Source organism: Rhododendron vialii, chromosome 3a, assembly GCF_030253575.1.
Source record: "Rhododendron vialii isolate Sample 1 chromosome 3a, ASM3025357v1".
Lineage (NCBI taxonomy): Eukaryota > Viridiplantae > Streptophyta > Magnoliopsida > Ericales > Ericaceae > Rhododendron > Rhododendron vialii.
In genome coordinates this window covers 20,904,193-20,976,281 of record NC_080559.1, presented here as the reverse complement: position 1 = coordinate 20,976,281, position 72,089 = coordinate 20,904,193, and the positions used below count along the sequence as shown (strand labels likewise).

The 72,089-nt window shown below is 41.2% G+C and overlaps 1 pseudogene; it reads right to left on the bottom strand.

The window, feature by feature from the left end:
* Nucleotides 1-44,494: 44,494 nt before the first annotated feature.
* LOC131318805 (CDPK-related kinase 1-like) lies at nt 44,495-53,631 on the bottom strand (annotated as a pseudogene).
* Nucleotides 53,632-72,089: the final 18,458 nt, after the last annotated feature.

Sequence of the window (72,089 nt, the reverse complement as noted above, 5' to 3'; positions counted from 1 at the left end):
TCGGGAGGAAGCCGAGTATCCTTAAAGCGAGTGACCAGAAATCCAAATGACCGAAAAGGCCTGGGCGACTTGGTGGAAATTTTGTCCGAGGGTATCACCTATGGGAGAACAATATCCCTGAAGTCGATATAAAACGGTCCGGGCAAGAACGGACCGAGTGTAAGTAATTTAAACAACAAAGGGTACGAATAGCGCCAAAAAGAATTCTCATTCAAACTTGCTGGAGTGCCGTCAATACATAAGCAAATTGCCTTCGAAACTTTAAAAGAAAATGCAACATAAAAAAGATTAATTGGGCTTCGGTGACCGAGCACTATCCGTAGAACTTCTTCAAGTTGTTTGCATTCCATGTTTTAGCAATGGGGGAACCATCCAACTTCTCCAACTTGTAGTTTCCTGATCCGAGGTGCTTGAAAACTCGATAGGGGCCCTCCCAATTGGGCATTAGCTTTCGCTTTTTGGATTTCTCCACCACTTTTTTCCATACGAGATCGTCAGGCTTGAATGACCTAAGGCGGACGCTTCGGTTGTAACCTTTTGCAACCTCCTGCTGGTACGACGCGAGCTTGATCCTTGCGTTGTCACGTTCCTCTTTGGCTAAGTCGAGGTCCGAAGCAATGCTGTTGTTGTTGACCGACTCATCAAAGTTTTCTGTACGCATTGTCGGGAGTCCGACCTAGAGAGGGATGACCGCCTCCATTCCAAATGCCAAGGAGAAGGGAGTGCGACCAGTGGATCGCCGAGGCGTAGTACGGTAGCCCCAGAGTACCCTGGGTAGCTCTTCGGCCCACTTTCCCCGTCGTGACTCGAGTCGTCGCTTAAGTCCAGATGAAATTGCCTTGTTTGCAGCCTCGGCCTGTCCGTTACCCTGGGGGTAAGCCGGAGTGGATGTGTCCCATTTGATACCGTATTCGTCAAGCAGGGCCCGGTACTTCTGCCCTGTAAACTGCTTTCCATTGTCTGTAATTATGGCGAACGGCACACCGAAGCGAGAGATGATGTTTTGCCATACGAAGCGGATGACGTCTGTTTCTTCAATGGTGACCAGGGGCTCGGCCTCGACCCATTTCAAGAAATAATCAGTTGCAGTTAAGAGGAACTTGAATCCACCCGGAGCGACTGGGAGCTTTCCAACGATATCCATGCCCCATTGGGAGAAGGGCCAGGGGTTGGTGAGAGGGCTAAGGTCCCGGGCCGGCTGATGGATAATGGGAGTGAACATCTGACACCTCTTGCAACGCTTGATGAACTCTTCAGAATCCTTCTTCATTGTTGGCCACCAATACCCCTAAGTGATGGCTCGGTGGGCAAGTGACCATCCACCGGAGTGACAACCGCTGTCGCCGGCATGAAGCTCTTCGATGATGCCCGGAACTTGATGTGGGTGCGCAACCAATAAGTATGGCACGGTAAATGATATTCGGTAAAGCTTGTCGTTGGGATTGAGCCAGAAAAGAGCCGCTTTGTTTCGGAGTCGGTGAGCCTCCTTTTTGTCAGTGGGAAGGGAGTCATCCCTCAGGTAAAGGACAATTTCGTCCATCCAGCTCGGGCCAAGCTTTATGTTGAGTACTTCCTTTTGTAGATCTTCGAGCTCAAAACTGGGCTTGTCAATAGAATTGAAGGAAATGGAACGGTGTCCAGTACATGAGAATGCCGAAGCGAGCCCTGCAAGGGCGTCGGCGTGGGCGTTCTGTTCCCTGGAGATATGCTCGACTCTGATTGCGTTGAAGCGTTTAATGAGCTGGACTGCGGTGCTGAGGTAGGTACGCATGCGGTCATCCCGAGTTTCGTATTCTTCGGAGAGTTGGTTAACCACCAATTGGGAGTCGCTGTAAACCACGAGCTCTTCGATGCCAATGGCTTCGGCAGTCTTGAGTCCCAAGATTAGTGCTTCATATTCGGCCTCGTTGTTAGAGGCTGGGAAGTTGATGGATAGCGAGCTTTCGTGCAGGACACCAGAGGGCGAGAGGAGAACAATTCCTGCACCTGCGCCTCGGCTGTTGGAGGCGCCATCGACGTACATTTTCCAAACATCGCCGTGAAAAAGCTGCCAGGCTATGCTAGGGTTGGCCTGAAGTACTGCCTCGGTGCTCGAGGTAGGCACCGAAGCGGGTGTGTTGGGTGGCGTAAGCTCGGCGATGAAGTCGGCCAGCACCTGAGCTTTTATTGCTGTCCGAGGCTGAAAGTGGATTTCAGAATTGGAAAGCTCAACGGCCCATTGTGAGATTCGGTTGGAGAGATCTGCCTTCCGCAGGAGGGACTTGAGAGGATATTCGGTAAGGACGGTGATGCGATGTGATTGGAAGTAAGGAGCGAGCTTCTTAGACGCTGAGATGAGGGCAAGAACGAGCTTTTCTAGCGGTAGATAACGTGTCTCGGCAGGAGTCATTGTTTTACTGGAGTAATAGATTGGCTGGTGTTCCCGATCCTCCTGGCGGACGAGGACCGAGCTTACAGCGTGCGGAGAGACAGCTAGGTAAAGAAACAAATCTTCTTGGTCCCGAGGGGTGACGAGGAGTGGAGCCATAGAAATATACTCTTTTAGTCGTTGGAGGGCTCGGTCGCAATCTTCTGTCCAATTGAAGCTCCGTCGGCTGCCTTTTAAAAGTGCGAAGAACGGCTGACATTTATCCAAAGAACGGCTTATAAATCAATTCAGGGCTGCGGCCATGCCGGTCAAACGCTGAACATCACGCTTGTTGTGGGGAGCCGAGAGTTGATTAATAGCGCGAATCTGGGAAGGATCGGCCTCAATACCACGTCGGGAGACGAGGTGGCTAAGAAATTTGCCGGAGTTGACACCGAAGACGCATTTCTCGGAGTTGAGGCAGAGCTTGTGGCTCTTGAGTATTTCAAAGACTTCGGCGAGGTGAGCTAGATGATCGCCGGCGCACAAACTTTTGACCACCATGTCGTCGATGTAAGCCAGCATACTATCGCCTAGCAACCGTTCGAACATCTTGGTTATCATTTGCTGAAAGGTGGCCCCGACATTTTTTAAACCGAAGGGCATAACAAGGTACCCGAAGATGCCGTGGGGGGTGATGAAGGCCGTGTTCTCGACGTCGCCTTCGCTCATGGCAATCTGGTGGTAGCCCCGGTAGGCATCCAAGAAGCTAAGTCGCTCGTGTCCGAAGGTGGCGTCGACGAGCTGGTCGATACGAGGGAGGGGAAAGAAGTCCTTTGGGCAGGCGTCGTTGAGGTTTGAGTAATCGACGCATACCCGCCATTTGCCATTCTTTTTCTTGACTACGACGGTGTTGGCCAGCCACTTGGGATACTGGACCTCTCTGATTGCCCCTGCGTTTAGGAGTCGGTTGACTTCTTCAATAACGGCCTCGGAATGAACAGGACAGGATCGTCGTGCCTTCTGTATGACCGGGCGTTTGGCTCGGTCTATGTTTAGCTCATGGCAAATGAAGGAGGGATCGACCCCGGGCATCTCATATGGGGTCCAAGCGAACACTTCGATGTTCTTGTGAAGAAAAGCTACCGTGTCATTCCGATCAGTCTCAGTAAGTGAGGAACTGATAAGGAAGAAACGGGAACCGTCCTCGGTTATTGGAATGGTGGACACGTCTTCTATGGTTTTGTCGTCGGGAGATCTACCGACGTCCTCCAAAACTGGGGCTTCGGATCAAGTCACTTTTTCTTGATTAAACATCTTTTTTATGCTTGGCAAAACTCTTCGGTTAACGCTTCGGTTAAACTTGTTTCTACAAACTTTTCAAGCCTCACCGAAGCAGGGGCATCATAACCCAATGAGCAAACCAATCATACAAGCATTTCAAAGATAAAACATTCAGGAAAAGAAAGCATTCATTCACAAAGCATTATGGGTTTCAGCAACAAACCATAAACAAAAAGTTACTGCTTCAGTATCAAACATTTACAAACCCTGGAACGGCAAACTCCAAATGTCCGGAGCCGTCCAGTTAATTGACTATTCAAAATAAAAGATTAAAGCGTTTTTCAAAATTGAGATAGTCCCTATGCATCATCAAGGAACATGGGAGCTAGGGTCAACTTGGCTGTAACAGCCCTGATTTTTGGTCAGTAAAAATTTCGTTAAATATTTGAATTTTATTTGAATTACTTATTTTTTCTTGAGTGGCTATATGATTTTTGTTAGATTTTGGTCATTGGTTAAACTCTCGACTAGAAACCCTACTTGACCAATTTAGTTAGTTTCTAACCGACTACTTGGAAGAACTGAGCAACCAAACTCACCTAGTTACTAGATGAACCTTTTGGACCTTTTGAACCTTTTGCCTTTACCCATTGCCAAACTCACCGGGTTCCCATTGGCACACATTGCATTGGCTTCGTATCGCGGATAACCAAGCACACACCCAACCTCGGTTCCGCCGTTCCGGTCTCCTGAGTATCCTCACAATGGTTCCGCCGTCCCGAGTTCCCATTGGCACACAATTGCATTGGCTCCGTACCGCGGATAACCAAGCCATACCTCACCATGGTTCCGCTGCTCCGGATTCCCATGGGAACGCACACAACCTCACAATGGTTCCGTTTTTCTTGGATCCCCATTGGAACACACACAAAAACACACACCACACAATGGGCAAGTTCGGCCACATTGCGGTTTCCAAAACATTTCAAAAATCATTCGTTTAACTCACCCAACCTCGGTTCCGCCGTTCCGGTCTCCTGAGTATCCTCACAATGGTTCCGCCGTCTCGGGTTCCCATTGGCACACAAAACACACACCACACAATGGGCAAGTCCGGCCACATTGCGGTTTCCAAAACATTTCAAAAATCATTCGTTTAACTCACCCTACCTCGGTTCCGCCCTTCCGGGTTCCCGAGTATCCTCACAATGGTTCCGCCGTCCCAGGTTCCCATTGGCACACAATTGCATTGGCTCCGTAGTGCAGATAGCCAAGCCATACCTCACCATGGTTCCGCTGCTCCGAATTTCCATGGGAACGCACACAACCTCACAATGGTTCCGTTTTTCCTGGATCCCCATTGGAACACACACAAAAAGACACACCACACAATGGGCTACTACATCCGGCCACATTGCGGTTTCCAAAACATTTCACACTTTTCAAAACACGCCCTTTCATAAACCACACCCTAGGTGTCATGTTTCTACTTCCTCGATTTCCGTGTCTCGTTTCTCATGCATAGACTCCGCGGTGGGACTAAAGTAAGCATGAAACATACTAACAAGATCATCCAATTCTATACTACATATCATGCTAAGTCACCATTTATAGCATAACGCCACATGTACGGACGCCCTTGGAGTGTATCACTTATGCTTATTCAAAGCACAACGCCACATGTACGGATATCTTTGGAGTAAAATCACTTATGCTTTATCACACCACAAGTAATACAAGTAACTCATATATGCATACTTATAACCATCTTAAATATCAAAAATACAAATACTTCGAGATAAATAAGTAAGGATGCACAACATATAATTAGGAGTAGTAAATAGGGAGAATCTACCGTTCTTTCTTAGCAATTCAAAACAACAACGTTGTACTTGAGTAAGTAAGTAAATAGGAAGTAAGTAAGGATTTCCTTACCGTTCTTCTAGGCGGTAGTAACGGCTTACGGACGGTAATCGGCGGTCGGACAGAGTAACTTCCTACGGTATGCCTTTGGAAGCTTCGAAAGAGAATGGTCTCTCTCGAAACCTAATCTTGACTAACACTACTCTACTTTTATGGATCGAAGGGTGGTCGAGCGGCGTTTTAGTGGTGGCTTAGGTTGAGTTTCTTGAAGAACTCAAGAACAACTCAAGAACATGAAGAACAAAGAAAGAACAAAGGAATTTCTAGAGAGAAGTTGGAGCAATGAGAGGTGTGAGTTGAAATGGCATGGGAATGGCTCTATTTATAGCCAAAACTTGATCTCCCTCTCTCTCTCTAAGGCCCCCCTCCCCCCTCTCTCCATACCTCAAATTTTGACACTTGTCATGAAATCTTTGAAAGATCAAAGCCTAACCCTAGGCTTGCATGGCTAAGATTTGTCCTTGGATGGGTTTATGGAAGATTTGTTGGAAAGAAAGGAGACAATGGTACAAGATTTTGGTCTAAACAAATATAGAAGTACAATGGGAGATAGATTTAGGCTAGGAAGAAAGATATCACCAAGGATTTGAGAAGATGAGAAAGATCATGGAAGGTACAACCAAATTTCTCTCTTTCTCCCTTTCTCTCTCTCTCTCTCTCTCTCTCTCTCTCTCTCTCTCTCTCTCTCTCTCTCTCTCTCTCTCTCTCTCTCTCTCATAAGTACACTACATATATATATACATATATAATATAAAGGTACAAAGTACAAAATTCACAAAATCAAATACCCAATAAAGAATTACAATTAGGCACATGTCCCAATAAACTAATGGATATTGTACTCTAGCAAATCTAGGGTATTTGATACACATGTACAAATGTATTCTAGGAAGATCAACTCTCCAATAAATTAATCCAATTGGGTACAAAACGCCAATATAAAATAATAACAGGGTACTAGGAGAATCTTAGGCCTTAAAGGCTACTAAGTACTTTTATAATAAAATATTATGTACTTTATCTCATGGGGTTTAAAAAAAAAACTAGTTTAATAAACCCATGTACTTGTTTGAAAGACTAAACCTTTTACCCAATGGATAATAAATCTCCTAACTTTTATTATCCAATGGACAATAGTTACTAGGAAACTTTTATATTAAAATAATCAAAGAGTACTTTAAAGCATGTGACAAAAGCCCTATATTTAAATATAGGTGTGGTACCAAGTACCCTAATTAAATAATAGGTTAGGATTCTCCACATTAGTTTATAATAGAGTACAAGTACTATTTATTTAATAAAGTACGTTGGAAAATCTAGGGTTTAGATATACCCCAATAGTTTAATGCATAAAATCACATGGAAAATCCATACTTGATTATTTAAATAGAACCTTGTACCTTGTTACAAGATTAGGGCTATTACCCAATGGATAATAATTCCCCTTGCGGTTAAAGACCAATGGATAAAAGAAGTACAAGTACTTTTGTACTTAAAATAAGGTTTTGAAAAGACTACATGTACTTTAGTCAAATATTATAATGAAAAGCTTATTGTCCAATGGACAAAAATTACCCTAACCATTATGGACCAAAGGGTAAAGGCAAAAGTTTCAAAAGGTCCAAAAGGTTCATCTAGTAACTAGGTGAGTTGGTTGCTCGGTTTCTCTAAGTAGTCGGTTAGAAACTAACTAAATTGGTCAAGTAAGGTTTCTAGTCGAGAGTTTAACAAGAAATCATATAGCCACTCAAGAGAAAATAAGTAATTCAAATAAAATTCAAATATTTAACAAAATTTTTACTGACCAAAATTCAAGGTCGTTACAGCAATGTTGCCAGACTTGGTAGCCCATTGTGTGTATGGAAACCCATGATGCGGCCGGACGTGGTAGCCCATCGTGTGGATTGTGAAAACCGCAACGTGGCCGGACTCTGTAGCCCGTTGTGTGTATGAAAACTCGTAATGGGGCCGGACTTGGTAGCCCATTGTGAAGATTGCCAATGCGGCCGGACGTGGTAGCCTCATTGGTAATGTGGCTTGGTTATCCGCAGAGAGTAGCCAATGCAAGTTTTGTGTGCCAATGGGAACCCGGGACGGCGGAACCATTGTGAGGATACTCGAGAACCTGGAACGGCGGAACCGAGGTTGGGTGTGTTAAACAAATGATTTTGAAAGATGGATTGGTAGGTGAAAATGTTGACACGATCTACGATGAGTCGCGTAGGAGAAACTCAGAAAATCTTGGACACCAACGATAGTTGATTAACGAATATGGATGTGTCATTGTTAGTTGTGTATACATGTATCATGTGGAAATCGATGATTGTATAACCTGTTGTTTGTAAGTTATGGGTTAGCGGGTATGAGATTGTTCTGCTGAGCTTTTGTAGCTCACGGTGTTGCCTTTTTGGTGACCCTGACATATTATATTGGTGGCGACACCGGTATAATGTGTCAGACCTTGTAGATGATCAAGATGAACAGTACACCTTGGAGGCTTTTGGAGCTGAGGAGCTAGCTAGGATGGAGGAGCAGGTGAAGCTGTAGTTAGGAACCCTAGAACCCTTTTCATTTGTGTAATTATTGAACTCTTGTGGGAGTTTTGTTGTAATAAGAGCCAGACTCTATTTTAAGGTTTTCGATGAAATTGTCTTTTTAACGTACCCAAAATTGGGGGCGTTACAACTTGGTATCAGAGCTTTAGGTTCAAAACCTCGGCCATGGGTAGAATGGGTAGAACCACGAGATAGTTTGACCGTTGCACAAACGTGAATTGAATTTAAGTTTACCGTCCCAAATTGGGTGGAATTCTGTCAAAACAATCTTCGGATTGAAGCAAGGCACGAAAATTGGCAGTACGGCCGAGCTGGGAATTCCCGAACAATTGGATGATGACTTAAATCAAGAGTCGAATGTGGAACTTAGAAACTCGAAAGTTTTCTTAGTATTAGCAAAACCCTGTCCTAAAACGTTTCTAATTGAGGTTTGGAAATCCTTCTTCATAGATGTCAAGCATACCACCAGGGGGACGCCCACTTTTCGCCCCGCGTGTTTTGGCCAATTATCGCTCATAACTAGCACTTGAGTACTTAAGACCAACACCCCCACCAGAGGATGACATGGAGCTCTATGAGGTCCCAATCACTTGGGAGATGCCCCCACCAGTTGCAATTTCCGAGAACCCTCCGCCTACCCAGTTCCCGCACCACTTGTGCAAAACTTTGAGCAACCCAACGATTATCTCATGTTTGACCCAGAGCTAGAAGCTGCGATACTAAACCTCTCTCAGTACTACCCGGAACCAGTGGAGGAGCCAAACATCCCGACTATGGAAGAACTCCTTGCACAAGAACGTGAGCGTCTTCTTAGGGAAGAGACCGCAGCTGAAAGGAGCTACAAGATATGGCTGAGGGAAGTCTTTGGAGTCAAACTACCCTAGAATATTGCACTAGCAGTATGGAATAAGGCTTGCCCAACTGTAGGGCTATGTAGGACCGTCTCAGCTTGTAGTAGGAAATCTTGTTCTAATCTATTTGTTTTATAGTAGAACTCTATGTTTATGTTTGTAATCCTATGCTTATGTTGTGTGATGTTCTTATCTATGAAAAACCTGCTTTATTTTTAAAAGAGTACCGTTGCATACTATTTGACCCTTAGTAGGAAGCGCCTTTTACAAAAGGGAAATCGATTCGGTAGACTAAACCTCCCCCTTTCAATTTCCACTCGTAGATGGTGAACCAACGCAGCGGAATAGGATATGAGACCGGTGACTCCTCTAACCCTAATCCCAACCCCAACCTAGCCCAAATCATGCAAGCACTTGTAACTGCCTTGAACGCTAACCGCCAAAACCAGAACCACGACAACGAGCCTATGACCCGAGCCCGAGCAATGAACGAGTTCTGCAAACGTCGACCTTCGACCTTCAACGGAGATCCTAACCCTACCATGGCTGAAGCCTGGCTGAAAGAAACCAAGGTGATCCTGGACACCTTAGAGATCACCCGGAACGGAGACCGTGTGGCCTTAGCCACTTACCAGCTGAAGGGAGAAGCCCGCTATTGGTGGGAGTTAATGGAGGCCACCCATGCCATAGCCACCATGACATTTGCCGAGTTTGAAACCCTATTCCTCGACAAATACTTCCCTACACCCCTTCGCCTAGCCAAGGAGCAGGAATTTATGAACCTGAAACAAGGGACGATGACCGTGACCTAGTACGCAGCCAAATTTGAAGAGCTATCCCGTTACGCCCCAACCGCTGTAGCAACCGAAGACAGGAAGGCAAGAAGATTCGAATGGGGGCTGACTACCGCTCGAAGGGCCGTAGTGGCACAAGCCTTTACCACCTATAATGGTGTGGTCCAGTGTGCTCTCTGCGTGGAAAGCGAGGAGGCTGACTTCAAAACTCGATGGAGGAAGGCAACGGGCAACGCCGGTGGACTAATCCGAACCCAAACCCTCAGCGATAACCGTGGACCCTACTCCACTAAACCCTTTATCCCGTCTCAAAGCAACCGACCGTGGAAGACTGCAATCTCCGAAAGTGGCGAGCAAAAGAGAGGTGGTCGGGACTTAACGACAGTTCGGTGCTACAACTGTCAAGCTATGGGCCACTACAGTCGCCAATGCCCGCAACCTCAGAAGGAGGGTAATGGGAGCTTTGGACAGACAGGTTTTGTGAAGCAAAATCCTGGAGGCTCATCACAGCAGCAGAATGGGCAAAACAAGGGAAAGCAGCCCATGGGATACTAGTAAAGCACTGGAAGGCGTATCTTTGCGCTACAAACTGAGGCACAGGAGCAGGATCCCTCTGTGATCCAAGGTACACTACTATTGTATAGTACCTGCGTACAAGCTTGAGCATCGCATTCATTTACATCTACTGCCTGCGTAACTGGACTAGCACTAGAAACAGAACCCCTAAGTACGTGTACGAAAGTAACATCACCGTCTGGGGGGGAGTATAACTGTTAGTCTAGTGTGTGGAAAGTGCGAACTCAAGGTAGCTAACTCGTGCCTAACTCGCGATCTTAGAGTGATCGGCATGGAGAATTTTGACATAATCCTAGGGATGGACTGGCGATCTGTACGTCAAGCGATCGTAGACTGCCATCAAAAGGATGGTGACAACTTATACCCTAGAATGGACTCGATTCCTTTTAAGGGGGATAGACGAACAGCGAGTTCGGTGACGAAAAGATCAAGGTGGCAGAATCCACTACTTGGATGACCGCTAGTTTCCAGTAAGGAGAAGCCGATAGCGTGGAAGTGGGATTACCACACGTCGTGTGCAAATACGCCAATGTTTTCCCTGAAGAGCTTCCTGGCTTACCACCCCTAGGAGAGATAGACTTCTCCGTAGAATCCAACCGAGGATGGCACCAATCTCTGTGGTGCCATACCAAATGGCCCCTGCCGAACTAATAGAGCACAAGACCCAATTGAAGGAACTTTTGGAAACGGGTTTAATATCGTTAAGTGAGGAAGCAAGCTGATTCGACAAGGACGTGCTAAGGAAACATCTGTAGGATATGAGTCTGCATGATGATTTGGTAGAGATTTTGCATTGGTATTTACGGTGGAGACCTTATCAAAGGCGTATGACGAGACAAGCTGTTCGACGGCAGAAGCAACTTCAACCCCATCTCGTTAAGCAAGTAATGAGGCTTAATTCGACTGATGGTGACCTACTCCAATTTTTAAAGGGGATAGACGATGATTCCAAGATCGGTCTAACGACCTAGTCTAATCTGTAGTCGCGCGCCAATTTCGGGGACGAAATTATTTTAAGGGGGATAGATTGTAACAGCCCTGATTTTTTGTCAGTAAAAATTTCGTTAAATATTTGAATTTTATTTGAATTACTTATTTTCTCTTGAGTGGCGATATGATTTCTTGTTAGATTTTGGTCATTGGTTAAACTCTCGACTAGAAACCCTACTTGACCAATTTAGTTAGTTTCTAACCGACTACTTGGAGGAACCGAGCAACCAAACTCACCTAGTTACTAGATGAACCTTTTGGACCTTTTGAACCTTTTGCCTTTACCCATTGGTCCATAATGGTTAGGGTAATTTTTGTCCATTGGACAATAAGCTTTTCATTATAATATTTGACTAAAAGTACATGTAGTCTTTCAAGATCTTATTTTAAAGATAAAAAGTACTTGTGCTTCTTTTATCCTTTGGACAATACCCGTTAGGGTAATCTTTACCCATTGGGTAATAGCCCTAATCTTCCTAACCAAGTGGTTTCATTTTAATAATCAAGATTTGGATTCCCATGTACTTTTATGCATTAAAATATTGGGGTATATCTAAACCTAGATTTCCAAAGTACTTTATTGAATAAAATAGTACTTGTACCTTATTATTATTTTAATGAGGAGAATCCTAGCCTTTTTATTTAATTGAGATACTTGGTACCACACCTATGGGCTTTTGTCACCTGCTTTAAAGTATTTTTTGATTATTTTACTATAAAAGTTTCCTAGTAGCTATTGTCCATTGGACAATAAATGTTAGGGGATTTATTATCCATTGGGTAAAAGAGTTATTCTTTCAACTAGTACATGGGCTTATTAAACTAGTCATTTTCCTAAATTGCCCATGTGATAAAGTACATATATTTTTTTATTAAAGTTCTTATTAGCCTTAATAGCCTTTAAGGCCTAAGATTCTCCTAAGTACTCTTTTATTATTTTATTTTGAAATTTTTTACCCAATTGGATTAATTTATTGGGGAGTTGATATTCCTAGAGTACATTAGTACACTAGTTTATTAGTTTAATGAAGACATGTGTTTAATTAAGATTCTTTATTGGTTATTAGATTTGGGAAAATCTAGTACTTGTACTTTTATATTATAAATGTACTTGAGAGAGAGAGAGAGAGATTGCCGAGAGAGAGAGAGAGAGATTGCGGAGAGAGAGAGGGAGAGGAGAGAGTGAGCCAAGAGAGGAGAGAGAGGGAGAGAGAGAGAGAGAAGATTTGATGTGTACCTTGATCTTTGATCTTCCATATCCTTTCAAATCCTTGGGTAATACTCTTCCTAGCCAAGAATCTAATCTCCATTGTACTTCTATGATTTGTTTAAAACCAAATCTTGTACCATTGTCTCATTTCCTTCCAACAAATCTTCCAAAGATCAAAATCCAAGGACTAACCTAGCCATGCAAGCTACCTAAATAGGCCTAAGTCTATTTTGCCTAATGACAACCTATGATGGGCCATTATGACACAATCCTAGCCTTTATTAGCCTAAGATTTTGACTACAAGCTAGACCTAGGTTATAATTACCTAGATTCACCTAGAAAGGCTAAAGATCTTATTTGATTTCATAGCCTTACACCTAAGATTTGGCCTAAGATTGGAGAGAAGCCTATGACTTGATTGAAAGGTTGATTTGATGACTTAATGGAGCAAATCCATGGGAGATATAGAGAGAGAGAGGGCCGGCCATTGTGAGAGGAGAGGGAGCCAAGAGTTTTGCCTATAAATAGCAAGCCATTCCAAGCATCCAACTCACACCTTTCCAATCTTCAACTTCTCTCTCTAGAATTCCTTTGTTCTTTCTTTGTTCTTGAGTTCTTCAAGAAACTCAACCTAAGCCGCCACTAAACCGCCACCCGACCACCCTTCGATCCATAAAGTAGTTTTAGTCAAGAAGAAGTTTCGAGAGAAACCTTTCTCTTTCGAAGCTCCCGAAGGCATACCGTAGGAAGTTACTCCGTCCGACCGCCGACTAACCGACGTACTTTCCGTAGCCGCCTTACCGCCAAGAAGTAAGGTAGAATCCCTTGTCCCCTATCTCTATGTATATGTAGAACCCCTTGCCCCTAACTCTACGTATAGAACTGTATGTTAGAAAGTAGATTATCCTTAAACGGATTCGAAAGATAGAACTTCTCGTTTGTTTAGAAGTATTTGTATTTTGATCTTTAAGATGATTATGAGCATGCATATATGAATTGCTTGTATTACTTGTGGTGTGATAAAGCATAAGTGATTTCACTCCAAGGGCGTCCGTACATGTGGCGTTGTGCTTTGAATAAGCATAAGTGATACACTCCAAGGGCGTCCGTACATGTGGCGTTATGCTATAAGTAGTATTGAGTTGGATGATCTTGTCAGAATGTTTCATACTTACTTTTGTCCTACCGCGGAGTCTATGCATGTAACGAGACACGAGAACCGAGAAAGTAGAAACATGACACCTAGGGTGTGGATAATGATGAGATGTGTTTTGAAACCGCAATGTGGCAAGACTTGGTAGCCCATTGTGTGTATGGAAACCCACGATGCGGCCGGACGTGGTAGCCCATCATGTGGATTGTGAAAACCGCAACGTGACCGGACTTGGTAGCCCGTTGTGTGTATGAAAACTCGTAATGTGGCCGGACTTGGTAGCCCATTGCGTGGATTGTGAAAACCACAATGTGGCCGGACTTGGTAGCCCATTGTGAAGATTGCCAATGCGGCCGGACGTGGTAGCCTCATTGGTAATGTGGCTTGGTTATCCGCAGAGAGGAGCCAATGCAAGTTTTGTGTGCCAATGGGAACCCGGGACGGCGGAACCATTGTGAGGATACTCGGGAACCCGGAACGGCGGAACCGAGGTTGGGTGTGTTAAACAAATGATTTTGAAAGATGGATTGGTAGGTGAAAATGTTGACATGGTCTACGATGAGTCGCGTAGGAGAGAAACTCAGAAAATCTTGGACACCAACGATAGTTGATTAACGAATATGGATGTGTCATTGTTAGTTGTGTATACATGTATCAAGTGGAAATCGATGATTGTATAACCTGTTGTTTGTAAGTTACGGGTTAGCGGGTATGGGATTGTTCTGCTGAGCTTTTGTAGCTCACGGTGTTGCCTTTTTGGTGACCCTGACATATTGTATTGGTGGCGACGCCGGTATAATGTGTCAGACCTTGTAGATGATCAAGATGAGCAGTACACCTTGGAGGCTTTTGGAGCTGAGGAGCTGGCTAGGATGGAGGAGCAGGTGAAGCTGTAGTTAGGAACCCTAGAACCCTTTTCATTTGTGTAATTATTGAACTATTGTGGGAGTTTCGTTGTAATAAGAGCCAGACTCTATTTTGAGGTTTTCAATGAAATTGTCTTTTTAACGTACCCAAAATTGGGGGCGTTACATTGGCTCTCGGACGCTCAGGGCTCTGGGTTCGCCACCTGCTCGCTTTCCTCCTCTGGTAACACGAGCTCTTCAGGAGGGGGCTCAGGCACGGTTCGAAGCTCAGAACCCTCTAGCAAAGTAAGCTTGCTAATCAAAGCTTCGTGCCCGTACCGAAGCCCGTCCAAGAACCGATCTCTGAAGAGCTCGGCTTTTATCTCCCGGACCTGTTTCTTATATTCTACTCCGGCTGCGTCCCAGCCTTCATCGTAGCCTTTGTTCTTCGCAAATTCAACCTCCCGGGCTCCAGCAACCCTCAAGGTGTTAGCGTCCTCCTCAGCCTTTGTGGCCCTCCCCTTAGCAGCCACCCGTTCCCGGTCGCATCTCTGAAAGTCGGCCAGATAGAGGTCACAAGTCTCCCTCGCCACCTTCAGGTCGTCCTCTTTCTGAGCAAGGGTTTTCTTCAGCAGCTCTATTTCCTGCTCTTGTGCCTTACATCGGTCATTCACGACGAGCGCCCGAGCTCCGGCCTACCAACACAAGTAAAAATGATCAAGTTCCAACATTCAATCAAGGGGCCTTAACGGAATGCTTGCTTCTGTAATTTACCGAGGCGTTAACAGGAGACTTGATACTGAGCGAATAACCGAAGGATATAAGCCGTTGTCTGCCTGTACTGTCCCCTGGATCGCACCAGCATGAGACCTCGGTTATCGGTGGCTCAACAAAGTTACCGACGCCATAACCGAAGCCTCCACACTAACATACCACAACAATCATAAAACGGCTAAATTCTATGCAAAGCTGTTTTCCTATTGAAGAGAATAGTTCCCTTTTTATCTTTACATACATATTGTCCTTCAAATTCTTCAGTGTATATGATAAATTGGACAACCCAACTTCACAAAATCACAAAAGAAGTCAAGCTTCGAGCTTTTTCGAAGAAGACTAAAAAAATTTGTACCATTCTGCCTCCACGAAATAAGAATCATAATGACAAAATTAGACCATTCATCGCAAGAACTTTTTACCCCTTCTTGAACAAAAATTTAAAGAGAAGGTAAACAGATAGAACCAAGAATACTTTTAGAATGTCAGAACTTATATTTTTCTCTTCTTTTCTTTTCTACATTACTTTGACTATGGAAAACCACCACGACAATGCTCAATTACATAGCACAGAACTGATATCCCCAAAATGCGTAAAACATGTGGAAACAAACTAAGTAGTTGCTATGTCGCTGACTACATAAGATGTAGTATCTTAATTTAAGCGAAATGAGCAGTTAGTTAATCATGTCAGCTGCCATTTCAATTTATGAAAGATTAGGTGGCTTAAACAAAATCAAATCAAACCAAACCGAGCCTTAAGCCCCAATCAAACTGGTGACTTAAGTGTAATAGAAATGACAACCAAGACTGACCATCTCCAGCCTTTGAAATTTGAGAAAAAGTTAAAAGTAAAAGCATCATTTCATGTGAAGCAACTTAAAGGCGAAACTCAACTTAAGCTTAAATTAGAGAAAAAGCTTCACTAAAGGCATTGGTTTGTAAGTTTGGAAGACATCAAATGGACTTTCAAAACTTTCGAGCGAAGATTCGAGTAAAATCAATTTGATATGGTATAATGTCAAGGAACGGGGAAGTATGAAATAACTTCTTTACTAAGTTCGAGTTTGAAAGGAGATTTGGATAAGGGTTGAGATGCTCTAAGACAGCCACTAATCAATACCGACAAAAGAAGTGGGAATGAGATTGCCTTGTATACTACAAAGTCTACGGCAATAAAAAAAAATGCAACTTCAATTCAATTGGGCAAAGCTAAATCATAACCAAAAAGTGGTTCGAAAGAGGCAGTATAAACGAAGCTGGCAAAAACTACATGGAAAATTGCACAAAGAAGGAAGACTCCATATTTTGATGAGTGTTAAATGTAGCTAGAAATGCAATTTACTAGTTGGGTCATGAGTCTCATGCTATTTAATTCCTTTACAGCATCAGATAACTTTGCAATATCTTCCTGATCGACTGCATCAGCCAAGTCCTGCAATTGGAGATGCAAAATCTCTCCTATAAGCTAAACTTTTATTATCACAACAAGATGGAGTTGGTAAATAGAACTATCAAATACAACCTAAGAAAAGACGCAGCTTAGGTCTAGGGTGATCATCGAAAGTCGTCAATCATGAAAGAACCAATAAGAAGAGGAGTTCACAAGATTATGTGAAATGCATTTCATAACTCTAGTAACTTACTATGTAGTAATCTAATGCATGCAAATCCATCTTTGTATATTGCATCATTCACTTATAAATACTCACATAGCTGGCCTACTGGCCATGAGACTGTAAACGTGGGACGTTACACAACAAAAAAGCCAATTGCATGTGATGTCTCAAATAATCCAATGCAATCAATACAAAACAACTTTACCTAACCTTGTAGCGAATGGACTTCGGTGATACGACAGAATAATGATATGGAAAAAGAGCTTTTGAATTCACGGAACAAAATATAGCAAGCATCAAGAGCTTTTGAATTCGCAAAACAAGATTGAAAAAGATAATACTAATAATAAGCCAAAAGCAAACATATAAATAGAAGATGTTTCTTCATGAAACTTACGCATTCATTGGTGCCTCATTCTTTCTCAACTTTCTCAACAAACATCGAAGGGCATGATACGATCCCGTAAATCCTCCAAAAAGTAAACCATTTCAACATGCTTCCTCTTACAATCAGATTTTTTCTGAGACAAGTTGCTGCAGAAGTAAAATGTAACCTATAGGGCATGGGAATATCGTCAAAATGCATGCCCAAAAGGACATGCATTAGTAACCAACAAGGCTCTTTATCCTATAAGAAGAAAATAAGAACAATCTAGCATATCCTGTTGTACTTATCTATCACTATTGTAAGGAGAACACCCCTTTTGATGTGAACGTCAGTTTTCAGGCTGACTCATACTTTCTTCTTCCCGAAATACTACTGCTAGGACACCCCAAATTGTTCCACTCCTATTTCCTACTCACACCCCAAATTTCAGATTAATCTTTTCCTCTGCATAACACGATTTGCACATGCATCACATGTGCCTTGGCGTCGAGTTGCTAGAAAACAAACACAGTACAGCGAATGCACCCATCGGTGATTCCTACCTCTTATGATGTTGTATATCATGGCATTGTTTATTCCTTGATTACGCAAAATTTTCCTCAATTGTAATATTCCCACACCGGACATGACCGGCCTTGAGATTTGTGATCCAATCTCTTGTCTAATCCAGCTTATCAAAATGGCCCTTAGTTCTTTCCTTAAAGATTATTGAGTTGAAACTTGAATATCTCGGTATCTCCATTGAATTAATTATTCACAGTATTGGACCGGAGGTAATTGTGATTTGAAAATTCCCAGCATCAAAAGGTAGTTGCAACAGAAATATTGTCACGCCCTCGATTTTCAACATAATTAAGTAATACATTTCAATAAAAAGAAACCTCGCATATCATATACATTACCTAAAGGAGTTTCCCACCTGTTTAATTTCAAACAAGTCCTTAAGTTTAGATAATTACAACTTTAGTCAAAAGAAAATTAAATAGTAATTATTGACAAAACCATCTTTAACGAATTGAGATCTTCACAAAGATGACGAAATAACCAGTGATGTCAGCTTCCAAAGTCTTTTACTGTCAAGCACACAATGCATGCAATCTATGTCCGGCATCAGAACCTGAAAAGAAAGATCTGGTTGAGCTACACTAGCCCAGTAGAGAATTCTAAGCTCAAGCTATATGTAGTTTGAATGAATCATACACCGAGAATAAATGAGTATGGACAGATACGCCTATAGTACAAGTGACTACCAACAAGCTGCAAATTATCGCCTAAGAGTCCTAGACTTCACATCAATGTCACTAGCCGTTTACTTCTTTAACTAGTTGCATTATTAAACTCATGTCATTCCACATTTGTCTATAATCAAAACAAAACATCTTATTATTCTTCGTACGGTAGTACAATCTTTTTCGTGTCCACATTGATCTTCATTAAATCCGTTTATTGCAAAACCTTTCTTTTCCTTTAATCCGGTATTTCCCATCAATAATCACTAGGGTCACCTCGGGTCTAGTTCCCTCGAGCGCAGGGTCACCCCGAGTCTTTTCCCTTAATAATAATAATCAGTTGGGGTCACCTCGGGTCTAGTTCCCTCGAGCGCAGGGTCACCTCGAGTTTTTTCCTCCAATAATATGAATCAGTTGGGTCACCTCGGGTCTAGTTCCCTCGAGCGCAAGGTCACCCCGAGTCTTTTCCCTCAATAACTACCACTTGGGTCACCTTTCACACTTTTCACAATCGACATCATTTCATAATCAATTTCATCATCCCTTTAACGGTTATACCACTGAATTTTAATTAATCATTACGTGACTCCACAAATGTACATGTTCATGCCTTTTCACTAGTTTACCCATTCGCATCTGACATAGCGTATCAAGCCCGTACGTATAATCCTACCATACTTTATCCATTAGTTTCTACACTTGAACCTCATAGGGAGAGTGTCAAAAGGATTAAAAGACTTAACGAGTCGTGAGGACACAAGTTATTTTATCATCTCAAACAATTCTTTCTCACATTGATTTTCACTTCAAGCATTCTAAACAATCTACCAACCCACCACGTTGATTACATCTCAAACCATTCCTAACTGTCATCCATATCAAGACTCTGACTAATTAATTAATACACGCCTTTTCCTTTAAGCATACCACAATCCCACACGTCCTCACCGTACCTCTAAGTACATCCCCTGTACCTTCACAAGCCACATATTAACCCACAACTAGACTCTACGAAGCCCGGTTACCTAGTTTCTATACTCGGAGTCCGTAAAACATGTACTAAAAGAATCCAAGAATTTTACGAGTCGAGAGAGAATGGATTGCAATACTACTCACCGGATCCCTAGACATGTTCATTCTAGTTCGTTGGATGCCACTCTAAGTGAGAAACGAGTAATACTCACCAAAACACTTGGAAGGATGCGTAAACAAACTCATTAAAGTCAATGAAAAGCTTTGACATGTGAGTTGAAAGATATAGAGAAGATATAGAGAAGCAGCTGAAAGATACTGCAGCTGAAAGCAGCTCAAGCTCCTACCGGTAGGCAAGATACTGCAACATTCAAAATTCGTGCTTGGCCTACCGGTAGGTAAGGAATTCCTACCGGTAGAAGACTGAAGATAGGAAGGCCAACATTCCAAATTTATGCTTGACCTACCGGTAGAAGTTAGATACGTTGAGCAGCTTTTGAGCTGTTGCTATACATTTGAGCTGGTTGACGAAATTTCTCAATCGTTCTACCGGTAGGTGAAAAGTTCTTACCGGTAGGGGGAGTTACTTACAGACGATTTTAACAAATTTCGACAGAAAATTTCAAGTTTCGGTCCAATTTCAATAACAACCAATACCAACTCAAATAAGGCATAAAAACACTCAAATAACATATAAAGTGAGGTAGAATTTCCTACCTCGAAGTCGAAGCACGAAACCCAAGAAGTTACAAGCCCTAGCTTTCCGAAAACCTTGTTCCAACCGGAATACAACTTCTCCGAGCTCGAACCAGTGCGATACGGACCACAATACACGAGTAGAAGATGGAATGGAGGTTATTTGTTGTGGGTTTTGAATTTGGAGGTGAGTTTTTGAGAGAAGAGAGGGAGAGAGGGAGAGAGAGCCGAGAGGAGGAGAAAGAACGGGAGGGGGGAAAAAGTGGGAAATATTTTCCCTGCCACACACACATATACACACTTGCACTATATTACACCAACACCCACATCTTTCAAACTCTTGCACATTGACCCACAACTATAATTTTCACACTTAACCATTTTTTGTCCACTTATAAAATGTTAAAATTTAAAAGAAATTTACGGGTCTCTACATTCTACCCTCCTTAAAGAAATTTTGTCCTCGAAATTTGATAAGGCAAGCCTAATCATGCCAAGCATCACATCAACATACCCCAACTGTAACACTATCCATTATACAACAATTCAATAACCATCAAAGTCTATGTCTAGATTCATATCAAGCAGACCACAACAAACACGCATATATCTTTCAAACTTCGTACCCCATTTCCACGTAACCATGCACTAACAACATTGGCTTACCTTTCAACAATGGACTACGCGAGTCTAGGGTATGCATCGGTTTCTCATCATAGGACACTTGAGCTCCTAATTCAATTTCGGACCTCTCTAACACATGCAATGGATTTATTTCATACCTCCTCAATCTCCGTATACATAATGCGTCATATATTTTGAAAAAGTTAGGTGGCAACGTCAAACGGTTCACAGTTTCTAAACTTTTCTTTATTATAGAAATCCTATACATAATTATCTATCTCACCATGGAGATCTTACCTCCTAAGTATAACCAGATAATCCAATTGACTTTCCGAGACTTCCATCTAGAATGGGCGGTGATCAAGCGCCTCTTCCAAGTGGATTTCACCGGTTGTCGCCTGGGTATCCCAAAACATGCACATAGTGTCCGACACTTAAACTATCTTTTGTACGGTGAACGCTTCCTTTCTGCCCAAAACGAGACAAACCCCAATGCAACTATGCTTTACGAAATTCATGATTTCCCTTCTTCAAATAACATTGGGTGACGTTGACGATCAACACAATCCTTTGGTCGGTCCTCCGCAGTTAGCAATCTTTGACGATCTTTACCTTTCTCTTTTCGGTCATTCTCCCTCGAGCTTCCAAATATCATTGGCGAACCGAATTAATTGTTTTAGCGGGTCCATAACACAAGCAAATTCTTCTAAAAGCCGCACCAAATTTTCACTCTAGGTTGGGTCATTCTGTATTACGAGAAGGATTCGATTTGTCATCTCAAACGAAACAAATAAGCTACAAAACTCAAGCAGTGTTAACCAAGAATTGGAAGAATGGTAACGAGGCATCCGAAATTCAAAGAACACGTGGAATCTTCAGGGCGGTTTGGCAACAATTCAAAATACCTTTTTATGATAACCCAAGAAATTTGAAATGACTGATCATGACTTTTTTATTGCTTTACGAGTCAACAGAGTCAGTGAATAACCTTTAGCAACTGAACGATGTCGATACTAAGGATAAATACAAGTGAAACAGATCTCTAGTAAGCTAACTGATACAAGACCAAAAATTTGTCCAATACCGGGAATGGTAAGACCTTCCAACAAGTTAAGGCTGAGTGTTACAGAATGAGTCATGTGCCTTCAGAGTAAGGAACCACGACGGAGTAAAATAACACTTAAAGTAATTTCCACAATTGAATTTGTATTGAACAGTGTCAATGAATAGACATCAATAGATATGTCACCACAAGATTTGACTCCAACAATGGAAATTCGAACCAACCAAATAGGCAAGGGCAAACAAATAGATACAAAGCGGATATGAGTTCAAATCATATGACTTCTTAGTCATGGGATCAAAATGGATGATGGCCCAAGCAAACAATAATGGGAACAAGGTCTAAATTTTGATAGTGCTAACGAATTTGTATTTCATACGGTACATAGCCAAAGGTTGGGTTCAATAGATTGATGTTGCAAATTAAATACTCATATGGAATAACGGTTACAAGCAAACGATGAAAATGATAATCGCATCAAGGAAATCTAAACTGACCAATGAAAATTTATCTCAAGCAGGATGATGTCAAAATAAGACCTTGAATAGGGAATGAGAAACACTTGTCAAATTTGATAGCAACAGTGTCATAAGATACTTCGCTACAAGAATTTAAATATGCCCAAGAAAAGCTAGGAAGGGATCGCATGACAATTGACTCAAATACTGAGAATTATAACGGGTCATCCACCCACTGGGTTTCACAGAAGGATAAATTACGATACAATTCTAACAATATTCAGCTTGGCCAATGAAAGATGGTAATAAAAGAAACAACTCGTCTAAAATCACATTTGAGATGTCACCAATCATCATGGATACAACCAATCCCTGTCCAAATCAAATCAAATCTCGATATAAGCAATTTAAAGAGGTTGAAGGCAACACTTCAACATGGAATGATTAACCTCTAATCTCGGCGAATATGATCTATCGATATTTCTCAACACACGTGGACTAAGATTTCTTATTTTCAATTCCAAACATGAAAAAGAATGAGATTCTCAGTGAGTGAAACGCTTCTGAATCAAAAGTACTATAGCGAATGAGTAAAACAACTAGAAAAAGACAATACCTCAACAAGCGACGTTTCTAAGAGCTAGAGAATATGAGGAAGTGGTAGTCTAGCGGCGGAATTGCACCTGTTGTTGTTTCGACGTATGTGTTTCCTGCTGCATTGAGCTCGACTCACCATGTACTCCCAATCCCCGAGGACAATTCCTTGCCATGTGGCCACGTTCGCCGCAAGTATAACAAGATCCCCCACGCCATGGACATTGAGAACGAATATGACCAAACTGACGACATCGATAACACACAGTCTGACAATTGAGAAGAGCTCTTGGAGTCCCAATATAAAAAGGTGGCTTAAAGCCCTGCTGGTCCTGAATAAAGTGATATGATACTCTAGGTTTCTTCCTTCCTGAACTCTCAACACTCTCTGAAGATGATCTTGTGCTAACGACTCGATGCCTGGTTTCTCCCACATTCACACCACCTTCCGCACCTTCCAGTGTCTCGACACCTTTCAGTGTCTCGACACCTTTCCCGCACTCAACAATCTCAGGAAACATCGCTTCATCCCTGGTACATTGACTCACTTCATTCTCTCCGTTTGCACTACAGCCCTAGTGCTCACGATCCCCGGTCTCACCACACCTATCTCCACGTCTCGAAGACATCCTACTATGGAAGCATAAGAAATAAAATCATCAACATTAGCCACCTAATTATGTGCTACGGGTCTCCAACCTTTCCAACCGAAGTCAACAACTTTGCGCCACTCTATTGTGATATATATATATGCAATGTCACAGCGATATACTGACTCTTCATGCAAACACACATGTGATTTTTGTAAAAAGATGCATCGAATTTTGAACCCATGAGACTAAAAGTCTCCCCACGGTCTCAAGGTGTTCTAAACTTATGCTTTGATACCAATTTGTCACGCCCTCGATTTTCAACATAATTAAGTAATACATTTCAATAAAAAGAAACCTCGCATATCATATACGTTACCCAAAGGAGTTTCCCACCTGTTTAATTTACAAACAAGTCCTTAAGTTTAGATAATTACAACTTTAGTCAAAAGAAAATTCAATAGTAATTATTTACAAAACCATCGTTAACGAATTGAGATCTTCACAAAGATGACGAAATAACCAGTGATGTTAGCTTCCAAAAGTCTTTTACTGTCGAGCACACAATGCATGCAATCTATTGTCCGGCATCAGAACCTGAAAAGAAAGATTTGGTTGAGCTACACTAGCCCAGTAGAGAATTCTAAGCTCAAGCTATATGTAGTTTGAATGAATCATACACCGAGAATAAATGAGTATGTACAGATACGCCTATAGTACAAGTGACTACCAACAAGCTGCAAATTATCGCCTAAGAGTCCTAGACTTCACATCAATGTCACTAGCCGTTTACTTCTTTAACTAGTTGCATTATTAAACTCATGTCATTCCACATTTGTCTATAATCAAAACAAAACATCTTATTATTCTTCATACGGTAGTACAATCTTTCTCGTGTCCACATTGATCTTCATTAAATCCGTTTATTGCAAAACCTTTCTTTTCCTTTAATCCGGTATTTCCCATCAATAATCACTAGGGTCACCTCGGGTCTAGTTCCCTCGAGCGCAGGGTCACCCCGAGTCTTTTCCCTTAATAATAATAATCAGTTGGGGTCACCTCGGGTCTAGTTCCCTCGAGCGCAGGGTCACCCCGAGTCTTTTCCTCCAATAATATGAATCAGTTGGGTCACCTCGGGTCTAGTTCCCTCGAGCGCAAGGTCACCCCGAGTCTTTTCCCTCAATAACGACCACTTGGGTCACCTTTCACACTTTTCACAATCGACATCATTTCATAATCAATTTCATCATCCCTTTAACGGTTATACCACTGAATTTTAATTAATCATTCTGTGACTCCACAAATGTACATGTTCATGCCTTTTCACTAGTTTACCCATTCGCATCTGACATAGCGTATCAAGCCCGTACGTATAATCCTACCATACTTTATCCATTAGTTTCTACACTTGAACCTCATAGGGAGAGTGTCAAAAAGATTAAAAGACTTGACGAGTCGTGAGGACACAAGTTATTTTATCATCTCAAACAATTCTTTCTCACATCGATTTTCACTTCAAGCATTCTAAACAATCTACCAACCCACCACGTTGATTACATCTCAAACCATTCCTAACTGTCATCCATATCAAGACTCTTACTAATTAATTAATACACGCCTTTTCCTTTAAGCATACCACAATCCCACACGTCCTCACCGTACCTCTAAGTACATCCCCCGTACCTTCACAAGCCACATATTAACCCACAACTAGACTCTGCGAAGCCCGGTTACCTAGTTTCTATACTCGTAGTCCGTAAAAAGATGTACTAAAGGAATCCAAGAATTTTACGAGTCGAGAGAGAATGGATTGCAATACTACTCACCGGATCCCTAGACATGTTCATTCTAGTTCGTTGGATGCCACTCTAAGTGAGAAACGAGTAATACTCACCAAAACACTTGGAAGGATGCGTAAACAAACTCATTAGAGTCAATGAAAAGCTTCGACATGTGAGTTGAAAGATATAGAGAAGCAGCTGAAAGATACTGTAGCAGCTGAAGCTCCTACCGGTAGGCAAGCAAGTCCTACCGGTAGAACTTGACCTACCGGTAGATGAAAGGTTCCTACCGGTAGAAACTGAAAACAGAAAGGCCAACATTCAAAATTCGTGCTTGGCCTACCGGTAGGTAAGGAATTCCTATCAGTCTTTGGTAGGCAAGCAAGTCCTACCGGTAGAACTTGACCTACCAGTAGATGAAAGGTTCCTACCGGTAGAAACTGAAAACAGAAAGGCCAACATTCAAAATTCGTGCTTGGCTTACCGTTAGGTAAGGAATTCCTACCGGTAGAAGACTGAAGATAGGAAGGCCAACATTCCAAATTTATGCTTGACCTACCGATAGGTAAGGATTTCCTAGCGGTAGAAGTTAGATACGTTGAGCAGCTTTTGAGCTGCTGCTATACGTTTGAGCTGGTTGACGAAATTTCTCAATCGTTCTACCGGTAGGTGAAAAGTTCCTACCGGTAGGGGGAGTTACTTACAGACGATTTCAACAAATTTCGACAGAAAATTTCAAGTTTCGTTCCAATTTCAATAACAACCAATACCAACTCGAATAAGGCATAAAAACACTCAAATAACATATAAAGTGAGGTAGAATTTCCTACCTCGAAGTCGGAGCACGAAACCCAAGAAGTTACAAGCCCTAGCTTTCCGAAAACCTTGTTCCAACCGGAATACAACTTCTCCGAGCTCGAACCAGTGCGATACGGACCACAATACACGAGTAGAAGATGGAATGGAGGTTATTTGTTGTGGGTTTTGAATTTGGAAGTGAGTTTTTGAGAGAAGAGAGGGAGAGAGGGAGAGAGAGCCGAGAGGAGGAGAAAGAACGGGAGGGGGGAAAAAGTGGGAAATATTTTCCCTGCCACACACACATATACACACTTGCACTATATTGCACCAACACCTACATCTTTCAAACTCTTGCACATTGACCCACAACTATAATTTTCACACTTAACCATTTTTTGTCCACTTATAAAATGTTAAAATTTAAAAGAAATTTACGGGTCTCTACAAATATGGATGAAGTGATAAATAATCAGATCATTAAACTGTAGGGGGATGAAAACAATTGATGCTTCGGATCACCTTGGATTGCAACGGCTTATTCGTGCCTTTTCACCGGAACCCTAATTCGTCGTCGGAACCCTAATCTGCAAAATAGACAAGGGATGAGTGCACCTCTGCCTCTCATGGCAAAGGCCCTCCGATGCCAAAGTTAGTATCACGTACTAGTCAATAAACCCTAATTATCAGTAGGAGAATATAAGAATGCAACATATTGCGTACCTTTTTCCTCTAGGTTTACCTCATATTTATAGATTTCCGTATGCTTGCTGCCCAAGCATCCCTGTTGCCCTAGGATTCCTATCTCATATAGGAAACCCTGGATATCAAGGATTCTCGTTTTCCTTATCAATTCATTAGAAAAGAGTCCTTTTAGGATTCTTTTCCATTAATGGCCGAACATCCCATTCTCGTTGGGTATCTTTCTCAGATCCTATATTCTTGGGATCTCATCCCTTACGGGACATGACTACTCTAGAATCTTCCAGAGTACTCCCTTTTCTCTTGCTCTTGATTGGAGCTCTTTCTTTGTTCGGCTGTATCATAACCGAACAGATTTTCCTGGACCAGCTACTTCACATGTAATTAACTTGGGCCTTGTGTAACTTTTTGGACCAATGTAATCGGTATGTCTCTATCTGCCGAACAGGTAGTTTACACCAATGACTTCTCATGTTTTTGGCCCTTATCGCCGTTCAACGCACTACCCGACGATAAGTCCTGTCCAATCTTTCATGTGCTCTTATACACCACGTGTTCGGCAATTAAATGTATCTATTCGGGAATACATCCTACAAAACCTAATTAGAAAATCGAGGAAAAGTTGAGACATTAAGATCAAGAAGGGTCTTAGTAGGATTTGCCGCGAGCGAGTTTTAAAGCGCAGAGCAAAATTTCGATGCCTACGCAAACACCATAGGGCAGGAGGAAGCTTTGGCACAGGTTACCAATGGCGTTGGCGACACATGACTCGTCGGCGTCGTCACAAGGGCAGTGCTTGAAGGGTTCCCCATAAAAAGCACACAGCAATCAATCGACTAGGCCTCAACCCTTGATACACGAATCCGAAGCACCCCGATCGATAACCCAAAAGGAAACAAGGGGAAAAGGACTCACAGGATTTGCTGAGTTCTGAAAGAACTGACGACTCTGTTGAACAAATCAGGCGTCCTCGTATTTGCAATTGGAGCCGAAGACGACCCAGCCACTAAGCTTTTCCTAACTTTTCTCTCCAAATCTTCTCCTCTTGCAGCTAATCGGCCATCATCTACTCTGAGACGCCTGACTGGCCGTCTGTCGCAGAGATGGTGGCGGACGGATGGATGAAAATGGGAAGAAGATGTGAACAAATGGATTGGAGGAGACAGACGACCTAGATTCCAAGCAGGATTCCCGCATATACAGTAGCCGGAGGAGGCAATTTATCGGAAAGCCTCCAAGCCCAACACCATTGCATGAAAAAATAGTGTAGAAAAATAGGGACGCAAACGGAAAATATTGAAAGTCCGAAAATCCGTTAAAGTAATTTGTAAATAACCTAAATAATGTCTATGGTCCACCACTTTTCAGAGCAAAATTACCAAAATGCCTAAAATTCCAAAGAAGTAAATTTAGCCAACCAGTTTCTGAACTCAGGGGCATTTTTGTCCGAAGATGGCAAAAATAGGAGCCACTACTTGGATTTATGTTCCTTTATAGGCCCCTTTGGATATCTCAATGGGGATCGCAGCAGGAATGGTAAAGGACGCTTCAACTGGAGATTGGATATGGAACAGGGTCCCTATCCGTTGCCATCCTCAGGCTTCAAAACCAGTTGGGCCTAGATTCAATGTAAATTATACGAAGTCAACTTACGTGGCAAATTGATATGGGTGTCGTAGTGGCGTCAAGTTGCTTGCTCTAACGAAAAAATTAGGGAAAATGACGGCCAAGGACGTGTTTGATAATTAATATCTTCCAAGGACATTTTCAGCATTAACAAATGTTCTCAGCATGTCTTTGGCGGGTATTAATTATCAAAACACGTCCTGGGCCGTCATTTTCCCAAAAAACTATTGGCATGAACACAAAAAAGTTTGAACACGACATCTTACGTTCTAGATTAAAAAGAGTTGAAAATGGAAAAAGTTGACTAGGGATTAAAAAACGTGAATTAAATACGGAAAAGTCTTATAGGCAACGAAAAAAGTGAATTAAATATAAAAAAAATTCCTCGCCTAAACTATAATGGCAACAAAAAAAATCCTCACCAATTGTATCAGAATAGGTGAGGAAATATATATTTTTCCTCGCTCATACCTTTGGCGAGGAAACTTGATGCTTTTAAGACAACTAGTGTTGGGGTCCGTGCTCCGCACGAATCACGTGCTCAGTAAAAAATTTCGAAGCGATGTCGTTTTGAGAATTGGAATATGATGATGTCTGGTCCCTCCCTTTAATCTTTTCTAAGCAGCTATGGGAAACAAAAAAGTAAACAAGTACCGAATATCAGATAACTATTTTCAAGTTCCGGTTGGAGCTTGCTCACATCCTCATTGTTTGGCTACCACTATACCAGAACTATGTTCAATCTGCTTTGCAATATGTGATGTTTCGGGTCTTCGTATAGGTTTTGGCTCTTTCCTCTGTTTATGTGAGGATCCCCTTTATAGATTTCGCATGGCTTTTTTGAATGAATATCCAATGCTCAAAGAAAAAAAGAACTATCAGGGGAAAAAACCATTGAGTAAAGAGAAATTAAGTAGTTATGCAAGAAAAATGGAAACTGAGATCACAATTGTAGGGAGGTATTCCCGAACAGGTACAACTAAACGGCCGAACACGTGGTACGAGGGATCACGGAAAAAATACAATGATATGAACCACCATGAGCGGTGATCGGCGATATGGACAAGTGGCATGAGAAGTCATTGGTCCAAGCTATCTGTTCGACAGATATAGATATACAATGGCATTTGTCCAAATGTTATTGCAGGACTAGTTACATGTGAAGTAGCTAACCCAGGCAACCTATTCGGCAATGAGATAGCCGAACAAGGAAAGAACTCTAGTCAAGTGCTAAAGAAGGAAGAACGCTCTGGAAGGGTCCAGAAGCAGTGTTATTCCGTTAAGGAATGAGATCCCGAGAATATAGGATCTAGATAGGATACCCAACGAGAGTGGGATGTTCGGCCAGCTATGGAAAAGAGTCCTTAATGAACTAAGGTAATGAACTGATAAGGGAACGAGAATCCACGATATTCTAGGTTCCTATACGCGGTAGGAAACCTAGGGTAACACGGATACTTGGGCAGCAAGCATCCATGAATCTATAAATATGAGGTAAACCAAGAGGTAAAAGGTACGCCATACGCCACATTCATACGGTCTACCTACTGAAAATTAGGGTTCTTCTGCTAAGTACGTGATACTAACTTAGGCATCGGAGGGCCTTTGCCACGAGGGGCAAAAGTGCGTTCACCCCTTGTCTGTTTTGCAGATTAGGGTTCATGCAACGAACTAGGGTTCTGGTGAAGAGGCACGAGTAGCCGTTGCAATCTGGTGCTACTCGAAACACCAATTGTTTTCATCCCCCTACAATTGGCGCCGTCTGTGGGAAACAAAAGAGTTCCCTTAGAAAAAACGACCATGGTGGAAATAGATCCAGCAACACCCCATGATCCAAAAAGTTTGCTAGATGGAGATGGGGATAAATCTCCGCCCGGGGCTTCGAGAAAGCCCGAAGGCGGACCACGAGTAAGGACTGGCCCCTTACTGTTCATGACAACTCTAAGAACAGTGAGGGAGGGACAGCTTCAAGATCCACGAGAAGGAGTAAATCCCACCGAAGGGATGAATCAGTTGCACGCTCCAGGAGTGTGCACTACGGCGAAGATGTCCTTGATAAAAAGAGGCAAGAAATCGAGGAGTATGCTCGTCTAATTAAAAAACAAGAGCTGAGATCAGGGAGCTAGAGGGGATCCGGGAACACCCGTAGGACTCCGGACTGTCTTGAAGAAATTCTAGGGGCAACGCGTATGTTATGGTAAAATACAGAGAAGCCCCTTCACGAGGAAGAAAGAGCAGAAGCAGAAGTCCAACCTCAAGGCAACGCAAAGCTTCTCCACGAAAAGAGAGGGGCATGAGCAAGAGCCGAACACCGAAACGAAGAAGGGCTTCTCCAAGAAGGAGGAGAAGCAGGGGCCGAAGTTCTACCCCTAAGGAGAATGGGACTAGGAAACATCATAGGGACAGGTACGAGAGACCTGATTCCGATTGGAAAAGGACTAGACCCAACAAAATGAAGGGACTAGAAGATGAAACCATGACTGCACGAGAAGCAGCAAGAAAAGCATTGAGGAATATTGCATCCTCCCCTTTTGCAAGAAAGTTACAAGAGGCTAGTTTGCAGAGCAGAGTGAAACACGGAACATTCGTCATCTACGAAACAGATGCTAATCCCGTGGCACACATACAGCATTACCAGCAGGCAATGTTCATGCATGAAGGAGACGATGCAATTATGTGCAAGATGTTCCCATCAAGTTTGGGGAAGGTAGTTTATTCTTGGTTCCATAAGTTGGGACCACGCTCCATCCGAACATAGGTGCAGTTGGCCGAAGAATTCACTGCTCATTTCTTAACAAGCAGAAGAGCTCCAAAAACTTTTGAGAGTCTCTTCTTTATGAAGCAAGGCGAGGATGAGCCGATCAGAAGTTATGCAAAAAAATACTAGGAGACTTTCAATGAGATTGAAGGTTGCAGTGAGGAATACGCGATAGCCACGTTCAAAATCGGGTTGCCTGTTCGGGGAGAACTGCGTAAGTCCTTGAACATGAGTCCTGTGAGAATACTAGCAAAGTTAATGGAACGGATAGAGCAGCATGCTAGGAACGAAGACGACATACTCCGAGAAGACGGCAAGGTAGTTACTGAGCAAGTCAGAGGCCTTGCAAAGAAAGCAGATAAGCCAAAGCCCAAAACCTATCGAGAGAGGAGGGACTATGGGCAGGCTAAGAGAGAGCCGAATAAACAAGCACCTGATCCCAAATCTTTCTTTTCCATTACCATGGTTTGGAAGGAGCCCATCTATAGGATTCTTTATCGAATAAAGAATCAGCCTTACTTCAAGTGGCCCCCAAGTCTTGGTGGAGATAAAAATACAAAACGTGCTACGAATTAGCACTGCAGTTACCATAAGGATTGGGGCCATATGACTGAGGATTGTGAGATGTTTAAAAGACACCTTAACGATTTGGTCTTGCGAGGTTATCTCAAGGAATTTATCCAGGAAGATCCCAAGGATAAAGAAAAAGCAATGGAATTGGATTACGAGCAGAATCCAAAGGGTAAAATCCATATGATACATGGATTGGCCGAGCCTTATAAGAGAAATGACATGAGATTACTCCAGAGACAAATCAAACATGACCAACATGTGATGCAATTGGGAAAGAAAAGAGGGCATGACGAAGAAACATGCAACAAGGGCATAGTTTTCACGGATGAGGATCTGGGAGGAGTCCAGGTACTTCACAATGATGCTTTAGTCATAACCCTATGAGTTGGGGAATATGACATGGAAAGAATCCTGGTGGATTCAGGGAGTTGCACCGAGGTGCTATATTATGATGCATTCAAGAAGTTGGGACTGACTCAAGCAGATTTGGTACAGTCAGTAACCCCCTTGGTCGGATTTGGGGCAGGAGCAGTTTGGCAATTAGGAAAGGTAACTTTGCCTGTTCAGGCTGGGACAGTGGTACTACGAACTGACTTCCTGATGGTGGATGTGCCATCCTCCTATAACGTGATTATAGGGAGAACATGGTTACACAAAATGAGGGCAGTCTCTTCCACCTTCCATCAAATGGTAAAGTTCCCAGGATCCAATGGGATTGAAAAGATTAAGGGTAACCAGAAGGTAGCTCAACAATGCTTGGTGTCCATCGTAAAGAGAATCCAAAACGCCCACCATGTCCATACGGTGGAAGTCCTGGATCAACCGACTATCAAGGACGTCGGGAAGAACCCAATGGAAAGGTTCATTGAGGGTTTGAAAAAAATACAGATCAACGAGACTGATCCTGATAGGTATTTTTTAATTGGGGAATCACTGCCAGCAGAGGAAGAGGCTGAACTGGTGAGTTTCCTAAAGACATACGTTGACGTGTTTGCCTAGACGCCAGAGGAAATGCCTGGGGTGGATGCAGATATCATCTGCCACCACTTGAACGTTGATCCACAACATAAACCAGTCATTCAGAGAAAGAGAAGGGCAGTTGTGCAGCATGTTGACGCTGTTATCGAAGAGGTAGATCGTTTGTTGGAAGCCACGGCAATACGAGAGGTTTATTATCCAGAATGGTTATCCAACACAGTGGTGGTGAAAAAGAAGAACGAAAAATGGCGTGTCTGTGTAGATTTCACAGACTTGAACAAAGCATGCCCAAAGGATAGCTTCCCTCTTCCCAGAATTGACCAGTTAGTAGATGCCACCGCTGGATATGAGCGGATGAGTTTTCTCGATGCATATCGAGGATATCATCAAATTGCCATGTTTGGGCCTGATCAAAAAAAGTCTTCTTTTATTACACCACAAGGGTTGTACTGTTATAGTGTCATGCCCTTTGGATTGAAAAATGCAGGGGCAACATATCAAAGATTAGCAATCATCATGTTCAGGAAACTGCTCGGCAAAACTATGGAGGTTTACATAGACGACATGGTGGTAAAAAGTAAAACTGGACAAGGCCATATAGCATATTTGAAAGAGGCTTTTGAAATCTTAAGGAAGTACAAACTGAAGCTCAACGCCTCGAAGTGTGCGTTTGGAGTCGGTTCTGGAAAGTTCTTGGGTCACCTTATAACCATAAGAGGGATTGAGGCAAACCCTGACCAAATAACGGCCTTACAGAATTTACAGAGTCCTAAGACAACTAAAGAAGTCCAAAGGCTAACTGGGATGGCAGCGACCCTCAATAGATTCATCAGCCGGTCAAGTGACAAGTGCAGACCCTTTTTCCAATTGTTGAGGAAAATGGAAGGATTTGAATGGGGAGCAGAGTGCGAACAGGCCTTCCAGGACCTAAAGAAATATTTGGCTTCTCCCCCCCCGCCCTCCCCGTCTTTCAACTCCAGAGCCAGGTGAGTCTCTAATTTTGTATTTAGCTATTTTTGAACACGCTGTGAGTGCAGTCCTGTTAAGGGATAAGGGATCCGAGCAAATCCCTGTCTATTATGTGAGCAAAACATTGCTAGATGCATAAACGATGTATCTGCCCCTCGAGAAATTAGTCCTGGCATTAAGAACAACAATTAGAAAATTGCCACATTATTTCCAGAGCCATAGAGTTGTAGTGTATACTGAGTTCCCATTGAAGTCAGTGCTATGAAAGGCAGACTTCTCGGGAAGAATTTTAACTTGGTCCGTCGAGTTAAGCCAATATGACATTAATTATCAGCCGCGCACGGCAATCAAAGGCCAAGTGTTGGCTGATTTTGTGGCAGAATTCTCGCCTGTAGTAGCACCTTTGCCTCCTATGAGAAAGGAGCAGGTAACAGTGCCACCAGCAAAGAAGAACCAAGCCCTAGCCGAACAGGATCCCCTGGAATGGAAGCTGTTTGTTGACGGATCAGCATGTAACATAGGGTCAGGGATTGGGATTGTGCTCTTTCCCCCTAATGGAGTGATGTTGGAGATGTCTGTCCGGCTAGGTTTCAGTGCATCAAATAATGTGGCGGAGTACGAGGCACTCCTAGCTGGATTGAGGAGTGCACGAACATTGAAAGTAAAACGGGTTAGGGTATATTGTGATTCACAGCTCGTGGTCAATCAACTGTCCGGGGAATACGAAACCCGGAGTGAAAAGATGGCGGCCTATGTGCAGGTAGCCAAAGATCTGCTTGATACCTTCGAAAGGGTATATATTGAACTGATAAGTTCTGGACAGAATACTCACGCAAATTCATTAGCTTGGTTGGCTGCAGCTGTACCAACTGAGTTTAAAAGGAGGTGACAGTAGAGTATCTGAGTGAGCCGAGCATTGGGAGAAGTGTGGAGTTGGCCTTAGACGTAAACCAAGGACCAAGCTGGATGGACCAAATTATGGAGTTTTTACGAGACGAAATACTCCCTTCTGACAAAAAGGAGGTTCACAAGATAAGGACCAAATGTGCTAGGTTTTGGCTATCCCCAGAAGGAAAATTGTACAGGAAATCTTTTACAGGTCCTTATTTGCTTTGTGTGCACCCTGAGATGGTGCAAAAATTCTTACATGAAATTCATGAGGGAACCTGTGGAAGCCATGCTGGGGGCAGATCCATAGCCCACCGATGATTCGTGGGTCCACACATGGTGGCCACACATGGTGGCCACACATGCAAGAAGATGCCAAGGTTTATGTGAAGATCTGTGAAAAGTGTCAAAAATTCTCACCAATGATTCGAACACCAGCAAAAGACTTGGTGCCATTGACAAGTCCTTGGCCATTTGCCCAATGGGGTATGGACATCGTGGGTCCACTCCACAAAGCAACTGGCAATAGGAAATTTCGGTTGGTGGCAACGGATTACTTCACTAAGTGGATTGAGGCGGAACCGTTGGCTAAGATCACTGAACCTATGATAGAAAGGTTCGTGTGGAAAAACATTATCACTCGATTTGGGGTCCCTTATTTAATGATTACAGACAATGGGTCCCAGTTCCAGAAAAAGTTTAAAGCTTTTTGTGCCCAATACGGGATAAGAAATTACTACTCAACCCTAGCCTACCCTCAGAGTAATGGGCAAGCAGAGGCTTCTAACAAAACCATACTTGACGGGATCAAGAAAATGTTGGATAAAGCAAAGGGGAAGTGGCCAGATGAATTACCATTGGTACTATGGGCGCACCGAACGACGCCTAGGAGGTCTACGGGAGAGACCCCCTATTCATTAGCATATGGTACAGAGGCAATTATACCCCTAGAAGTTGGTCTTTCAACCAATAGAACTACATTGGTTGAGAGTGGGGGCAATGACAGGGCACTTGAGATTGAACTTGACCTTGCCGAGAAAAGGAGGGAAAGGGCCCTGGTGCATCTAGCTTCTTACTAGGAGCAGCTGATGAAAGGCTACAATAAGAATGTCCACCCACGAGCATTTGGTATTGGAGACATTGTGCGTCGAAAAGTGCTCGGCAACACCAAGGTGGCCAACGAGGGTAAGCTTGGAGCCAACTGAGAAGGCCCATATAGAGTAACTGAGATTGTGGGCATTGGAGCTTATCGTCTGGCAGACCTGGACAGGAACCTGGTGCCAAGGCCTGGAATGTCCATAATTTGAGGAAGTTTTTTGTTTAGAAGACTCCAGCCTTTTCAGTTTATTTAAGAGCTGCACATCGTAAACTGTGTGGGAGTTATGAATAAAACTCCTTTGTTTTTATTACTTGTTAGTTGCAAGGGATACGAATAACGCCCTCTTGAGTTTCAAAGATTGAGAATAAAATCACTTTTTGCAGTATAATATTGCGTTCTTGGTATTTGTTCTAAGAATACTGTAACGCCCCGAATTTTGGGTACGTTAAAGAAAACATTTTATTACAAAAACAAAGTGAGTCTGGCTCATTATTACATCATAACTCTCATGAGAGTACTTTTATTACACAAGGGAAGGGAACTAAGGTTCCTAACTACAGCTTCGCCTGCTCCTCCATCTGAGCCAGCTCTTCAGCTCCAAAGGCCTCTAAGGTGTACCGCTCACCTTGATCATCTACAAAGTCTGACACATTATACCAGCGTCGCCACCGATATAATATGTCAGGGTCACCAAAGGTAACACCATGAGCTACGAAAGCTCAATAGAAAAATCCTTACCCACCTATCTTAACTTACAAACAATAGGTTATAATAAAACATCGATTTCCACATGATACATGTATACACAGCTACAAAAGACAATATCAATAACACATCCGCAATCGCTATATAACTATCGTTGGTGTCCAAGATTCTCCGAGTTTCTCCTACGCAACTCATCGTAGACCGTGTCTCCATTTTCATATACAAATCAACATTTCCCAAAATCATTTGTTTAACACACCCAACCTCGGTTCCGCCGCGCCGGTCTCCCGAGTATCCTCACAATGGTTCCGCCGCGCCGGGTTCCCATTGGCACACAATTGCATTGGCTCCGTACCGCGGATAACCAAGCCACACACCCAACCTCGATTCCGCGCGCCGGTCTCCCGAGTATCCTCACAATGTTTCTGCCGCGCCGGGTTCCCATTGGCACACACACACACAACTCACATTATGCACCAAAATCGGTCATAATGTAGTTTCAAAAATATTTCCTTCCTCGGAATACATTTCCTTTCATAAACCACACCCTAGGTGCCATGTCTCTACTTTCTTGGTTCTCGTGTCACGTTATCATGCATAGACTCCGTGGTGTAGGACTTTCCACATAAACAAGCATTTATCGAAACTCAAAATGAATACAACAAGATCATCCAACTCTAGACTACTTAACATGCTTGAATCACCAATAATGAACATCATGCATTTCATAAGTTCCCAACAAAAGATAACCTTATCTACTTTAAATAAAATGATCAAAGTTACTTCCTAATGAACTTATATTTAGAGTTAGGGTACAAAACTACTTTATACTTGGGATAGTAGATAAGGATAACTACCGTTCTTCTTGGCGGGGTCGGCTACGAAGATTTGGTCGTCGGTTTTGAATTTTGGCGGCTTAACGTCGTCAATTTGCTTCGAAAGGAAAAGAGATGTACTTTCTTTTCCTAGAAACAACTTACTAACTTTAACTAAGCTACTTTAAAGATCTAGAAGTGGTTTTGAAAGTGGTTTGGTGGTTTCTCTCAAAAACTCTCAAGAACTTTCAAGAAAAATTAGAACTTTGAAACAAAGAACTCTTGGAATTTCTAGAGAGAAGTGAGAGCAAAGTGAGAAGGTGTGAGTTCAAGCTTTGGAATGGCTTCTATTTATAGGCCAAGACTCCCCCTCCCCTCTTAATGGCTGGCCCCCCTCTCTCTCTCCCATTCCTCATTTTTTTATTCCATAAAATCAAGCTTTTATGGAAGATCAAGGTCAAGATCCTAGGTTTGCATGGCTAGGGTAGTCCTTGGATTTGATCTTTGGAAGATTTTGTGGTAGAAAGGAGGTTTGGTACAAGATTCTTGTGTTAAACAATTGAAAGATGTACAAAGGAGGACAATGGGGGTTAAGATTTGGCTAGGAATAGTAACCACCAAAGATTTGAAGTACAAGGAAGATCAATGTCAAGGTACACATCAAATCCCTCTTCTTTCTCCTTCTCTCTCTCTCCCTCTCTCTTCCTCTCGGCTTCTCTCTCCCCTCTCTCTCTCTCTCACGGCCTCTCTCTCCTCTCTCTCTCTCTTGTACTAGCTATATACATATATATGTACTACAATGCAAGAATACAACTAAAATATAGGTACTTTTGTACAAAAGATCAAAGTAGTCTTTAAAGATTAAGATTTTCTCCATAAACTAATAAATTGGCACAAGTGTACTAAGGCAATATTTAAATCATCCGAGTACTTATATAATATATACATGGGTACTAATGTACTCTAGGTAGTTCAACTCCCCATTAAACTAATCCAATTGGGTACAAAACCCCAATATAAAATAATAAAAGAGTACTTTAAAAATCTTAGGTCTATTAAGTCTAATAAGTACTTTTATAATAAAATATATGTATTACAACACATGGAAATTAAGAAAAAGACTAAATTATTCAATCATTTGTACTAGATGAAAGACTAACCCTTTTACCCATTGGGTAATAAATCCCCTAACTTTTATTGTCCAATGGACAATAGTTACTAGGGAATTTTTATATTAAAATAATCAAAGTTGTGCTTTTAGGAAATTATAAAATTCAATTTATAAATATATATGTATATATGAGTACTTGATATTCTAGCAAAGAATATCAAGAATATAAAATCTAGGGTTTCTATTATCCAATGGATAATAGTTCCCCTAACATTTATTATCCAATGGACAAAGAATAAAACCAAAATAATAATAAAAAATTAATAAGTAATTCCTTAGTCTAGAGTTGAAAAGGTTCACATGGTTCAAGATGGGCAAAATGGTCCATCTACGGTTAGGAAAAAGTAACTAGGTGGCTTCCTAGTTCGGTTCCTCCAACAAGCCGGTTAGAAGCTAACTAGGCTTGCTAAGTAGGGCTTAAAGGTCAAGAAATGATCTTTGAAGGGCTAAAGTGTAATTACGACAAGTTATGGAAATTTAAAAAGAAATATTAAAAGCAATCTAAGTAATTAAAAGAAAAATTCAAATATTTAACGAAATTTTTATTGACCAAAATTCAGGAGCGTTACAAATACGAACTACGGGCTTGGTTTCCCCCATTCGTATTGGGGAGCAGGGAACAGGCACCTATACACTAAGTACGAGAAACTTAAAACTGTTGAGTACGTGAAACTTAGCAAGTACAAGTATGAAACACTCGTATGATTTGCAATTCATTTCAAGTACGAGAAACTTAAATAAAGTACGTGAAACTTAGCAAATACACGTATGAAACACTTGTATGATTAAGGAACTTAGAAATATTTAAGTACGAGAAACTGAGGATTGTATAAGTATGCAAAACTTACAATTCATTTAGAGTACGAGCAACTTAAACATCATCTAAGTACGAGAAACTTAGATGTGCAGGATTACTGAGTACGAAACACTAGGCTAAATAAACATAACGAGCATATGTTTAAAGGGTCAATCATCAAAAACTTTATTTGGATAATCTGTTTGCATCTGAACACATGCAAACACATGAGGAAGCCAAGCAAAATGTATAGTTATGCCACAAGGGGCCGAATACCTGCGTTATCAAAAGTATTAAAAGTAATGGTGCCTCGCAGGGCCAATGCTTACGGTCACGCAAGACCAGCCAAACTTTTTCATACCAAATACTTACCTGTCAGTCCAGGCTTTGAACCTCTGCAGCAGTTTCATCCGGGATCTCTGCATGAACTTCAGTAGTAGCATCACCGCCAGTTGGATTCTCTTCCAGGTTGATAGGTTCATTGATTGAATCACGAACAGGTGATTGGACAGGGTGAGTATCAGATAGAATATCCTCCTCTGTTCCAGCAAAATCTTCAATTTGCTGCTCAACGTCATCCTCCAGGGGCTCCTCATGCTCTTGGGGAGCTGCAGCCCGGCTGCTCGGCAAATCATTTTCAACCCAGAGAGGGGAGTCGTCTGTAACGCCAACTTTTGTTAAACATGCCTCCCAACATGGACTCCAAATCTGGTCTTGAACAGCTGGCATCTGTTTAACATAGCTAGCAGTTGTAGCATCAAAGCCCTTCTGGTACCCTTCTTCATAAGCGGCTTTTTTGGTGCTATCGATCTCTGTCAAGGCCCGGTTGAGGCTGTCTTCGGCAATCTCAAGTTTGCCTTTTGCCCCATCGAAATCGGACTTAGCTTTATCTCTCTCTTTCCAATCTTGAGATTGTCCAAAGCAACCGAGTATTGTCATTCATCAGTCTAATTCTTTCAGTATCAGCTTCTTGGAGCTTTTGGCCCAGTGTGACCATCTTTTGGATAAACTAAGAGACATCAAGTACAACTTAGAGCTACAATTCCCTTTAAAATTAACACGGAAAAAAGTCAAGGCTTAAAATCGTGAAATAAAAATGACTTACCTTAATCCCACTGACAAGACCAGTGGCTACGAGGCGGTCAAGAGGAGATCCGAATTCTTTCTGCATATCAGTAGGAAGCAGTAGCCCTTGGGCCAGAGCGAGTGTTGTTTCTGAGGAACTAGCACTGTCCCCGACGTGAACGGGACGGTCTCTCCTAAAGAATGTGGGAGCCCATGTAGGGGGAAGTACTTGAGAAGTTGGTGATTGGGGGCGATGGCTGTCTATGTTAGCCTGGGAGGCAGCACCAGTCATGTCTTCAGTTCTGGGACGTTTTTCCCGATGAGTGTCTCCGGCTTCATGAACAGTATCCAAACCTCGAGGAGATGAGAAGGACTGAGCAGAACCACCCCTACTACGATGGGGTGGTGGCGGGGCATGCCCGGTTGATACTAACCTTCCAGTACCGCGTCCCCGAGCAGAGACGGTGAGAAAGGTACTGAGGTTCAGGGGCTGACGAGTCATACTGCCTAGGTTCGGAGGAGATAGAGAGTATCCGGAGGAAGATGACTGGCTGGTATCACGACTGGGGACTGGTTGTTCGGGTTGTAGATGAGGAATAGCCTATCTTCGAGAGGATCTTCGAAGTCTCAGGCGAGGCAATGGGACGCCTTCTGAAATAGGAACCTCACGTGGATGCCCGGCAATCGTCACTTTGGCACTAGATAACGAGTTCCTCGGTTGAGGAGCAGTCGAAGTTGAGGCGGCACTGGTACTCGGGTTGGCGAGTCTTCTATCAATAACACCTCTGTAAGCAGGATCGTACCCCAATAGTACATCTGTGTTACGACCCCGACCAGCTGTTGATGTGCCGGGCTCACCTGTGTATTTCAAGATCCTATTAATCTCCTCTGTTTGGATGTAATTCGGCTCACGTCTGGGACACTTGTTGGCATTATCTGCTGCAGATTGAAGCACAAGCATGGGTTAAATTCAGAAAAACAAAAGAGAGAGATTACGATTAAGAGCAAAGTGAAATAGGAGCATACGTGGATAACCCCATATGTGGGGGCAATGAAGGCCCACCACTTGGCCATCTTCCCCCATTGGTTCGAATGCTCCGGTAACGTAGAGGAAATCAATCTCGTAATCACGAGCGGAATCTGTCAAGTTTAGCAAGAGACGCTTCTCTGCTCTCCTAACCTTGAAGTAATACGTGTTGTATTCAGGGTTTAGAACTATGCTATACCACCACTAGATGTCCCAAATCCCAAGCTGGGATCCCAGAATCCTATTCAGGGCAACGATCCCCATCACCAGCCTAAAGACATTTGTAGACACTTGCATAAGGGTACGACGGTACCAATTCAGGACTTGACGAAGTAATGGGTGAAGGGGGAAACGAACTCCGCCCTCCACAATGGCTATGATGGGAATACACATTCTATCCCATGAACCGCCATCCCTATCTGCACCTAAAGGGGCGAATTCGAGCCCTACATTATCGGGGATGCTGTATTCAGCCTTAAATGCCGCCATGGCAGTAGGGGTTTCGCAGAGTTTCCTAAACTTACTGGGTTTTGGAAGGTTTTCACCATCTTCCGCCATGGTTATTGAAGAAATAAACAGGGCAAAAAGTCTGAGACTCGGTACGGTCGAAGCCCTAGTGGTAGATGAGTCTGAGGACAAAAAATCTCAGAACAAAACAAGGAAAAAGGGAATGAGAATCTTACAAGAGTATGGCGATGGTTACCAGGCAAGAGATAGTGTTGCAGAAGGCGGCGATGGAGGAAAAGGAGAAAACTTTCGTCTGATTTGAGAAAGAGAAATGCTGGGATTGGATTTTGTGGTGGAAAACCCCAAAAGGCCTTAGAAGGGGTATAAAGGAAAAACGTAAGTGAAACGTCACCCCCTACACCGTTACAAGAAAAGTAACGGAAAGAAGGCTTCGAAGGATGCTATTCTGACGCCGTTTTGGCCGAAACGTCAGTCAGAATTAAATACAAGACGTACGAAACGTGCCACGTGGAAACACTACTTCGAGGAAATGATGATTAAACCGCCAAAAACATCATATAGGTTTGGGTATTATATCTACATGGGATTCAAGGAGCTCGGCTCTAGATCTAATTCTAGCTTTACCCGTAGCCCCCGAGCAGCGGCAACAAGAAAAGCTGGGGAGCAATTGTAGGGAGGTATTCCCGAACAGGTACAACTAAACAGTCGAACAAGTGGTACAAGGGATCACAGAAAAAATACAATGATATGAACCACCATGAGCGGTGATCGGCGATATGGACAAGTGGCATGAGAAGTCATTAGTCCAAGCTATCTGTTCGACAGATACAGATATACAATGGCATTTGTCCAAATGTTATTGCAGGACTAGTTACATGTGAAGTAGCTAGCCCAGGCAACCTGCTCGGCAATGAGATAGCCGAACAAGGAAAGAACTCTAGTCAAGTGCTAAAGAAGGAAGAACGCTCTGTAAAGGTCCAGAAGCAGTGTTATTCCGTTAAAGAATGAGATCCCGAGAATATAGGATCTAGATAGGATACCCAACGAGAGTGGGATGTTCGGCCAGCTATGGAAAAGAGTCCTTAATGAACTAAGGTAATGAACTGATAAGGGAACGAGGATCCACGATATTCTAGGTTCCTATACGAGGTAGGAAACCTAGGGTAACACGGATACTTGGGCAGCAAGTATCCATGAATCTATAAATATGAGGTAAAACCAAGAGGTAAAAGGTACGCCATACGCTACATTCATACGGTCTACCTACTGAAAATTAGGGTTCTTCTGCTAAGTACGTGATACTAACTTAGACATCGGAGGGCCTTTGTCATGAGGGGCAAAGGTGTGCTCACCCCTTGTCTGTTTTGCAGATTAGGGTTTAGGCAACGAACTAGGGTTCCGGTGAAGAGGTACGAGTAGCCTTTTCAATCTGGTGCTACTCGAAACATCAATTATTTTCATCCCCCTACAATCTGGTGCTACTCGAAACACCAATTATTTTCATCCCCCTACAACAATAAAAAACTTATGGAAAAATTAGGTGTATCTGGGTACACGAGGGATAACACAAGACCGCGAAACTCACTTCCATTCTTAAGATGTTTTGTAACCCTACAAAAAACATTTTTGTGATCTACCCTCATCTGTTCAATCCTCTAAATCTCTAAATGGCACAAAGCACTTAAAAAGCTATTATTACATGAGGAGAGGGGGTCAAAAAAAGGATTTGAACATAACATACTGACATGAGACTATGCTGCAAAATGATTTCGGGTTGCTCCTCATGCAGCCTCAAATATAATTTCAATGTGCAGCGATCCTTTGCACAGTTAAGACGTAACTCGTTGCCTGTTTGGGATGCATCTCGAGTTGGGCAAGCATTTTGTCCCCCAACCGCAAGATTTTAGTTCCGTTGTTTGGGGACACGAAAATTGAGCTGAAGATAAAATTTGTAGAGCTGGTTTTCTTTCAAGCCTTCTGAAACGAACGAGAAGAAACTCCATGAAGAAGTCTGACAAACCCCAGGAAGCCGTCTGCTTGTCTTAACCAGTCTTGGAGAACTACATGAACCGGTACTGATGGGCTAAGTCAAAGTTCCTGGTAGGAAATGGAAAATCATAAGCATATCTGAGTTTAGATCCATATGGATTAAAAGACGCAAAATTTTGAATCTTCAAACATTTGTGTTCCAAAATCTGGAATGTATGATAAAATCTACAATTTCCTCTCTGTTGTTTTCTTCATAGGCCAAAAGTGACTTAAATATACTGCTAATATATGTAAGGTCATAATTGTAACTTGCAGTTTAAAGCCAATTGGTTTATATTCAGTTGAACAGCCACAGTTAATATGACAAGAACCAAAATTTTATAATTATGCTACAAAAGATTTTTCCAGTTGGACATCGGCATTCAACAGTGGCTCTTTTCTTGCAGTATCTGTGACCAATTTTGTTGCAGTATCTATGACCAATTTTGTGCTTGCACCCTTATGAAAATCTATTTAAGCACGACCTTATACGAACAAATGGATAAAATTTATGGAAAAATGATGTGCTTTGAGAGCGGAATGAGTAAACATATCCATTTGTTTATTGGAAACCACAAAAGAGAGGGAAAAAAGAGCATACCGAGGCTAATTCCTCTATCATAGTAGGTCTGTTTCCATCCTTTTCAAAAAGCTCGTAAGCACTACATTTGAAAAAAAAAGGTGAAAAGATTGACAACAAACTAACATTTTGAAAAGAAAAAAAACGAAAACAAATTCAAGAACCTATCATATTGACTACAGTTTGGATAATTTAAAGAGCAAAACTATGGTTTTATGACCACAAAATCAGTTGTAGATAGCTCTTTAGCAAAGTTCTCATTAACAGGGAGTTTATCAAAAGTTGAATAGTATACCTCCAAAGCTGCTTTCCTCAGTGAAGATAAACATATGTAAGCTTTAACAAGCTTGTAAATTATCATATCCAAAGGAATCTTGACATCATGATAATTTGCCAACCATGGATGACCTAAACATGAAATCAGATAGATCACGAACCATAAGAAGAACTGCAGAACATACTCTAACCAAATTGGCAATTAGTCAAACAATAAAAAGTACGAAAGTTTGACTTTGTAAACGAACAATGCAGAAAGAGGGAACGGTACAACCTATATCCTACAATGTGAATAGTTTTGGTGCATGGAACTGAAAGAAGAACGTGGTGTGCCACATAACTCGGTATGAAAAGCGTACTCTTGTTGATATTATACACATATAATTTGAGGTCAAAAACTTTATTTAATCAATTATCAAGTACAATACATCAATTTAGATTTTTCTTTCAAAAGTTACACACCTAGTAAAATATCTCTACTTATTACTACCTTCAAACATATAACCATTTCTTTCTATATATTTAGCACTCCCAAGACTTTTACCTCCTTAAATTTTGATTTTCATTATCTAGAATTTCCACTCCAAAGAATCCTTCTGAGGAACAAAATTGGAAAGAATCTGCAATCGGCTAGATAGGTCATTTTGGAACATAAAAGGTTTTGAAATGTAAGTTGCAAAGGGAAAAAAATTGCAAACTGTCTTAGCATTATCTGATACAATCACTACGGACCACATGATATTCATTTTTTATCTCTTTACCAAATCATTTCCACACAGTTGTACAGAAATAAGAAGAGCGCCGTAGAGTAACTTACTAAGAGCCTAGGAAGCTGTCAGCCTTTTTCGATAGTCCTTGTTCACCAGTCTCTTTACAGAGTCTACTGCCTCAGAAGACAAAGAAGGCCAAGGGGCTTCATCGAAACTTGGTTCTACTTTAAGAACAGCTCAAAAGATGCTAGATTCTAAGCGGGCCCAAAAGGGTCCGACTTCCACATAGAATAATATACGCAATCGCGCCAATACTCCACATGTCTACTTCAGGTCCATATGATCTAGGCAGAACTTCAGGAGCTACATCATATGCACTTCCCACAATATCATTCAATCGTTCATCTGTAAAGAAATCTTACATAATCAGATCCCAAGCCAAATTTTCTAATAGCTGGAAACGATATGTTTTGAGGAAAGGATTTGACCTGGCTTTACATAATCAGAGAGTCCAAAATCATTGCCTTTAGTGGGCAATGCTCATCGTTGGAAGTGAAGAGAGAAGTCTGAAGTAGGATATAGAAGCTCAAGATCAACAACAAAAAGAAGAAACGAGACAATTAAAAGTGACATGATTTAAAAAAAAACACAGGTACAATAGGAACTATTTTGTCCATCTTGTGACTTCTTCTTTTCGATCCATTATTGAATCATCGCTCCAATAGATCTCTTCACCACAGGTAGTGGTAGTTTAATGTAACTAACACCATATACTTAGAATTTACAATTATCAGGCTAAAATCTAGATCATGCAATCAAAATAGCCTCACTAATGGAAGAGACAAGATCCTATTTAACACAAAGCAATTAAGGTTAAGCAACAAATGAAAAGTTGACATGCAAATCCAAGAGCCTAATCTGCTGTTAAAATAAATAAATATATATATATATATACACACACACACACACACACACTCAGGATCCTATGAGGGATCCCTTACGGCCTTACCGTAAGGGACTCCCCTTTCCCGATCGAATTGCGACGATCCAAGCCGCTCAATATGTTCAAAACGTGATTTTAAAGGTATCCGCTAGAAATCGCGGTTCCGGGGACCCTTAAAAAAACCCGATCAAATTTTGATGATCCGAGTCGCTCAATGTAATCAGAACGTGATTTTAAAGGTGCTGGGAAGGGCTTCATCCGAACAGTTTTTTTATTGAACTTTATTGAACGGTTCAATAAAAAACTGCTCAAATTAAGCCCTTCCCAGTTAGTTTTTTTGCCAGTTTCTTGTGGGCACCCTTAAAATCACGTTCTGAACACATTGAGCGGCATCATCAAAATTTGATCGGGAACTATGAGATTAAGATTTGGAGGGTTTTTTTAAGGGTCCCCGGAACCGCCCCAATATATATATATACACATAGAAGCTTTTCTATCCAAGTCGCAGTAGTTTAATTACGTTGACAATTCACGGCCTAATAATCAGTGTACAATAGCATGAAAGTGAAATCACATGCTACTTAAAATATAACACGAGCAGATCATAACCCAGGGGTGTATATCCAACAGGCTACAGCTATTTGTGTAAATGCTATAACTTTGATAGTATATTTCACTATCTCACTCAAGTACCCAAGGCAAAATATTAAATCCTCCATAATTTTGAGGTTTCTGTACTAAAAGAAGCTGACGATAAAAAGAGGGCACAGCCAACACCATCCATGTAGCTTAGAAACAACTAACGTGGAGATGCAATTTTTGACAAAGCAAGTACTTGACTAAACAAAAGCATATATTACAATGTAATAGCTAAAGCAGCACCATAGAAGGAGAGGTTAAATGTAAAACTGACACAAGATGGAAATCCCCTTCAAGCGTCTGAAACCAGGAGGGGGTTGAAGTTCAAGTAACGGCTTACAAGATGTCATATTTTCCGGGGCTTTAAGCTTTTTAAATAAGCTAAATAACTGTGCCATAAATGAAAATGTTGGAGTTCATTACCTCAGGCTTAAGGTCACGGTGAACAACCCCTTGGAGATAACAGTAGGAAACCACACTCAATGTTTGAACCATGACTTCGTTTGCATCATCTTCGGAATATTTTCCACCTCTAAATAAACAAAACACAGTATTTAGTAGGAAAAAGGCTGCAGAATGGGACACAAAGAGCCATTAAGAGGAATAAGATAGGAATATGGTACCTAGAAAGGATTCTATCCAATAATTCACCTCCGGTGCATAACCTAGAGAACATAAACATCACACGTTGTAAGCTTCAAAAGTTAATGTTACAATCACCACATCTTAGATAATATAGAAATACAATTGTCCTCATTCAGAAGTGGGGAAATAAACAGAAACAAGAGAAAATGCACATGCAACTCATTAGCCGTTCCTCTATTCCCCCCTTTATCCCACACTACCATCATATACACCTAACACATGAGAGAGAAGGTCCGATGAACATTAACAGCTCGGTTCAAAGCATTGACTCAATAGAAAACAGCTTGACACATCTGTTATTTGGTAAATGCCCGCTCAGTTTAGTTCCTCAAAATTTACACCTTGTTTGGAAGTTGCAGAAGGGAAGGGAAGGGAAAATAGTCTAAGAAGGAAATCGTGAGGAAAGTATAAGGAAAATATTACTGTGCTCAATACTTTGTTTCAATGTTCTAAAAACTGCTAGGCACAATATGCCAGTCGGGCTGAAAGGGGCGCCTAGGCCGACTGGCACCTAGAGAGTAAAAGGTTTTTCCACTTCATTTTAAAAAAAAATCCACCCTGAGATTCTTGTACATGGAGGAGCATCACTAAAACTGTAGAGAACCAAAGATTATGTGATCTTTGGCACATTTCTACTAAGAAATGAAATTTCTTTGGACTTGGAAAGAGTTTTTAATAATTAGATTTTCCTAACATCAGCTAGAAGGGATCTCGTATCAACCCTACTAATCCGGAACTTACGCGTTTTTCTTCTAATTCTGAGTGGATTTTGGTAATACTCCTTATCTTTTTGTGTGTGCACGCACGCTAGCATGCATCATCCAACAATGACTTCCCTATAAGCCATCCTAGTTAGATTACAAATTGATTCCTTGCTTTGCCACTTGAACTTAGAAATTGTGAATCATCATGCGATGCTGGAGAACCTGGAAGAATGTGAAGGTATTAAGCCTGTGATTCTGTGGAGCACTGCCAAAGTTTCATTACTCTTTCCTTTCAGGTCATTTCAGATATATCGAGTCACCGATTCCTAGATATCATCCTTTCCATGTAAGTGAGCCAAAGGGGCTGCCTAACTCATCGTGTTTAAACTGCCTAAAGACAAAGAATAGGAAGGTACTCGATATTCTGAATTTCTTTCACCCTATAGGTTTTGCACATCATCCAACAACGACTTCCCCATAAGCCATGCTAGTCAGGTTACAAATCCATTCCCTAGCTTGCCCCGTTACACCTACATCCCAGGATACAAAATTAACGAAAAGCAAAAGAAAAGCTAGTAAAATGTGAACGAATTAAGTTTTCACATTTTATGTTATTTGTTACTGGTAATTACGCTGAAAAATCCGAAAGGAAGGGCCCGGACATTCTGAGTTCCTTTCAGCCCAAAGGTTTTGTTTTTTTACTTACCTTTTTAATCCTTGAATACAAAGCAAAGGTGGAGTTTCCCTATTCGGTGCTAGAGATGATGCTACCGTGACATCATTTTCTTTGGTTTTGTGGTGCAAGAGTTGGATTTTTTGGTTTTTGCACTTATCTTTTGAATTCTCGAATAAAAACCAAAGGGCAAAGCTTTGCCTATTCTGTGGCAGAGATAGTGCTTGAACCACAGGAATGATCACAAATTGTTGACATCATAGAGTACAGAGATCATGGAATTGGTCCTCACACATCTCTCATTTTTTGGGAAATCCGATTTCAGCACCGAAAATGTGACCTCTTTGGGGTGTCTCCTAAAGCATGAAGCTGATTTCATAAGGAGCAAAAAATCTACAGCCAATGAGTTGGATGCATGGTTTTCTTTCCCCAAAGTTAGCTTAACAGATTCTCTAAAGTCTTACCGCATAAAAACCACACATCAATCAATCGACCAGACCTCAACCCAAAAGGAAATAAGGGGAAAAAAACTCAAAGGGTTGGCTGAGTTCTGACAGCACTAACGACTCTATCAGACATATCGGCGTCGTCCTCGTATTTGCAATTGGAGCGGAAGACGACCCAGCAGTTGAGCTTCTCCCTAACTTTCCTCTCAAAATCTTCTCCTCTTACAGCTGATCGGCCATCATCTACTCTGAGACACCTGACTGGCCATCTGTTGCAAAGATGGTGTTCATTGGTGGTGGTGGACGGATGGATGAAAATTGGAAATGGGAAGAAGATGTGAACAAATTAATTGGAAGAGACAAAGAGCCTGGATTCCAAGCAGGATTCCTGCGTGTACAGTAATCGAAGGAGGCAATTTTACTGGAAAGCCCCCAAGCCCAACACCACTACATGACAAAATAGTGTAGAAAAAATCGGGACGCAAACGGCAAACATCGAAAGTCCGAAAACCCGTTAAAGTAATTCGTAAATAACCTAAATAGTGTCTATGGCCCACCACTTTTGAATGCAAAATGACAAGAACGCCCAAAACCCCAAAGAAGTAAATTCAATCGGCTAGTTTCCGAACTCGAGGGCATTATCGTCCGGAGATGGCCAAAGTGTAAGCCACAATTTGGAACTTGGTTCCTTTATAGGCGGCCTGTGGAAAGTAAGGCAAAAGCATTTCTAATCCCTTACTATTCTTCATCTTTTAGCCAATAGATAACCAAAACAAAAAGATAACTACAAAAAAAAAAAACTTGTAACGTGAAAGAAAGTAAGAATATGCAATACCTTCCTATTCTTCATCTTTAAGCACTTTAAACATGATAGGCTAAGCAACCGCTCTACCTCGCTCACATGGAAAGGATGACATATACGAATCAGTAACTCGATATACCTGAAATGACCTAAAAGGTAACAGTAACAAAACTTTAGCACTCCTCCACATAACCACAGGCAGAAAGCATGTGAATACATCTCTTTCTAACTTTTCAGCGTAATCACCAATAAAGACCAACAAAAAACATGAAAGTCTTAATGCTATGAATAGATTCATTTCATTATGCATGTAAGTCTCTTGATTCTATGAACACATTCGTTTCATTATGCATACATAAGCCTTGATGCTTCTATCAAGGGTAAGTTTTTTCCCTCATTTCTTAAATATGTTCATGCTTTTAAGCCAAAAGAGAAATCTTGATATGAAGTGTTAACTTTTCTGAAAGGAATAGAAAAATGGAATTCATCTGACTGTAAAGCAGCTTAAACTACTTTTAGCTCTATTTTCCCCGAGTTCATGTACTTTTGTTTCACTCATACATGGCAGGTCCTTGGTTTGAGCTTTTATAATCTTATTGAAGGTATGCTCTAAAAGAGATGGAAAAAAGCCCCTCATCAACAATTCAGGATTGGACCATAACAGGAAAAAATTTTGGTTTTGCAACTCGCAAGGAAATTGTAAACCCATACACTCTTTAGCATCATTTGTTCAGAAAGCGTCAGCGGAGTTAGTTAATTAAGCCATGCCATACAAGAGCTTTTAGTTAATCAAGCCATGCCACATAAGAGCTTTTGTTTCCTTTGTTCCAAAAAGTAATTCTTCGCCTTGTTTCTAACCATGAAGCAGCTACAAGAATTGAATAAATCTGTGCTTTGCTCTACTTCATAACCAAATCTCCAAAAGATAGCATTTGATCGATGGTCTTATTTACATAAACTTCTGAACAACTTCCAGTGAGATCATATGAGAAATGAAATTTCCTTAGACTCAAAAAAGTTTTTAATAATTAGACTTGGCTTACATAAACCATGAAGGGATCTCGTGTCAACCTTACTGATTCGAAACTTATGTGTTTTTTTGCCAATTCTGAATGGATTTGGTAATATTGCTTATCTCTTATGTGTGTGCGAGCGCGCGTTAGTGTGCATCATCCAACAATGACTTCCCTACAAACCATGCTAGTCAGATTACAAATCCATTCCTTGGTTTGCCACTTGGATCTCGAAGAAGTGAGCGCGTTAGTGTGCGTCATCCAACAATGACTTCCCTTCAAATCATGCTAGTCAAATTACATATTCATTCCTTGGTTTGCCACTTAAATCTGGAAGATGTGAATCATTATGTGATGCCAGAGAACCTGGAAAATGTGAAGGTATTAAGTTTTCACATTTTTTTCTTGTTTGTTGCTGGTAATTACGCTTGCTTTCAGCCCGTTATTTTGTGGAGCACTGCCAAAGTTTCATTACTCTTTCCTTTCAGGTCATTTTGGGTATATCGAGTCACCGATTCCTATATATGTCATCCTTCCCACGTGAGCGAGCTAAAGGGGCTGCCTGACCTATTATGCTTAAACTGCCTTTCATCCTACAAGTTTTTCCACATCATCCAACAATGACTTCCCTTTGAGCCATGCTAGTCCGGTTACAAATCTATTCCTTGACTTGCCCCATTACATTTTCAGCCCAGGTAAAAAAAAGGTAGTAAAACGTGAACGTATTAAGTTTTCACATTTTTTGTTGTTCATCACTGGTAATTACGTCGAAAAATCTGAACGAAATGTATTCACATGCTCTCAACCTATGTTTTCGTGGAACACTACGAAAGTTTTATTATTGTTTCCTTTCACGTCATTTCAAGCATATCGAGTTACCGATTCCTATATATCATCCTTCCCAAGCGAGTGAGCTAAAACAGCTACTTAACCTATCGTGCTTAGAGTGCTTAAAGATGAAGAATAAGAAGGGCCTGGACATACTGAGTTTCTTTAAGCCTAAAGGTTTTGTTTTTGACTTATCTTTTTAATATTGTGCCTAGAGCCTAAAGGTTTTGTTTTTGCACTTATCTTTTTAATCCTTGAATAAAAACAAAAGGGTGGAGCTTTCCCTATTTTGTGCCAGAGATGATGCCACTACGACACCATTTTCTTGCACTTATCTATTTAATTTTTGACCAAACACGAAAGGGCAGAGCTTTCCCTATTCTGCGCCAGAGACAGTGCTTGAATCTACTGGAATCATTACGAATTATTGATATCATAGAGCACAGAAATCACGAAATTGGTCCTCACACATCTCTCATTTTTTGGGAATCAGATTTCAGCACTAAAAATGCGGCCTTTTTGGGGTTTCCCCTAAAACATGAAGACGATTTCATAGGGAGAATAAAATCTACAGCCAATTAGTCAATGGTTTTAAGCGATTCCAGCAGCAATAGAACAAGCGAAGAATGTACTTTAAATATCATGAAGGATTTTAAACCAAATTTACAATGCAAGAATGAGAAATCGTCCAAGAAAGGAACCCCTGTAACCTGTCCCAAATCTGCTGTGTATATACATGCATATATACACGAAAATATGCAAATATAATCAACCAGAAAAAGGGAGAAAATGTATACCTGCAAAAGTGATGAAGTTTAAAGGCGGTGGTGATGATTGGAAGTGGCAGTGACAATAGGTGGACAAATCGGCAGTCGATGGTACGCGAAGCTCTGAAATCGAAACTGGAGAGAGAGAGAGAGAAAGAGAGATGACTCCGTGCAAGACGATCGATCAACGGGAGCAAGACGAATCGATCGATGATACCATCATCATCGATGTCGTTCACAAGTTCAGCAAGAGAGAGAGAGCCATAGTTTAGGGTTTTTGTTTCTGCTGGTCTCGATTGCGAAGCGATGATGGCGGAATGCAGTTTACTAGCAATCATAAGCAGAGACAACGAATCAAAAAGAAGAAGAAGAACAACAACAACAACAGATCACCCCCCGCCGCCTCCACTTCTCCTCCTGCAGCTGATCGGGCATCATCTATTTTGAGACGCCTGCCTGGCCGTCCATCGCAGAGATGGTGGTGGCTGGATGAAAGAAAACCCAAAATGGGAAGAGAAGAAGACGAATTGGAAGAGCATTACTGATAAAAAAAAATAAAAAATAATTGGGAGAGCATTATCAAAAAAGGAAAAACTAAATTGCAAGGGATAGGCCGCCTGGATTCCAGCCTTTATTCCTGCGTGTACAGTAATCGGGTGAGGCAATTTTACCGGAAAGCCCCCGAGCCCAACACCACTACCTGACAAAATAGTGTAGAAAAATCGGGACGCAAACGGAAAATATCGAAAGTCCGAAAACCCATTAAAGTAATTCGTAAATAACCTAAATAGTGTCTATGGCCCACCACTTTTGAGCATAAAATGACGAAAACTGTAACGCCCCGAATTTTGGGTATGTTAAAAAGACAATTTCATTGAAAACCTCAAAATAGAGTCTGGCTCTTATTACAACAAAACTCCCACAAGAGTTCAATATTTACAAAAATGAAGGGGGTTCTAGGGTTCCTAACTACAGCTTCACCTGCTCCTCCATCCTAGCCAGCTCCTCAGCTCCAAAAGCCTCCAAGGTGTGCTGTTCATCTTAATAATCTACAAGGTCTGACACATTATACCAGCGTTGCCACTGATATAATATGTCAGGGTTACCAAAAAGGCAACACCGTGAGCTACAAAAGCTCAGCAGAGAAATCGCATACCCGCTAACCCATAACTTACAAACAACAGGTTATAAATCATCAATTTCCACAAGATACATGTATACACAGCTAACAATGACACATCCATATTCGTTAATCAACTATCGTTGGTGTCCAAGATTTTTCGTGTTTCTCCTACGCAACTCATCGTAGACCGTGTCAACATTTTCACTTACAAATCAACCTTTCAAAAACCACTTGTTAAACTCACACAATTGCATTGGCTCTGTACCGCAGATAACCAGGCCACACACCCAACCTCGGTTCCGCCGCGCCGGGTTCCCATTGGCACACATTTGCATTGGCTCTGTACCGCGGATAACCAAGCCATACCTCACCATGGTTCCGCTGCTCTGGGTTCCCATGGGAACGCACACATTTCAAAACCCTTGGTTCCGCCGCTCCGGGTTCCCATTTGGGGTTTTCGAAAAACTAAACCCTCGGTTCCGCCGCTCCGGGTTCCCGAGTATCCCCACAATGATTCCGCCACTCCGGGTTCTCATTGGGTTTTTCACAAATCTAACTTTTACGCACGCACACAACTCACATAATGCCACCCAAAACCGGTCATTATATAGTTTCAAAATATTTCCTTCCTCGGAAAATATTTCCTTTCATTAATCACACCTTAGGGGCCATGTTTCTACTTTCTCGGTTCTCGTGTCTCGTATACATGCAAAGACTCCGCGATAGGACAAAAGTAAGCATGAAACATTCTAACAAGATCATCCGACTCAATACTACTCATCATACTCAATCACTACTTATAGCATAACGCCACATGTACGGACGCCCTTGGAGTGTATCACTTATGCTTATTCAAAGCACAATGCCACATATACGGATGCCTTTGGAGTGAAATCACTTATGCTTTACCACACCACAAGTAATACAAGCAATTCATATATGCATACTCATAATCATCTTAAAGATCAAAATACGAATACTTGGATTCACATGGTAAATAACCTACGTATTCATCGAGTAAATATGGTACCTACATTATACTTAGGAATAGGGAGAAGGAATTCCTACATATACTTAGAAGTAGTAGGTAGGGAGAATCTACCGTTCTTCTTGGCAGTAGTAACGGCTATGAAAAGTACGTCGGTGGTCGGACGGAGTAACTTCCTACGGTATGCCTTCGGGAGCTTCGAAAGAGAATGGTTTCTCTCGAAACTTCTTCTTGACTAACACTACTCTACTTTATGGATCGAAGGGTGGTCGGGTGGCGGTTTAGTGGCGGTCTAGGTTGAGTTTCTTGAAGAACTCAAGAACAACTCAAGAACATGAAGAACAAAAGAAAGAACAAAGGAATTCTAGAGAGAAGTTGGAGTAATGAGAAGGTGTGAGTTCAATGCTTGGAATGGGGTCCTATTTATAGGAAAAATCTTGGCTCCCTCTCCCTCTCTAATGGCCGGCCCCTCTCTCTCTCTATATCTCCCATGGATTTGCTCCATAACTCAATCTTTCACTTGTCAAACTTGATTGAAAGCTTGAAGGGTTAGGGTTTTAGGCTTGCATGGCTAGGATTTGTACCAAGGATTTGATTATGGGAGATTTGTTGGAAGAAAGGAGACAATGGTACAAGATTTGGTTTTAAACAAATCATAGAAGTACAATAGAGAGTTAATTTTGGCTAGGAAGAAGATTTACCCAAGGATTTGGAAAGATGAAGAAAGATCATGGAAGATCAAGGAAAGTACAACCAATCTTCTTCTCTCTCTCTCTCTCTCTCTCTCTCTCTCTCGGCTCACTCTCTCTCTCTCTCTCTCTCTCTCTCTCTCTCTCTCTCTCTCTCTCTCTCTCTCTCTCTCTCTCTCTCTCTCAAGTACACTACGTATATATATATAAAGGTACAAAGTACAAGATTCACAAAATCAAATACCCAATAAAGAATTACAATTAGGCACATGTCCCAAATAAATAAACTAGTGTACTAATGTACTCTAGGAAGATCAACTCCCCAATAAATTAATCCAATTGGGTACAAAACCCCAATATAAAATAATAAAAGAGTACTAAGGCAATCTAGGGTTTTCAAGTCCATAAGTACATATCTAATAAAATATTGGGACAACATCACATGGGCAATTAGGAAAAAGACTAGTTTAATGAACCCATGTACTAGTTGAAAGAATAACTCATTTACCCAATGGATAACAAATCCCCTAACTTTTATTGTCCAATGGACAATAGCTACTAGGAAACTTTTATATTAAAATAATCAAAGTTGTCTTTTAAAGCATGTGACAAAAACCCTATATTTAAATATAGGTGTGGTACCAAGTACCCCAATTAAATAAAAGGCTAGGATTCTCCCCATTAGAATAATAATAAAGTACAAATACTAGTTTAGTCAATAAAATACTAGGAAATCTAAGGTTTAGATATACCCCAATATTTAAATGTATAAAATCACATGGGAAATCCATACTTGATTTATTTAATTAAAACTTTGTACCTTGTTGGAAGATTGGGCTATTACCCAATGGATAGTAGTTTCCCTTGCGAGTAAGGACCAATGGATAAAAGAAGTACAAGTACTTTTGTATTTAAAATAAGGTTTTGAAAAGACTACATGTACTTTAGTCAAATATTATAATGAAAAGCTTATTGTCCAATGGACAAAAATTACCCTAACCATTATGGACCAAAGGGTAAAGGCAAAAGTTTCAAAAGGTTCAAAAGGTCCAAAAGGTTCATCTAGTAACTAGGTGAGTTGGTTGCTCGGTTCCTCCAAATAGTCGGTTAGAAACTAACTAAATTGGTCAAGTAGGGTTTCTAGTCGAGACCAAAATCTAACTACAACGAAAATTAACAATAAATCATATAGCCACTCAAAGAGAAAATAAGTGATTCAAATAAAATTCAAATATTTAACGAAATTTTTATTGACCAAAATTCAGGGTCGTTACAGAAACACACAAAACCCCAAAGAAGTAAATTCAAACTGCTAGTTTCCGAAGTGAGGGGCATAATCGTCCGGAGATGGCCAAAAAGTGTAAGCCACTTCTAGGAATTCCATTCCTTTATAGGCGCCTGTGGAAATCAATTGGTCTCGATAAGCCAATTTTGTTGTAGTAATGGTTAAAGTCTTGTGTGAATAGTGCAAGTCAATTATGAATAGTAGAAATGTCAGGAATAAAAGTCATGTATAATAGTAAAGTCTATGCTAGCAGAAGGTAAATGTCAATAGTTATAATAAATGGTGTCTGTAAACTTCAGTAGGTTTGCAGATGAACGACTAAGAATAGTAATGTTCAATTATATGTATATTATTCGTATTCTCCTCTTTACTCCTATAAAAGGAGGAGGCCTCCACCGATGTAAAGACAGACTTAAGCAATATATCTGTTGTGTTTATACCCCCTGTGTTTGTACTCTCTTGATCCTAACCTACTTTGTGTTTGTACGCACTTCGTGTATGAAAACTTGGTATCAGAGCCATGTCTTCCATTCTAGCTTAAACCCTCTTCTGGGAACTTCTTTTCCAAAACTACTTCAAATCTTTTCTAAAAGAAAAAATTGAAGTGTATACTCTGTGGTTGCCTTCTAAGGATCCTCCACATCAGAAACTTCATCAACTATTTTGGTTAAAGAATTTTGTATCAATGGGTTAAAGTACCTTGAGACTTTTGGCTATTGAGCGGTGTGTCTCGGTTTATCTGTAACGCCCCTGAATTTTGGTCAATAAAAATTTCGTTATATATTTGAATTTTTCTTTTAATTACTTAGATTGCTTTTAATATTTCTTTTTAAATTTCCATAACTTGTCGTAATTACACTTTAGCCCTTCAAAAATCATTTCTTGACTTTTAAGCTCTACTTAGCAAGTCTAGTTAGCTTCTAATCAACTTGTTGGAGAAACCAAACTAAGAAGTCACCTAGTTACATTTCTCTAACCATAGATGGACCATTTTGCCCATCTTGAACCTTTTCAAACCCTAGACTAGAAATTTTTTAATTATTTTCTTTTATTGTTTTGGTTTTATTCTTTATCCTTTGGACGATAAAGGTTAGGAGAACTATTATCCATTGGATAATAAAAACCCAATTCTTTATATTAAAAGGATTCAATGAAAGATTTGAGCAAAGTACTTAAAAAAATAGACTTTTATAATTGCTTTAAAGTACTTTTTGATTATTTTACTATAAAAGTTCCCTAGTAACTATTGTCCATTAGACAATAAAAGTTAGGGGATTTATTACCCAATGGGTAAAAGGGTTAGTCTTTCATCTAGTACAAAGGATTGAATAATCTAGTCTTTTTCTTAATTCCCATGTGTTGTAGTACATATATTTTGTTATTAAAGTACTTATTAGACTTAATAAACCTAAGATTCTTAAAGTACTCTTTTATTATTTTATATTGGGGTTTTGTACCTAATTGGATTAGTTTAATGGGGAGTTGAACTACCTAGAATACATTAGTACCCATGTATATATTATATAAGTACTTGGATGATTTAAATATTGCCTTAGTACACATGTGCCAATTTATTAGTTTAATGGGAAATCTTGACCTTTAAGTCATTTTGGATTTCAAGTACCAAAAGTACCCATTATTTTATTTTGTGTTCTTGCACTAGTAGTATATATATATATGTGTGTATATGTACCATGCAAGAGAGGGAGGAGAGAGAGACCGAGAGAGAGGGAGAGGAGAGAGTGAGCCGAGAGAGGAGAGAGAGGGAGAGAGAGAGAGAGAGGGGATTTGATGTGTACCTTGATCTTTAATCTTCCAATGTACTACCAAATCCTTGGTTGTTTACTCTTCCTAGCCAAGTATAACCACCATTGTCCTTTTTTGTACAAGTATCAAATTGTTTAAACACAAGAATCTTGTACAACCCTCCTTTCTACCACAAAATCTTCCAAAGATCAAATCCAAGGACTAACCTAGCCATGCAAGCCTAGCAACTAGCCATTGATCTTCCATGAAAGCTTGGATTTGGAAATAAAAAAATGAGACTTAGAGAAAGAGAGAGAGGACCGGCCAAGAGAGAGAGGGAGGGAGAGCTTGCCTATAAATAAAAGCTCACTCCAAGCTTTGAACTCACACCTTCAACCATTGCTCTCACTTCTCTCTAGAAATTCCAAGAGTTCTTAGTTCAAAAGTTCTTGTTTTCTTGAAGTTCTTGAGAGTTCTTGAGAAAAACCACCAAACCACTTTCAAAACCACTTCTAGATCTTTAAAGTAGCTTAGTTAAAGTTAGTAAGTTGTTTCTAGGAAAAGAAAGTACATCTCTTTTCCTTTCGAAGCAAACCGACGCCGTTACGCCGCCGAATTTCAAAACCGACGACCAAATCTTCGTAGCCGACCCCGCCAAGAAGAACGGTAGTTATCCTTATCTACTATCTCAAGTATAAAGTAGTTTTGTACCCTAACTCTAAATATAAGTTCATTAGGAAGTAACTTTGATCATTTTATTTAAAGTAGATAATGTTATCTTTTGTTGGGAACGTATGAAATGCATGATGTTCGTTATTGGTGATTCAAGCATGTTAAGTAGTCTAGAGTTGGATGATCTTGTTGGATTCATTTTGAGTTTCGATAAATGCTTTTTTATGTGGAAAGTCCTACACCACGGAGCCTATGCATGATAACGTGACACGAGAACCAAAAAAGTAAAGACATGGCACCTAGGGTGTGGTTTATGAAAGGAAATGTATTCCGAGGAAGGAAATATTTTTGAAACTACATTATGACCGGTTTTGGTGCATAATGTGAGTTGTGTGTGCGTGTGCCAATGGGAACCCGGCGCGGCGGAACCATTGTAAGGATACTCGGAAGACCGGCGCGGCGGAACCGAGGTTGGGTGTGTGGCTTGGTTATCCGCGGTACGGAGCCAATGCAATTGTGTGCCAATGGGAACCCGGCGCGGTGGAACCATTATGAGGATACTCGGGAACCCGGCATGGCGGAACCGAGGTTGGGTGTGTTAAACAAATAATTTTGGAAAGGTTGAACGGTATGTGAAAATGTTGACATGGTCTACGATGAGTCGCGTAGGAGAAACACGGAAATCTTGGACACCAACGATAGATGATTAACGAATGTGGATGTGTGATTGCTAGTGTTGTTGTAAATGATTTATTATTGTAAGGTTGGTGGGTAAGGATTTCCTATTGAGCGTTGTAGCTCACGGTGTTACCTTTTGGTGACCCTGACATATTATATTGGTGGTGACGCCGGTATAATGTGTCAGACCTCATGAATGAACATGGTGAGATGTACACCTTGGAGGCCTTCGGAGCCGAGGAGCTAGCCAGGATGGAGGAAGAAGCGGAGCAGTAGATAGGAACCCTAGTTCCCTCCGTTATTTGAATAAAAGTACTTTTGTAAGGTTTATAATGTAATAATGAGCCAAACTCACTTCGTTTTTATAATAAAATGTCTTTTTTAACGTACCCAAAATTCGGGGCGTTACATTATCTACCCTGGTATACAGAATTTTATTAATCAAAATTGGTTGAAGAATTATTTTTAAAAAAAAAAGACTTGTTGTACGAAGGAAAAGAAGAACCCAGAATTTACTTTAAGAAATGAATCATCTTTTTTCCACCCACTCCTCTGCTACGTCATCTTTAGTTCCTTCCACCAGTAGAAATTCTTCCACCTCTTCTTCTAACTTTGAGTACTTGTATGAGTTTGAATACCTTCCTGATGATAGTAAGGTTCCTCTTACTGATCTCCATTTCCTAAATCCCTATAATGCTTTTGTCAGACCCCAAACTTCTGTAAAAAAGACCGTCACCCAACTTTTCTCCACAAAATGACCAACCTCCGTAAAAGAATATGTTCAAGCCTCTAAATTTGACCAATGCTTCATAGCAGCTACAGAAGCTGAACAACTTTTACCTTTGGAAATCCCGGTTGATTTGCCTCGCCTTTGGCAACAACAAGGATTTACTCATCTTCACTTTGGTGCAATCCGACTTGCTGTTACTTTTCATGGCAGGAAAGGTTTACCTGTGACTTCCAGACTTGCTCTGGTAGACACTAGGTTTATCCAGTACCAGCACGCATGTATTGCTACAGTCCAAACCACTTTAAATGCTGGAACTGTGATCTTTACCTTCTACCCCAATTTCAACATGCCATTAGCAGATCCTCATCTGCTATCCGCCTTGAAGGTCCAAGTTCAAATTGGTGGTGCCTCCCAAATTTCCACCACATATGCAGCGACCCTTCACTACCAAATGGCCTATCACCTTCAAAACCATGTCTTTGACATGTCTTTACCTTCCTCTACAGATGAAACCCTTTTCCTAACTATCAACGCACCTCACCAAGCTTCCTGTGTCCATGTTCCACGATAGATTTTCCGTCCTGAACTTCTCAAGCTTCTCCCAGAATCTTGGGTTACAGCTTATGAGAAAAATCAAAACAAGTCCATACCTGTCCAATCCTCAAATCCAACTTTCATTTCAAAACCTGATGGTACAGTGGAGATTTCTTTCCCAAAAGAAACCTATGCCTCATCCTCCACCCATCCTGTCATTTTTCCCTCTAGAATTGCCATGTTTGTGGATGGTTCTAGGCCTGGCACTCCAATTAAATATTTTGATCCCAGTGGCCTTCCAGTCTTCTATTTCAAAAATCCAGAAACAGGTCATTGTTATTTTGATGCATGTGACTGTGATGAGTGTCTAGAAGACAGCCTCCTAGAAGATGATAAGGACTTTGAAGATCCATGTCCATGTTCCATATGTCCTTCATTACCTCCCATTCCTTGTAAATCTCCACCTCCTCCTCAACCCCCATCTGATGATAGTTCGTCAAGTCAACCGAGTGGATGTTTTATGTTCACCTCATCTTCTTCCTGGACTGAAGCAGATTTCCCTCCTTTGGAATTTTATAATTCCCAAGAAAGGACGACCCATCGGCATAAAATTCCAAACTCTACTACCATTCTCCCTGATGGTAGTACCAAAGCAGTTTCAGCAGCAGAAGCAACAATAAATTGGCAGTCAGCAAATTCTCTGGCTCAGAACAAAATTCTTCAGAGAATTGCTAACTCCCAGCAAAATTTGGAGAATGTTGTTCATAAGAAGTTATCAACTTTGGAACTTCTTATCAGAGATTTGCAGCAGAAAATTCAAAATGTTTACCAGGAACTTCTCCAGATGGCATATGTCAACCAAGCATTTTCAGCAGCTTTTTCTCAAAAGGATGCTGAAATGAAGCACTTAAAAAACCAGCTTCACTCACTTCAAGCTTAGCAATATTCTCAGCAAAAAAAGCCCATTTGACATGTTCTCTTCTTCCTCTCAAGAATGTTTTTCTGGATATCCTCAAATGTCTCAACCCTTACCTATAAATCCTACTTCAGGATTTGGTGAGTCCAATATCTTTGGAAGCTTATCAGCTTTTCTTCCTCCACCAAAAAGACCATCTCCACCAAAACTTCCTTTCCTAAAGCCCCAGATAAAACCTATCCAGCCTCCAACAATTCCGTCTCCACCATCTACATCTACTCCAACTACCTCTACTCCTTCCAAACCATTTGACCCAAATTCAAAGTCACCCCAGTTAATGGTTCAGCCAACTTCTAACCTTTCCAAAAATTCAATCTCCACTCTCCTACATACCTTAGCAACTATACCAGAAACCCCATCTCCTGAACCAACCATTGAGTCTGAATCGGATACTGAATCCATTGACTCGATGCCTATTCCTCATGTTTTCATGATGAATCCAGAAAATATTCCAAAGGAACATGTTGATGATCCTATTATTGAAGAAGGTCCTGAGTTTGATACACCTCCAGAAATTCCCACTTTTCATTCCTTTTCACATTCCAATATCCACACCCAAAGTTTCTCCTTTGATAACATTCCCCCATCAAAATGGTTGGATAAACTTTATGAGATTCATGTTTGGTGTACTGCTGCTATGCTCTCTCCCAATGCTACACTAAGTATCGTCATTACTAGGTGTACAGCGAAATTCCTTGGTCGTCTCCGTCAATGGTACTTAGCTCTGGGTGAGTACCGACAGTTACAACTTAAACAGCTACCAACTCTTGATCAATTCATCTCACTCCTGCATACTGAGTATCTTGGTGACCACAACAACACAAAAGAGTTTGTTCGAGAGGAATATCTCAGCATGAAGTGCTGTTCATTTAAAAGGAAAGATCTCGAGATTCATTATGACCGTATGTCTCAGAGATTTTATCTTCTCAACAGCATTGATGATGTCAATCTCAAGCAAGCCTTTCTCAATTCCCTTCCTGAACCATTGGGAAATGAGACAACAAGGTTACTTCAGACAAAAGGATTGACGCTGAATGTAACATCTCTTGGTGGTATTTACCAGCACTCTTTGATTGCCTTGGAAAAATTGTGCAATCACCAGAAATTCCTTAGAACTCTTGAAGAGCAAGGAAAAATTTTCTTGGTAAAGCATGTGACCGGCCAGACTTATCCATAAAGTGCAAAGACAAGAAGTGCACTTGCCACCCTTCATATCGGAAGTCCAAACACTTTCAGAAGTGGAAGTTCAAATCTCCTGGCAAGTTTTCAAAGTTTCCAAAATCTGACAAGTTCTCACGCCGGAAAAAATGGAAATTTTTCAAAAAGAAGAAGTTCAGAGGGCAGCGAAAGTCTGATCGTTGCTACATATGCGGAAAAAAAGGGCACTATGCTAAACAGTGTCCAAATAAAGCAGCAAGGGACAAAATGGTTAGCTCTTTGGCTCTCATTGATGATGATCTTGAAGATGCTAATGTCGAATCTCTGTTTTCTATCGACGATGAAGCAACAGATGAAGCAGTCCTTGCATTCACTTTTGATGATTCAAATGATTCATCAGAATCAAATGACTCTTCTGATGATCCTGACTCATTCCCCTATGAAGTCCAAACATTTGGGTTCTCTAATATCATGTTGGCTCAACCTTTAGCCAAGCTCAAAATCTTGCTTGGAAAATATGAGAAACCCATACCAGTTATCGCTTTCTTTGATACTGGTGCAGCAGCCTCTATTCTCAACCCAGCGATTCTCCCCAGGTCCTATTGGCAATCGTGTTTTAGACCCTTTACAGCAGCCAATGGAGAAACTTTTGTCATCACTTTGATCAGTAAGCCTATTACCATCCAACTTTTCCCAGGATACACCATAAAACACCAAGTCTATGGTTCTGATCTCCCAGGAAAAGATTTATTGTTAGGCTTTGATATTCTCCAAAACCTCAGCAAAGTCTCCTGGCTCAGAAAAGGTTTGAAATACAAAAACTACCTGTTACCCTAGACCACTCAACCAAATCTCTTTTCCATAGAAACTTTCTCCTCCATCAAAGAAGCCATAATCCAAACCTCTTGTGCTGAATCCCATTCTCAGTTCCTCACTAAGTGTTCCAACCCACTTTGGAAAAATCCATATTTCTTCATTTCTCTTCCCTTTAAGAAAAATGAAGACATCAACCCCACCAAAGCTACCCATCATGGAATGAACCCGGACCACTACCAACTTGCTCTTCAAGAGCTCCAGCAACTTCAGTCAGAAGGTTTAATTGAGCCCACAACCTCTCAGTGGGCATGTGAAGCATTTTATGTAAATAAAAGGACAGAGCAGATAAGAGGAAAGCTCCGCCTGGTTATCAACCACCAGCCTCTTAATCATTTTCTGCAAGATAACAAGTTTCCTCTTCCTCGGAGAAGTGTTCTTTTTGCAAACTTGCCTAAAGCTCAAATTTTTTCAAAGTTTGACTTGAAAGCAGGTTTTTGGCAGCTGGGCATCCATCCAGATGATCGCTCCAAAATTGATTTTTGCATTTCAGATCACCACTTCCAGTGGTCAGTCATGCCTTTTGGATTGAAAACAGCTCCATCTTTATTTCAAAAGGCCATGATTCGGGTATTTCCTCCAATTCTATCTTCAGCCCTTGTCTATATTGATGATATCTTACTCTTTTCCCCAGATACTGAATCTCATGTTGTCTTACTACAAATTTTCCATTCCCTAGTCCAAACCCATGATATCATGCTCTCAGAGAAAAAGATGCTTCTTGCCCAACCAAAAATTGATTTTTTAGGGATGCATATCTTTAAAGGTCAATATACCCTCCAGCCTCATATAGCCTCCCAACTTGACCATTTTCCAGATGAAAATCTCACAGTCAAACAAGTTCAACAGTTCCTTGGAATTGTTAACTATATGGCTGATTTTATTCCCAACCTTGCCCAATACCGAACTCCTCTCTCAGCTCTTTTAAAAAAAATCCCTCCTCCTTGGTCAACCCTTTGTACCAAAGCTATAAAAGACCTCAAAATCATAGCCAAAACTCTTCCTCCATTAACCATACCTTCAGATGGGAAGAGAGTCCTTCAGACAGATGCCTCTGATCTATATTGGAGAGCAGTTCTTTTGGAAGAAAACACAGATCAAAAGCGCAGAATTTGTGGATACAAGAGTTGTGCATTCTCTCCAGCAGAGCTTCATTACCACTCTACCTACAAAGAAATTCTGGCAATCAAAAGGAGCATTGAGAAGTTTGAATTTCATCTAATCGGTCATCATTTTCTAATTGAGACTGATATGATGAGTTTCCCCAGCATGCTCAAGTTCAAACAGAAGCACCTCCCAAAGGCACAGTTACTCAGATGGGCAAATTGGTTTTCCAATTGGAGTTTTGATGCTGTTCACGTAAAAGGAAAAACAAATGTCCTTCCTGATTTTCTGTCAAGACTCAAAAAAGAAATCAACCAGTTTTCAAAAACAAAACCACATTCCTTTGTTTCTGGTTGTTTTCCCATGATTTCCTGTTTCCATCCAGTCAATTTTCCTGTCCACCTTCAGTGTCATATTTTAGAATTAACTCTTCTTTCTTGGTGTGTTCAAATGTGTCAAAACCTTCAACATCTCTATATTTTCAAGTATGGTCTTGATGAAGGTCCCATAAAAGGTCTACCTTTCCATCATGTCTATCCTTTTCTCACCCAGTTTGAAGTGTCCTACCACAATGTCTTTTATTTCAAAAAAGAAGCCTATCTTCTCTTATGGTATTTAGTCGATGTGTATACTATAAGTGTCTGTTTTAATAAATCAGCAGTCTTGATTTATCTGGCTCATGCGGCGTTCAATCAAGTTCAACCTCCAGAAGATTTCTTTTTGAAATTTTTCCTGCTCTTTGGAAATATACCCTACTGGCAACAGAAGATTAGACAAATCCCCAACAGTGCAGGCGGAGATCTCCAATTTACTTTTTGGACAAGTCGTAACAACAGGAGTCATCCCAATCCAGATGGTTCTATCACTTGGCGAAAGGAGTATCACACTATGTTCCTCTCTGCATATCAGGAGTCTCAGGACATCCAGACTCACAAGGGAAATTATCTAGTCATGACTCAAACATTGTGTTCTCTCAATGGATTGACACCTGCAGAAGTTCCCTCATCTCTCCTCCATTATGAATCTACAAACTGGAAATTCAATGATACTTATCCGGAAGAATGGTGCCAAAATATCTGCTATCTTTTGGAACAGTATTACTTGACTGACAGAACTGAAGACTATTCTGGAAGCAGTGGTTCAGATAATCCAGAATGACAATCACGTGCTCATGCCACCTGTTTCTCCTTCCATTTTCGAGAGGGAGTGAAATTATTGGAATTTACTGTTGTGTACTGTTATATTAGTAGGTGTGCTGTAGTAAATGTAATGGTCTTTTCATTCCTTTTCAGAAGGGGCGAAAGTCTTGTGTGAATAGTGCAAGTCAATTATGAATAGTAGAAATGTCAGGAGTAAAAGTCATGTATAATAGTAAAGTCTATGCTAGCAGAAGGTAAATGTCAATAGTTATAATAAATGGTGTCTGTAAACTTCAGTAGGTTTGCAGATGAACGACTAAGAACAGTAATGTTCAATTATATGTATATTATTCGTATTCTCCTCTTTACTCCTATAAAAGGAGGAGGCCTCCACCGATGTAAAGACAGACTTAAGCAATATATCTGTTGTGTTTATACCCCCTGTGTTTGTACTCTCTTGATCCTAACCTACTTTGTGTTTGTACCCACTTCGTGTCTGGAAACTTACCCAAAATGAATAAAAATTGGGGAGAGAAGGAACATACATTTGTCCATTCTTTGGTCAACTAGGGGTGTAAACGAGCCAAACCTTTTTAGATTCAGGATTAGTTCGTTTAAGTAAAAGTCAGGCTCGAGATTGGCTCGGGCTCAATTTGAGCCAGGACAAGTGAGCTTGAGTTTGGCTCGTTAAACTCAAATCGAGCCGAATTTTGGCTCGAATTGAGTTCGTCGGTAATTTTTTTCAAACCTTAGGCTTGGTTCGACAGGTTAGTTAAACTCAAATGAGCCGAACCGAGCAGAATTTAGGCTCGAATTCACTTTGTCAATAATTTTTATTCAAATAACACATCAAAATTTACTGATAAATGAAAAAAAAAAAAAAAAGGAGAAAAAAAACACACACCAAGATCGTGTCCAATTAATGTTCTTAAAAACTCATGGGTTAATGCTAGGTATTGCTGGTTTACGAAAGCTAATTAAAATGAATGGAAGGGACGATTTAAGAAAAAGTGAAATGCATATTATTGTCGAACTTGTTTTCACTCTCGTTTTCATTATTTGCACTCTTGTTTCTTTGTCGTTGTATGTGTAAAAATTCACAACATGGATAAAGCCAAAAGAAAATTTATTAATATAAAAAATAAGTAAAAATTTGCTAAGTCAATTTTGTTAATCCGCCAATATTCGATTACCCGATATGCAAGGAAAATAGAAAGTAGCCAGTTAATTAATTAGCATTAATTAATGCGGGTCATGTCTAGGACTGTTAAACGAAACACACAGAGTTCGTCTTGATTTTTGGTTTTTTTTTTTTAAAACCTAATATACTCTATCTTAGGGGACTTAAAATAAGTCCTTATTTTTTAATAAGACAATTTCAAACTCAAAAATAATAGGTTTATTGAAATATAAAAATATGCAATATGGATTTTATTTGAAAGATCTCGATGAGATCTTTTATACGGTGCAAAAAAAAATTAAAAATTATTTTTTATTTACACTATTTTTTAGTTTAAAAATGTGAAATAAGTACTTATTTTTTAAGAAAGTGTTCTGGAACGGGGCCTTAGGGATGGGGGGAGCTTACAAGAATCGAACTTTGCCTATGTGCATGGGAGTATAAGGACACCAACTGCACTCCACTCTACTTGCAAACTGCAAATAAAGTATAAGTTAAGTTCAAACACTTTTTAAAAAAAAAAAAAGAAAAGTTCAGCCACTTTTATATCGATTGTTTATAAATTCAAACCAAGCTTGAGTAGATGGGTGTTTAGTTTGATAGACTCGTGAACAGGGTGTCATTCCGTAGATATTCCAAAGATAGGGGTAAATCAGTAGATATCTAAAATACGAATTAAGTGTGTTGAAGACGATTTTTTTTTTCTATTGATGATAAGTTATAGCGAAAGCTTGAACATTCAATATTTTTGTGCAGGTGTACAACATTTTTTCTCAACTTTTATCCTAATGTCACAAGCTTAAGCTTACACTTGATAGGTCAAATTTCACGAGCATAAGTTCAGATTTGAAAACTTGAGACTGACTTGCATATTTCACAAGCCAACCCAAATTTTATATCATAATCACAAAACTTCAAAATGTGCTCAGAGCTTGAGAAATTATTCTTCAAAGATTCTCAAGCACAGAGCTTGAACAGGTATTTTAAGGAGTTGAGCCAAACTTGAACAATAATATTGTGTTTGGTAGCACCTTACATGTCTCGTAAAATCTTGATGGGGACAAAAGGAAGAAAGAAATTACACAATTAAATGGGGCGGTAGCGAAGTTGACAAGGATGAATAGGAATACCGGGGAGTAGAAGTCCAAAGCAAGAGAAATGCAAGGTTAGGGTCCACCGCCAAAAATCTACTCCAGTACTACTGGTGAAGGTGGGACCAGTAAGTCTAGGGACCAGGGACCAGGAATCCCACCCAGGACCCAACCCATGACGCTGACGTGGCGGGTGAGCCCCATGCCACGTCAGCAACAGCCAAAACTTTAATAAAAAAAACAAATGCTGAAATTTTTTCTTCCCCTCCCTCGATTTGGTTCTGTTTTACGGAGAGAGAGGATGTCGACCCACCACCGCCGGCGTCCACCACCACCGGATTCACATCTGGCGACCAACCCTTCAACACACTATCATCACCGACGACAATCCACCGCCAAGGTCTGTGTGTGTGTGTTGTTGTTGTTGTTGTTACCCTTGGAAAAGGGAAACTTGGGGTAGGAGTTGATGATGATGGGGTCAACGCCGATGACCGCATTTTGGTCGTCGTTGGCGTCGTCGTACGCAGGAGGATTATGCCATTGACGATTGAGGAGGTGCAGGAGTTGTTAGGGTTTTGGTGGAGGTGGAGGTGGCGGCGGCGACAGCAAGATAGGAGGAGAGGAGGAGGGTGGAGCAACGGTGGATGTGGTGGTGGTGACACACGGCGACGACGTTGTGGATGTGGGGCCATGAGGGTGATGGGAGAAGGGTTGGTCGTTGGAGGTGAATCCAGTGGTGGTGGTGGTGGTAGTTGAAGCTGAATCTGGTGGTTGTGCGCGTCGCCGGTGGTAATGGGTGTTGACCTCCTCTCCCTCTCTATCTCTAACAATGAAGAATTTATCCTTCCCGAGCTTGCTGCCTTGAACATAAAGAACCAAATGGGGGAAAAATGATTTTCAGAGTTTTTTTTATTTATTCTGGGCTATTGCTGAAGTGGCATGAGGCCCACCTGCCACATCAGCGTCATGGGTTGGGTCGTGGATGGGATTCTTGGTCCCTAGACTTACTGAGGTGGGACCCCGATCTAGAAGGGAAATTCTTCCCGCTCATGCTTTGATTGACATAACACCCACCCACTCAGCGCTACGGATTTGGATCCTCTATGGGGATTTACCTGTGATGATCTTGTGAGGGTTTTGATGAGAGGGTGCCACCTATTATGCCAAGATATCCAATAGTGCAAAATATGAAAATGTGGAGTGTTTGTAATTTTGTGCTCAAACGACGCCATTTAAAAGACGGAACCCAAACGGCCAGAAATTCTCCGTCTTCTTGATCCTTTGTTTTCAATTTTCATTTCAGTTCAAAACCTATTCTCAACCAGGACAGCTATGTCAATCTACCAAAAATTCCAAAAAAATCTCAGTCTTCCCCCTGTTTTCAATTTCCACTTCTAATTTGGTCAGACAATTTGAAATTTTTGATTCGTAGATTAAAAAGTGAACAAGAAAAAGAGTAACAACAATAGCCCTAATTTTAATTTGGCAAGAACTTAAAGAAAAATGGAGGGTGTTGATTGGATGAAAATCAGAACCTAGGTGGAAAAAGAAAGGAAGATAAGTGGGCGTTGGTTGAGGAGAAGAAGAAGATCAAAGCAGTTGTGAGTTTTTCTCTCTATTGGGTGATAGCAGAAGTGTAGAACAGGAAGAGAGAAGAGGATGAAGATCAGGTTAACGGAGAAGAAGATAGGGTTTTCCCACCGTTAGAAAATTATCCCATAAAACGGTTCGTTTGGTTTCAAAAGGAGGAGTAGCACCCTCTCTCATCAAAACCCTCACAAGATCTTCTGAGGGAAATCCTCATAGAGAACCACTCAACACTACTCCATTCAACAGTCCATTGTTTGCTTTCCCAACGAACCTGTGAGTCGGGACCCCGACCCTTAAATCCACACCTCTAAGCACAAGCACGAAATAACAAACTAAGAACAAAATGAGAGAAACACTGCAGAAAAATTCCTTGTACATATTTACACATATACAACTGAAAAAACCTCTCCGAGAGAGCCACAAACTGGCTTCCCCACTCCTCTCTCTCACTCCCTCACTCCGGTGGCTTTCCAACAATCTCTTCGGGCAACTCCGAGGAGCCCCACTACCCCGTTGGGGAAGCTCTCACGTTCACACTCTCTCCGCCTCCTCTCTCTGTCTCAACACACACTCCACACCGTGCACATATATATCAAGGGGGGAGTAATCCCCTATACACACACGCACACACTACTTTGGTGTACCCTAACAATCATCCCCTACACCCAAGTGGGTAATCGTTGATTAGGCAGGGCTGATCAAACGCACCCCTGTGCTCGAGCGCCTCGCACCCCCTTACCGCGTGAATGTCTAGTCATCAACTACTTGCCTATTCAACGGATCAATCATAAAACCAGCACCAATTCCACTGCTACTCTAGTAAAGTGCCTGTGTCATTCCTTGAATGTATCCTTGCTCCACCTAGAGTCTTTAGTGGCTAAATAACACAACCCGATTGAACCAGACTGCCCCCGATCACTGTCAATCATCTCCGCAAACCATCGCTCTAGTGAGCACCTGTGTCACTACTAGCCATCAGAAGTCTCACCACCCCCACACTAGAGGTGTATATACCAACTGACCGAGTGTCTCCTTGCTCACCAGCTCTTTCGCGAATGATTCCCTAATCAACCTCCGATCCCTGCATGTGTGCAGTGTGTGCAGGCCCCACTCCTCGTGTGAGAGGAGTTTGGGTGTTTGTGTGTATAAGTGTATGTAGTTGTAGAAGAGTTGGTAGGAGAAAAGATTTGGAAGAAAGGAAAGGAGAGAGAGCAACCGGGACAGAGAGGAATGGAGTGGAATGGAGTGGGAGGAAGATGGAGGAGAGTAGTAAAAAAGGGAGGAAAAAGAAATGGGGAAGAAGGAGAAGGGGGCGGTGGCAAATCATGACACAAATTGGTTGTTTAATGATTACAAATCATTCCTCTCTGCGACGAGAGATTATTTAACGTTCTCATGGTACCAAATGGCGTTGTTTATGTGGTACTCCAAACCATCTAAGTAGCGGCAAATTATGCAGTAAAAATACGATAGACAACTCAATTTTGTTTGGGTGGTTGGGAGATAAGGGGTGGCTCACATTATATTGTGCGATTGTTTATTTGCAGAGAATATGACATGACAATGTCACATTGTACATTGTACTCCGGGAATACCCAATAATTGGCTCTTCGCAACATCACCCACACCGAGAGTTCCCCAATCTAGTTTAACCACGTCTTCTGCCTCTCTACAGAGTTTTTTCTGACCAAAGGTTTCCTATTTCAATAGCGAACCATACAGGAATA